Here is a 61,186-nt window from a genome sequence, read left to right as displayed (position 1 = left end):
ACAGGCAGAACTTGACACGGCGTCCCAGAAAGTCAACAACCAACCCACCCAGAGTACCTTGCACGTCGTACCTGTACGTAGAAAATCAGTGACGAGGTCAGAGTGAGAATGTGTTGTGAGGGCAGATACAGCAGATAACTGCGTTTGTATTTAAACATGTGCTCATCTTTGAACAAAGGCATATTTCTGAAATGGCAAGTTGAATCACTCGCAAGGGCCTGTTCCCTGCTCTAGCGAGAGCGGGCCCTTGAACCACTCCTCCCCACCCTATGGGCCCCAGTGCAACTGCACTACCTGCACTGTCTATATTTACGCCCCTGTTACAAAGACAAAACAAGGCAGGCTTTGTATTTTTATTTATAGGCTAGCACATTTCAGCACCAAGGAGATTCAAAGTGCTCTACATAAAACATCACAAGCTTCAACACAAGGTGCAAAAGAAACACGTTAGAAAAGGACATTTAGAAACAAAGTATTAAAGAACTAAAGAAAAGAAAAAATGTTAAAGTATGCTAGAACAGGTATAAAATACAAGAATAAAAGTTTTGGTGCAGTCAAAATCAATAAAAATATCTGAATAATAGAAGTAACAGTGCAGTGGCAAACAGAGAAGTCTTCAGCTTTAATTTAAAATAACTGCTTTTCCATGTTTAACTGACTCTCAGCAATCATTTTCTGTGTCTCAAGTACACTCTTGTGATACTTAAAGTACATTTTGTGTAAGATACTTAAATACTTAGTACATAAGTGCTTTTTGAATGATTATTTGTTACTCATAACAGAGCCTTGTTTTTCATTCAGGCAAAAAACTGCAATGACACTGAATCGTGACCAAATGTGCAACATGCTTAAGAAGTTAAATCCATAGTGCAGCAGCAGATTTCTGACCCTACAGTACATGATTCATTGCTGATACTGACCACTCCTCTGAGTCATTGTTCAAAAGTCAATAAGCCGGTCATGAGTCTTGTGTGACATGAACAGATATGACAGAATGCACAATGGTGTAAGTGCAGCCCAAACCGCTCCATGTGTTGACAGCAGATCTGATACAATAGCCTCTATCTATAGCTGAATGTATAGCTGGGGAGCAAAGTTCCTGGTTCATGCTGTCTTTGATTTCTAACAATGAAGTGAAAACTCCAGCACTGTTTGTTTTTCTCAGAGACAATGATTTATGTCAAACTTCAGAATCAAATCACGTATCATGGAAAAATTACTGAAAACCTTTTATTTACAAAGAGTTTATCTCAAAAGGTTTAATAAGGAGAACTGCAAATGCCGACTGTTTATTTTATTTATTTATTTTTGCATATTGGTAATACTGTTTTTATGTACATGTCTTTGTGAAAGTATAATTTAAAAAAAGCAAAGGAATAATAAGAACTTTTTAAAATTATCTCTAAATAAGTGTCTAACTTTGGTGTTTATTTTTACTCATTCTGGTGTTTCTGTGAGTCTCCACCAGTGTTGGGCCTGGTCAGACTGTTGCATTATTTTGAAAAGCTGACACTGGAAGTAGTCATCCTGTGACTGAGTTTGATTTGACAGCAGTATGAATGAGTGCGCTGCGCTGTGGATAAAGTTTCGGCTGCTGCAGAGGCTCCCTGCTTTATGTTTCAGCTGAACTGTGAAATCACGGACACACAAGTTTTATTAGATTATTATTTATTAAAGGCCTGTGCTAAAAGTTTAAACTTTACATTAACACATTTCAGCTACATTTAATATCCATTTTCTTGTGCTTAGTGTAGATTTGGAAACTTTACTAACTGATCTTCAAAAATATTCAATTTCATACAATATAAATTATATAGAAATAGGCACAAACATATATAGTGATACAATAGGACACCAAATAAGTACAACAAAATCTCTGTGAAGTTAACAAGTAACAGTAAACAAAGACATGACGGGTGCCTGTAGGACTCATATAGCAGGAGTATCACAGCAGGTCATGAATCAACCTGCAAATGTTTCGGAGCACAGATGAAGTGTACAACAGGTATTTAGTCGCTCCTCCTCGGCTGCTATTTGAGTGTCAATCTTTTGTCTCCAGCCAGAAGAACCGGTTGGTCCAGGCTTTCATGGTCCCAGATATTGAGATCACCTGAGCTCTGCGTTGCCATGGCAACGAGGTGAGAGACCAAGAGAGGTGTGAATGGACTGAGGGGTTTTGGTTAGTGTCATACTGTATGTGTATGAAGCATAGTGAACTTTATTTTAGGGAGGTGTGCTTTCTGTAAACAAAGACGGCCCTTTGAAGTTTGTGTGTGTGTGTGTGTGTGTGTGTGTGATATCTGAGATGGGCTACATATAGTTTAACAACAAGTTATATAAGTGTAAATGGCACTATGAGAACACATGCATCCCTAATGTTTTGGTTGAGGAGAATAAGTGTATTTGGTTCTTAGGAAGTCAGTTTACATGGATAATATTAATACAAATTAAAGATGTTATTGTTGTTGCTGTGTTCTGAGTATTATGACAAAACGATAAAAAGTTTTTGCAGCTTTTTTCTTGACTAAAAATGTATTAATACAGTTGTTTCTGTGAACGTCTGCTTGTCTTTTTCATCAGTGGAATTTCACCCTCTCCATTCTCTGGCATGAGCGATGTGTTTCATGACACTGTGTCAAGATGAAATTGATGTTAATAAAACAAGAAATTCAGAGAAGGCGGGGGAGTGAGTGAGAGACAAAGACACAAAACAAGGAAGAAAGACAGAGAGGGCGGTGGGGAATCCTGCGAAGCAAGTGGGCGTGGACTGACGCTAACAGGAAAGTACCTGCCTTTATCCTTCACCTTACAGGAAGTTACAGATGTGTCTGAATCTGAATCTGAATGATACAACACACTATCATTTGGTCAGTTCTGTGGGTGTTGTATCATCTTGTGGATGAATCTTTACAGGCAGCAGAAAAACACCCAGCCGGAAGAAGAGTGTGGGGAGAGGAGACTTTGTCCTCTGCCTCTGGCGTCTGTGGGAAACAGACAATGATCAATGATTAATCTGACACTGAGACACACCGGAGACGATGGAGCAGCACAGTCTGGTTCCTCTCATGTTCACGTCACCTCTGACGATGAATTCACTGATGCAAAATGATGCTCAGTAGGAGGAATCATTGAAACACAACAGTTCAAATGAGATTTTAAAGCACTAATGCCAGAAAATAGAGCATTTTCAAAAGATTTAATTTGTTTATGAGATTATCTGTAAAGGTGTGTGTAGGATTCAAGGGAATGTATTGGCAGGAATGGAATACATTATTAATGATTATTATTCATTAGTGTATAATCATCTAGAACTAATAATTGTTGTGTTTTCATTAGCTTAGAATCAGTCATTCATATATACATACTGTCATCTTCCACAGAGTCTGCCATGCAGGCCCCTTCAAAAAGCTGCTCAGCCTTGCCTCTGTTGTTTCCCAGTGGCCACTCGTGGTATTGCAGTGACAAAATCCCCAAATGCATTTTCCCAAAACCAAAGAGAGAGACATATGTAACCTAAAACTGTTGACAGGACACCTTGAACTGCAAACAACGTCAGTTGTGACCTCCATCCATTCATGTGCTTATTCGATGCCGTGTCGCAGGGGCAGTAGGCCAAGCAAGGCACCCCAGACATTCCTCTCCCCAGCAACACTTTCCAGCTCCTCCTGGGGGACCCCAAGGTGTTCTCAGGCCAGATGAGATATGTAATCCCTCCAGCGTGTTCTGGGTCTGCCTCTTAACAGGAGGTGCCCAGGAGGCATCCTGATCAGATGCCTGAACCACCTCAACTGACCCCTTTCAATGTGAAGGAGCAGCGTCTCTACTCTGAGCTCCCTTCAGATGTATGAGCTCCTTGTCCTATCGCTAAGGCTGTGCTCATTTTGGCCACTTGTATCTGTAATCTCATTCTTTTCATCATTACCCAGAGCTCATGACCATAGGTGAGGGTTGGGACGTAGATGGAGCAGTAAATCGAAAGCTTCACCTTCCGGCTCAGCTCTCTCTTCACTACATCAGTACAGCGCAGCACCCGCATCACTGCAGATGCCGCACCAAATAGTCTATCCATCTCACGCTCCATTTTAATCTCACTCATGAACAAGACCCCAAGATACTTGAACGCCCTTGCTTGGGGCAGTGACTTACTCCCAACCCAGAGGGGGCAATCCGTTGTGTTCCGGCACAGAACCATTGCCTCAGATTTGGAGGTGCTGACTTTCATCCCAACCCCTTCACACTCAGCTGCAAACTGGAAACCTGCTGGAGGTCACATTGTGAAGCTAACGTCATCAGTTATGACATTTCTCTTTATAAATGTTTGATCCATGGAGGATTTATATTTATAAGACTTTCCTCAAGCCGAGAAAAGCCATTTTAAAGTCTGCAACATCATCACAATGTGAAGTCTTTGGGTCATGCAGAAACTCCTGGGTAGAGCCAGCAGGAGAAAAACTACTGCATATATTTAGTGGGCCTGAAAGTAACCTGGAAGTTAGAAAACTCTTTGCTGTATGTGCCAGGCAAACAGTTCTCATTGGACTGACAAAGCGCCTTTTTGAGATCCAGATCTAATACATCCATGCTGCCATGTTGCACTGCCATGTTTCTACAGTAGTCCAGAATGGACCAAACCAAACACTGGCTCCAGAGAAGGTCTATTTTATTTCTATGTTTCAGTAAAGGCCACTGTAGGCTCTCCTATATGGCTGTAAAGGGAGAGTTGAGGGTAGAGGTATTCAGTTGGGTGCAATCTGCAACCTCACCACTAGATGCCACTAAATCCCACACACTGTTCCTTAAAATGTCAACGTGACACTTTTAGTTCCACCTGGAGCAAGTGCTCTTTTATTGTTCACTGAACCACATGGTTTACAACCTTTTTGGCATGTGACCTCTTAAAACACAGCAGCATTTTAGAACCCCTCAGGGTACATACTTACATACATGTCGACGTTGTAATTGTCAGGAGTTGCACGAAAGAGCGACTGTGTTCTCGAGAGGAAATGTCTGGAAAAAAAGAATGCAAATTTGTAGAACAATACTTTTTTTTTCCTGTCCCATTTAATGAAGTTCTATAACTAAGTTCAGGAACAAAGACCTCGCCTCGATCTCATCCATTTCCACACCTTAAGGTTTTAAGAACACCTGATCCGTTTCCTTCCCCTTCAAATTTGTTCTCACATCCCTCTCCCCTAAAACCATTTTTCTTTGTTTTTACTTTTTGCTGTTATCTCTCCCTTTTCTCTGTCTCTCTACAGAATACAAAAATCACCAGGGGCCGCTATCTGTAGTATAGTAGTCGAAGACATGACTCCTCCACTCTGTCTCAGCTTCCCTTGTTCCGTCGCGCCCTCCTCCCTTCAGCTGACACCAGACTGCAATCACATTCCACCCTCCACCTGCCTGCAGCCCTGATTTCTCCCATCATTCCCCCACCTCCCTTCCTTCCCTGTCCCTCCATCCCACAACCCTCATCCCCATCATCCATTATATGTAATAAATTACTTGTAATCTATAACTCTATTGGTGTGGTCTGTGTTAGTGAATCACCTTATAGACTTATTTTAGGACCTCTTTATAGGCTTCACCCCTCATGTTGGAAACTACTTCTGTACTTTTTCTTTTATTCATTTGTAGACATGCAAATGTAGTGTGCATTTTATTTAACATCACACTAAACATACTAATGCGGGGACATTCTTCATTTAAGAAAACTAAACCTAGAAAAGTGCACAGACACATTAAAAGGAATTAAATGAATTAAAAGGAAAAAGGCCAAAACTCATGATGAACAAGAAAAAGATATGAACACTGTATGTGAAGTCTATAAAAAGTAAGTGTTTGTTTGTTGAATGATATCGCAGCTGATTCAAAGGGAATGCATGAAGTCATTTCTGTAAGACGGTGTCATGAGATGTGAGCAGGTCAGGCTGTAATCTCATGAGTCACGACTCATGAAAAAAGATTTTTTTGATCGCTCCAACATACCAAGGACGAATTTGTTGATATCTGATGTGCTTCATTAGGTTACATTATGAGTCCTTGATATGTGAGCTTCAAGGAGTTTACACTTGAAAAATGCCAGGAATTTTAAACTTTATTTGTTATCTATTTAATATTATTGAAATGTTTAAGGGTAGTTAATTTGATTTTATTGCTTTATACCTGCTTTATAGACTAGTGCACTCCATCTATTTATTTTATGTCTGTGAATGAACATTTGAGTGCATTTTAAGCCTCTGTGCTTTCATTTGCTTTTCATTGTTGTTCTACTAAAGTAAGACTCCAGATATTTAGATCAGACATTTCTTGTCTGGAAGAGTTAAAGGATGAGGCTCTGATGCAGGTCAAACACAGAGAGTATTTATTTTTATGAAAGAATATTTCAACATTTCAGTCATATTCTTAAATTCAATGCAACCCTCACTGTTGCGATGACATCACATGTCCACAAGATGTCACTTGGCTCAACAGTATCATCTGCAGCTCATTCAGACTGATGTAGTTAGAGTGACAGAGTTGTAATTTTATTGTTACTGCTGAGAAGAAATGTTTTGTCATAGTCACCATTTGTGAAGACTGAAGTATTGGCAGGATGAATGATAAGTTATTAAATGAGAGGAGGAATTTCTCATCCAGGCTTTAGTGAATTTATCAATTAAACATACAGCTGCCTACAAGCATTCTCATGTCTGCATTCACATTTATTAAGTTACAACTCTCCACTGAAGAATCTACTCAAGTGCTTTGCTACTTGATTCTTTACTTCACCACATGAGTATTGTACTTTATACTCCACTATATTTATTTGAGAGCTCACTAGTTATTGTAAAGACTCATATTTTATCCACAAAACATAATACAGTGTTACAGATTAAACTCCCCAACAGTATTATAATTGTCTTCACTTTGACTAACTATAACATTAAAACACTGCACTGTGTTAATGCATCAATAGTGATATCCAATAACCAGCGGCAGTTTTAAAGGGTGGCCAAGGTGAAGCTGTATTGAGTCCCTGAAAGGTCATGGTGGTTTTTGTTTCTGGAATTAATTTGGGTTACTTAGCAACAAAGTTTAATTTACATTACATTTTGGTTGGGAGTGAAGGGACTGCAAAAGTAGTTCAGAAAAAAAAACAAATAGTATTGTGACCCTGTCCCTGTTGTGTTCACGTGGCTCACAATTTTTCACTGCATCTTGATTTTGTCCATTTTTTGAGACGTCCAAACAAACACAATAGTCAGAACAACTTAATAAGAAAATCAAAGTTTCTCTCCTTCAGGGAGGCCAGGAGTTTTGGATTGGCATCTGAAGGGGCCAATCAAATTCCAAGGATGGCATTGACCTCCTTGTTGGATCAGCCTATGCCGACGATATGATGTGTTTTGTGTTTTAATATAACATATGGTCAGACAAAAGATTACAACCACTGTCAGGTGAAGTGAATAACTTTTATCATCTTGTTACAGTGCAGTTGTTATGCTGGGAAACCTTTGGTTCTGGCATTCATGTGGATGCCACTTGACATGCACGACCCACCCAAACACTGTTGCAGACAAAGTACCCCTGTCATGGCAATGACACTCCCCAATGGCAGTGACCCTACCAGCAGGACAATGCGCCATGCCACACTGCAAAAAACACTCAGTAATGGCCCAAAGAATGTGACAAAGAGCTCAAGGCATCGACCTGGCTTCTAAATTCCAAAGATCCTAGTCTAATTGAGTATTCATGGGGTGTCAGTAGCTTAGTCCTTAGGGACTTGAGTTGGGAAGCAGTGGGTGGCCGGCTCAAATCTCCATCCGGACCAAATATGGAGTGTGGACTGGTAGCTGGTGAGGCGCCAGTTCAACTCACTGTGGAGGCGCCTGTGAGCAAGGGACCAAACCCCCAATGGCACGGGGCGCCTGTCCGTCGCCTCTCCTTGACATCTCTCCATTTAATGCATGTTTAAGTCCTGTTTGTGCATGTGTGTATATTTTGGGCCTGTGTGTGTGTGTGTATGACAACAGAGTGAAAAAAACCCACTTAATTTCCCCTCGGTGTTTAATATAGTGTATCATCTTCTTTTACCTGTACCCCTGATGTCCTGTGTCCATGCCTTGAGAGGTAAGAGGCCCCCATGTAGATCGGACTTGGCTCTGACCTGTCCAGGCATGGACACAGGACCTCTTGGGCTGCACTTTGGTGTCTGGCATCCATGAGTCCTGTGGGTTGTGAGGTTGGGTACCAGCATGCTCAATCAGATTATGATCTGGGGAATATGGAGGCCAGGTCGACGCCTTGAGCTCTTTGTCATGTTCCTGAATAGTTTTTGTAATGTGGCATAGTGTACTGTCCTGCTGGGGGGCACTGCCATCAAGGAGTGTCATTACCATGACGGGTTGTAGGCCTACTTGGTCTGCAACGGTGTTTGGGTGGGTGGTGCATGTCAAGTGACATCCATGTGAATGCCTAGACCCAAGGTTTCCCACCAGAACATCACATTGTAAGTAGATGATCAGTGTTATTCATTTCACCTCTAGCTTTAATGTTTTGGCTATCAGTGTATATATTGATGTAATACTGTGATAGGTATCGTTCTGCATAATGAATTGTTTCATATTTGAGACTTAAAGTACACTTCAGTCTTAATACTCTGTTACGTGTAACAGTATTTTTGCATTAACATTTTAAGGAAGTATAGAGTGTGACTACTTTTCCCACCACTGCTCTTCTATATGTGGACAAAATTATGACTCACTAACTAGTTTGAACCGCCACAACAGGATATACTGCAGCCAGGTATGTAAATGAGTTGTGGAAAGTAACTAAGGACATTTACTCAAGTCACCTAATGTAAACACTGAGGGACTTCACTGTTTACATTTCTACTGTACTATACGTCTACTCCACTTGACTCTGGACAGAAATGTTGTACTTTTTACTACATTTCTAGCCATTTATTTGACAGGTGTAGTACTTCGCAGGTTAAGATTATACAATCAAAATAAATGTTGATCTTTTAAATTATGGATCATAATAGATAGAATTTATTTTCATGTTAAAAACGGATAAGAATCCTCTGATACGATTTACAAATAACCCTCAAATTAAGTTGTCATGTGTGATTAGTATTTGTATTTTTGAGACACGTATATTTTGTTTATAACATTTGGTTTTACCACGTTTATAAAAGGGTCTGAACACTTCCTCCACCACTGTGATTGATAAAAGTTTAAAACTTTATCATATTAAGAATTATTTAATAGACAAATATATAGATGTACAATCAAAACCAAATAGACATTCAGATGTTGAATGACACAGGGTCATAACCATCTGTAAGAACAACAGTGAAATTGTTCTGTTGGTTTTGAACACCTTTTCTTTGACTTGATCCTGGATTGTATGTGTTGCATTACAAAGTAAATATGGGACTCTCTGTTTTGGTTCAGGAAAAGCCACTTTGACAGTATTGACAGTATTTGCGATGCTACCTGTTTAGTTTGTTGACAAAGTGCTCTATTTGGGAGAGAGCCAGAGATGATATCGACGTAGATGTCGAAACTTAAACATGTTTTAAGTGTTTTTTTCTGCCAATTTTGTCGCCATAGGGGCATGAACTGTTGCATCAAGCTTTGTGTTACAGACAGTGGTGGAGGAAGGTAAAGAGACTAATACAACAATGTAAAAATATTGAAATAGTCACTGCATTCAAATCCTACTTAAGTAAAAGTACAGGAGCCTGTACTCACAGGCTTGTGTGTCCCCTGTGAGTGTCATATAGTTCTACACAGTAATTTTGCTGCTGGTTGAAGAGTCTTGTCAAACTAATGTATCCAGAGTTTGGTATTTAAGTCCAGTTTTCTGAGATAAATCTGAAGAGTTGTGAGATTATTATTTGGGTAGAAACAAACAAAAGAATCTGCAGCACAAATCTGTAATTTTATATAGTCTTTACTTTTCTTTTGTTGCTAAAACTGGTTAATTTTATCTCTTTGGGCTTTTGAACAGTTAGTCAATGAACTGCTGACAACTCAGAGACCTCTGAAATGTGCAAAGGGACCCCAATGTGATACTTCCTTTTTGTAACTAGTAACTCAGGTTCTCAAGTGCTATATCGTAGACAACTGGACTTGCGTGAGTTTCTTGAAGATGTTTCACCTCTATGCCACCATCCAAGAGGTTTCTTCAGTTCTGGGTAAAGTCAGGTAATTTGCAACACTTTATGGATTACCAAAAAACAAAACACCTAAGATTTTAAAGACTACCTTCACTACTTGTTTTTTAAAGGTTAAATCCATTAATCACTTCTGTCATTAAATTATTAAATCATTAATGTAACCTAACGATTCATTAAAAATTATTGTGCAACTTTTCTGCCATGCTTTCCCTGTTCTTTTATTGTCTGTTTCCTTGGTGCCATATCGTCTACAATGGACGTGTGTGTGTGTGTGTGTGTGTGTGTGTGTGTGTGTGTGTGTAACACTGATGGCTAACTCTGGATTACTGTGGCTGACATGGACTCACTGCATCATCTTTACTGTTTGTTAAGTGACAAAAATATGATGTGACAGGATGGCACACAATAGTATGACAGCTCATGATGTTATGGCATCTGATAACTCAGAAACTTGTTGGTTTCACTTCAGAAAAATGTTCAGTTTTAGCATAATTTTTTTTTATTGTTTTGGTTGCAGTAAACTTACTACCAAAAAGAGAAAATCAACATGCCACGTGGTTTATCTTGCAAGTAGCAAGTTGTTTTATCTAAGGGCCATTTGTAGCAATGTTGTAATAACATGTTTGGTGACTAGCTGTTCATATTTACAGAGCCCAATATGTAAAACCTTATTTGTCCCATTTAACCTGATGTCTCAGTTTACCTGATATCACATTACAGTTTACAGACATACGCAATGGAGGAAAGAGTAAAAAATGTTCTCTCTGAAGTGTTGTGAAAAAGACAGACATATAAAGACGCATAAGATAAATACAACCAAGAAAAGTAGAAGTACCTTTAAATAGTAGGCTATTTAACTACAGTACTTGAGTAAATGTAGTCTTCTCTGCTTACAGAATCTGATTCAGAATTAAGCCGATTGCCAAGTAAGTTTTTATTCACAAGGAATTTGCCTTGGTGTTTGGTGCATATAAACATACACTGTAAAAATACATAAGGTGGCACAACTTAAACATGTTTGGTAACAAGTTGCACAGTTTTTTGAGTTTATTCAGCTTTTAGAACAGTTGCTGCCAAGTCTAATATTTTATATGGCCAATTAGTTGACACAATGTTGAGTTACAATTAAATTTCATGTCATAACATAAGGCTTTTTACATTCATATAGTACATAATGTAACTTGCAACTGCAACAGAATCAAGATAGAAAGAAAAAGGAGACAAAAAAACACAATCTGACAAAAATGCTCCTCCTGTGTCAGTAAATGGTAGTCCATACAAAATGAAGTATAGTAAACAAATTAAATACAAAATACAAAATGTACTCGTATTTGTAAGAAAAGAAGAAAATAGATAATATTCATTCACCTGATCATCTGATAGGCAGAACTTTTTTCTAATTCAAAAATGTACTTTACTTCTCTCAGGGCAAGTTGGCCCAACTCTACAAGTTGATATATTACATTATTAAAACCCATCACTGTTGTTGGGTGAAGGAATTATTTCTCTGTCAGGTCAGGTTGACCCAACTTTTCTTCTAGTCGAAACATGATGTTAGATCAACCCTTTGCAGCTGTTAGCTTTTGTCATTGCTTTTCTCTAAGAGCAAGTTGGCCTAACAAAATACACAGCTGTCACCTCAATAACTAAATACACAAGCATCTCGTTTCCAAAACTGTTAAAGCACAAGGCTTCAGCATCTTCACATCAAATTCAAGGACTCCTCACAGACTTCCCATATCCAATTCCTGCAAATTCAAGGTCCTAGTACAGCATGGTTTGAGACATTGATCTAAAATTAGGAGCACTAACACCCAATGATGAATTTAAAGCCATCATAAAGAATGTGGTGACAGAGACATGTGCGTGTTTTCATTGAGAGGCCACTATGTTTGAATAGTTGTTGCTTTATTGTGGATTTTCGTAGACAGATATTTGAATATTTTTGGAGCTGAACTAGTGAAACTGTTGCAGTGAGCAGTAAAGATCAACAGAAACACTCGGGGTGAGCACACACACACACACACACACACACACACACACACACACACACACACTGTGGATGTGCAGCTCTCTGACAGGAGATGGGCGTTGCCCGTCCAGCCAAATGTCAGTTGCCTTCGCCGACACGCCTCCGATAGGAAGACTCCCTCTCAAGCAAACTTGGGAAGTTAACCATCCATGAAAGTCCCGCCTTAAACGCCCACCAGCTCCGTTTTCATTGGCTCTGTCGCTGTCAATCAATCATATCCCAAGCTACGTCAGCAGCGCCGCCACACCGGGGCTGAGGAGTGGGTGACGAAGAGCAATCACCACCAGGAAAAAACACCAGGAGCGATAAAATGCACGGACTACAGGGGTGCATTTGACTGTCAGTTAGGCGTTTTGGCGTTTTGTGGATTTGGTGCTGGCGAGGTCTTTTGGAGAACACTAGCTGAACACAATGAAGGTCCTCTGTCAGGCCGAGGTTTCTGGTTTTTAGCCAGTTGGCTGCAATTCCAGGGATGGCTAGCTGAGCTAACCTAGCTAGCTAACAATTAGCCTGCCCATTTAGCTACACTGGTCACTGGGTGCCTCAGTCTGCAACAGGATAACGGCTCCGAGCGCTATTGTGAGGCGATATTTCCAGACCAACGGCTACAACGGTTACCGTCCGTCGAGTTGTCGAGACAGCGGGTTGGCCTGTGTGTGTGTTCAGTAGATGGACAGTTTGACGGGCGCTCATTGTCACTGCGCGGGCGTACAGTGTTCGTTTCGGGGCGGCTAGCCTTGTACTCGGCCGGGCGACCAGCAGAGGGATTGTACAAATGTGGCAGCCAGCGGTGTCCCACTGTCTCTGGGACCCAACTCGGTAGCTTGAAGTAAAAATATTGATTTTTTTTTTAACGAGTGTTAACCAACTAACCAGTGTTGGCACATTGAAAATCACCAACTTGTCAACGTTAGCTTGGTTATAACGTTAGCAGCGTTTAGCTTACAAGCTAGTTAACGTCACCCAAACTAGTTTCAGCTCTTTCTGGACGGTGCATCAAATAAAATGGTTATTCACATGTACGCTAGTGGTGGAAGGTGTTTGGGGACATGTTGCATTGTAAATTTTCTGTGATCCGCGGTCAGTCTTTGTAGCCTGAGGATTTACACGAGACTTTGACTAAGCTGTCAGATATTTGACACTTGACAGCAGTTTTACCACCGACAAGGAAGGCCAGACTCTGCAGCCAGCAGCAGCCTCTCAGGCTCCATTATCAGGATTTAACTTGTTGCAGACGGACTGTTGCTCATTTATTTGATACTTTGTGTGAGGTGTAGCCCGGCGCCCCTTGTCAGACGGGCTTTTCAGCTCATGCGGTGATGACTTTAGACTCCATGATGGCTTGTTGCCTGAGTGAAGAGGCGAAGGAGTCCAAGCGGATCAACGCTGAGATCGAGAAACAACTCCGGCGAGACAAGAGGGATGCAAGACGGGAGCTGAAGCTGCTTCTGCTGGGTGAGCCTGCATGATCTCTGTCTCACATTGGCACGGCTGGACACTTGCACTCAATCTCTACCTCTGACACACACACACACACAGCTGCACTAAGCTGTTGATTTGATTGTGCTGTAAAAGGTTTTGCATGCAAAACGCTGCACACACAGTTGCACAAACCACATTACCCCCTCTCACCACAGGATTTGTATGTGAGGTGTTATGCAAATCAAAAATGCAGATGTGGTTTTAAAGGTGTTTCCAGTCTAGCGGGAGCTGTAGTGTAGAGTTGAGAGCAGCCAGTGACCCAGGGAGCTTATTAATATACATATATACATATACATATACATATATACAAATACATATACATATATACATATACATATATATTTGTACAACAGGGTGTCTTACTTAAAGGGGAACACCACCCAAATAATGAACACAAGTTTGTTATTATCATGGCTTAAAAATTTAAATCAATATTTGTAAGCATAGTTCCACTCTCTCAAGGCCAGAAACCAGAGAAGTAAATGTCAAACTTATGATGTCATAGGACAAAAGTGTGGAGCTGCTTCATTGATGATGCATAGGAGACTGATTTTATGGACCCACACAAGATTATTTTTTGATTTTTGCCTTTATTGGACAGGACAGGTTAAGTGTGCAGGGTGATGACATGCAGCAAAGAGCTGCCAGCTGGAATTGAACCCACAGCTGCTGCAGCAAGAACCTGCTCTACCCACTGAGCTACTGGGCAGCCTTTTTTCTTTTTTTTTTTTTTTTTTTTTTAAATAAGACCTGAATGAGCTTTATTCTACTGTAGCGTTCTCCATTATGAAACAGAAAATGTACCCAACATTCCCCTGGGTACTTGCAGTGTCATCAATAACATCTCTCCCAATTCATTGTCTGTGGAGCCGCTACACACCTGACACCCTATGACATCACAAATTTGAGTTTTAACACTTTAGTGTTTGGATTTGGGAGATAATTATTCATTTTTACTGATAGACTTGGACCGTCTTAGACCATAAGAATTACATGTATCAGTTTTGACAATGGGCGTAGTTCCCATTGAAATTCAATGTCACAAATTTTAGGCCTTAAAAGTCATTAGTCTTAAATTCACATTTGTGAGGTCTTAAATGCCACAAACATTTATCTAATTTTAATCATCAATCTTTTAAATACTTTTTCCATAATGAGTCAATCTCTTCAGCATGAAAGTCCACATTTTTTAGATGTTTAAAGTCTTTAAACATTCCACTGAACCCAATACTGTCTTTTTACTTTAAACTTGCACTTACCTGTTGGCAGGGTTTAAATTGACCTTTTTGTCCACCTGCCAACTGTGGTTGGTGGATTCCCAAATCTACCAGCCACTCAATAGATTACCATTGGTTTTTTTGGATTGTAAATGAAGCAAATCTAGCTGCTACTTGCATACTTTTCTAGCATTTGGCTAGTGGCTGGTGCCGAACTCACTCTAATAGCCATATTCCTATAGCATATATGCCACCTACTCCTATGCTTACCTGCAGTGCCTGAATAAGAAAAAGATTTGTCCAAAATCAGTCTTATATTTGGTTAAACGTATCTTGAAAAGGTCTTTCAAAAGCATTAAATTTAAGTGTCACCCATAGACACCCTGTATACATACATTCTGTGTGTGTTTGTTGCTCTGTTGCTAATAATTATATCACAGTTTGTGTCTCAGTCCTCTTGTTTCTCTTTTACCTCCAAAGCGAAAGTAAAAACCCCCTTGATGGACTGCCAGGGTGATGACAAGCTTATAAACAGGACATGTTAAAGACCACTCACGAGATAACAGAGGCAGGAGATTGTCTCTACTTCCTGATGACTCTTAACTAACATGTAGCTGTGCTGGACGTCAAGTCAGCCTTTCAGTCTAGTTGTGTGATGGTTATTCAGGCTTCATTTTGGGTATTGTGTGCCTTTCCTACAACTCACAGAACACACTACTGCATTAGAAAATTGTTTTTTTAGTTTTATGTGTTTGGTAGTGGTCCTAACTTATTCTGAATTACATAGATTATCAAGCATGAGTTCAGTTGAGTGAAGCCTCTCGAAACCAGCTGTCAGCAGTTCTCTTTATTCCTGTAGTGGTCTTCCACATTCCCCTAGTTTTATCTGCCTGTAAAACGTGGCTTAAATAAAGAAAAAGAGTTGGTTTTAATTAAGTCTGCTTCAAGGGAGACAGCGTTCTCTGGGTGTCTGGTCTAGAAAAGGCCTTCACTGAGGTGGCCCGCACTGGGAAATAACTGCTCTCCTGAGAATAGGCAGTGCCATCCTCAGACTATTTTTCATGTTTAATGAAGATTAGCAGAGCCATTGTGAGTTTTTAAGTAATGTTATACTGACTGAGAAAGCTGGTATTTTGTTTGTCACACACTACAGTTAAGTCCAAGTTTAGGTTCAGCAACAAACAGCATCACTACAACTAGCAGGGATTCAGAATCATATTATAAGTACACTTCAGTAACTCTGTGGTTTGTTGTCTTTCTGGTTTTAAAAATGCTCACTGATAGCTGCAACAACTACCAACACTGAAAGGAATAGCAGCGTATAAGAAATAACTATTCTTCACTCTGTTCTCAAACAGTTCTTGTTTATGAGTTCTAGTATCATTGTCAGAATCTCAGGGGAGCTGTGCTTGTTGAATGCTAAAAAAAAAAATCACTTGTTACAGCTGTTTTAGCTTATTGCTTTGTAAACATAAGGGGATGTTCAACTTTTATAAGCAATCAGAGCAGTGGATTCCTGTTAAGGTTAGAATATGACCGTAATAGCTTCATACTAACCATACTAACCTTCGATTCACAGAGACACTGTATGATAGATGTCAGTGGAACAACTTGTCTTGAGGTGGGACAACTCAAGATCTCCTTAACTGGCCTTTAACCCCATTTACACTTAGCCACTTCGTGTCTTGGGCAGATTATATCATTCAGATGGTAGATTGAGCAATCTAACCAGATCTTGAAAAAGGTCTAAATCCCTCCATCTCTCCAAGATGCTATGTAATCTGTACTCTTTTCAACTTTAACTACATCAGTGCGTGGTATGTGGAAGCTGAAATGAAACAGAAATACACTAAAAATAGCTGTCATTCTCTTATTGAAGTTGCTCCAGCGATTTCCAAACTTCTAGTCATACAGAAGGTACAGCTAGCTGATGTAATATTTATCTGATTCCTGATCGGCGCTGTCTGATCTGCATGTTGAGAGCATTGATCTGTATAGATGAGAAAGATATGAGTGATCAAGACTTCTGTCTTACTTGTAATTTATTCATGTATTTCATCCATGGACTGTATAAAATAGTAGATGCAGTAACCTTGATGCGCCCATTGTTTTGTGGACTGCCACTTTAAAGCCTTGAGTTTGGTGCTTTGGCTGTCGCCATCTTGATTTTTGGAGCCAGAAGTGGTAGAGCTGGGGATAAGCAAGAGGTGGATCTGACTCTTGCAGTCACTCAAAGCAGTCCTGCACTTAAATATTCGTAATCTTAAGCTTTAATAAAATGTAAACAGGTGAGTTGTATAAAACTTCAGTGCCCAAACAGTTGTCACAAATTTTGAAATCAGCTATAGAGGCCTTAACAGTTTTTGTACTCGGCTGTAAACATGTTTTTTTCTGCTGTAAAGTTGGGCATTTTTAACATGGGTGTCTACAGGGATTGACTCACTTCTGGAGCCAGCCTCAAGTGGCCTTTCAAGGGATTGCAGTTTTTTGTCACTTCAGCATTGGTTTCATTTTTCAGTCCCGTAGGTTGCTGCTTGATTTCATCTGTGTGTTTGTTTTAGAATATGAATAGACCTAGGTGCTAGCTGTTTAGCAAAACTATTATTGTATTTAAAAATGAGAATGTGAGCCGTTATTTTTTCTTTAGTATAAAATGTATTTGTTGTGATGTATTCACTAGATTTTTATGTTGAAGTCTGTGTGTACCAAATTACCCCTTGGGTTCGATGAAATTAAAGTTAAATGCATTTATCACCACCGTCTGTAATGGAGTAGGACCAAAATGTGATTTGCATGTAACATGGGAGAAACCAAGACAGATGCAATCTGATTTGTGATCTGGCTAACTCAAACAAATATGTGTGCCTAAGGGTAAACAAAAGTGTATTAAATCACATTTAAAGTGTAAATGGGGCTTTTGATCAGAGGATTGTTAGATGCTGCTACAGCCCGACTGATACTGGATTTTTGACGCCAATATCATGACTGATATTTGAGAAATTAAAATATCTGATAGAGATAGATAGATCGATTGGCCTCTAGACACCACTAATTATATCTGGCTGGTGAATAAGTCAGAGTGGCTTATGAATGTGCTCCTATGTCACCAAGACCTCAGGTAGTCATTGTCAGTATGTGTATTAGGGCTGTCAAAATTGCTCAAAAATGACGTTCGAATATTCGTTCTAAAAATAACTCATAGGTTCGAACTATTCGACTGATTCGAATTTTTTTTTTCACATTATGTCCACAAGAGGGCAAACTAATACAAAGAAACATACTTGTATATGTATTAATACAAGGAAACATAACTACTTGTAGGTATTTTTATTTCAACATAAATGTCTTTGAAAACATTTACATACCTACACATTAAAACACATAAAACAATTATCTATAACATTACGTTATAAACGACCGCGGACCTCTCGCTCGCCCCCCCTCTCTGACCCGTCAGGCCACACCGCCCACGGAAGCGCTGCGAATAGCCTCGAAGCGAAGCCAGTTTCCTTTCGGCGCCCATGTTAACCGATTGTGTCATCCACACCGGCCGCGCAGCTCCGTGGCCGCTCCCATCTCCCACTCGCAAAGAGGACAGCTGCGGTGGTGTTTTTTTTTTTTTTTCTCCACAATCGAATATCAATTTTCACATTCGAAGGTCCATTTTTTTTTTTCAAATTCGAATTTAGAATATTCGTTGACAGCCCTAATGTGTATAATAAACCAGGTAATTAATTTAAAATCAGAGATATCCAGCGACTTTAATACGTTGATATTTTGATGTAATACGACATCTCTGTGTAACTGAATGCAGGGTGACATTGAAGCACTTAACGCTGCACAATTAATTGAATTTTAATCACAATCAAGATTTTGGCTCCACACAATTAATTAAATATAATCGGCTGCGATATTGACATTCATTATGCGTGCTCCGCTCGTAGAAAACACCGCTGTACCTCAAATCAAGAGCTTCCTAAAATAACAAGGCCTCCACTTTGGGGATGCTGTCCGCTGTATGTGCACCCTGCAGAGGCAGCCAGTGGAAAAACTATTTTCATCAACCGTTATCATCTGTTGTTTGAAATATTTTGAATTTAGGAGAGAACAAATCATATTTAAAGCATAAATTGGGCTTGTGTCTGCATTGCAGAGCAAAACAAGTAACTTGTTTAACCACCAAAAACAACAAAACACATATGATGAATGCATGAAGGCCAAGAGGAATTACACCATTAAAGTTTCTCATTGATTCCCAGTCTTAAGCCAGTGTCAAATCAGACATCCATGACAACGAAGCTACAAAAAAGCATAATACAGTGGTGTATACGTATCCATGGGAGATGCAGTAAATTCAGGTAAGGAAGAACCTTATTGTCAGTCTAATTATGGCAATGATTATGTGTGAAAGTGTTAAAGTGAAAGTGCTTCTAGGAGATGCAGTGAATTAAGATGAAGACGAACATTAATTTAAGTCATACTTTAAATACAAATATTTGTACATTAGCAGGAATGTAGCACAACGTGGAAGTGAAAGCAGTGCTCTGTTATTTAAATGTGAAAGTGCAATAAAAATATGTTGTCCCTCAAAACAATGAACAGGCGTGAAAAATAATCATGATCTCAATATTGATCAAAATATTCGTGATGGTCATTTTGGCCGTAATTGTGCACTCCTAGAAGCACTGCCCTTCTCATTGTGAAATGGCTAAAACAATTCATGGTTGGCACCACACAAAAGGCATCTGTTGACTCAGTTGGCCAACATATTGCCAAACATTGATTAGAAATATAAAAGTGTTGTTGGCGGAGCAACATATTGTTATTGTCCTTCTTTCCCTGCTCACACATGAGATGCCGGGATGGTGACTCATTGAAAGAGATTGATTTGGAAGACATCCCTTTTCCATCCTCGCAACCCAAATTTTTATTTGATGAAAATGCTGAAGTACAAATTGCAGGAGTCGTTTGTGTCTCAGCTCATGGTGGGAGTGTGCTGTCACATTATTTAAGCGTGTGTGAAAAGGATCTAAGCGCTGTGTAGCTCCAGTGTGAGTTATAGTGCATTCTGGTTGTCTTGCTTCATTTGGAACCTATTATGGACCTTTTTGATCCTTTTTATAGACCTTCATGCACAGTGTAGCTTTTTATTGTGTTTTTGGCTGCGTGTCACGTCTTGAGTCTTTTCTTGACAGTGGCTTGTGACTTCTTAAAGTCACTGATGGGTTTCATTTTTTTGTTACTGATTGGGGACAGAAATAGACTTTAACAAAGAAAGTTTTGGCGAGTCGCTTACTTAAGCAGAAACATCACAGCTGTATTCATATATTTCAGTTTTAGCTGGAAATATTAAACCTTTATATTCCTCTCTAACTCACATTTGTTGATTACACTGTGAGAAGCTCAAAACCTTTATTTAAATAGGTACAGTTTGGGTTGATGCAGTGTAGGGCTGCACGGTAGAGATTTGTGCTCTACCGTCCTATCGTCGATGATGTCATCGCACCTGCCTCAGTGTGAAAATGGCTGCGAGCACAGAGACAGCGGAGCAAGAGGAGCTGGTTCACGTCCGTGATTTAGCGTAGCACGTGCAACATGTGTTGCTGGAGAACTTTTGAGTGAGTGAGTTAATGTCTTATGAACAGCCCCGGACTTCTCAGACTCTTTTAGCGACTTACCGCTCAGAGTAATTAATTGTGTACAGCCGGAGCCCATGGAGTTGCAGTAACAACACCAGTTTGTGAGCCGTCTTTAGTAAATAGGACCTTTTATTCAAAATGTGGGAATGATGGTGTTTGTTAGTGCAACCGTGTCGAACTGCTGATGTTGATTTTCAAATTGGTGTCTTCCCTTACTGAAATTGGCAGATGCAGATTTAAGTATACAGGAGATGTGACGGTAAGTGAGGTTCCTGTGCAAAGGCAAGGATATGACAGTTATCAGTAAGAGGTCCTTTCGTTTCTCCTTGATCTTAACTTTGATCAGTGTCTCTAAAAATCTCTGGTTTCTTTTTCTTGTGACATATTTTTCTTACGGTTATGTCATACCAAGTAATTCTTTTACATAGGGCCGTAACGGTACATGTATTAGTGTCGAACCGTTCGGTACGCGACTTTCAGTTCGGCACGACCCTGTACCGAATTATTGGGCGCAGGATATTATTTTATTTTGTTTTGTTTTATTTTAATTCTGTTTTTGCGAGCCGAACCATTTAAAATATCTAGTTCCCCGACGGACATAATTGAGTGATGGACCGAGTCCCCTAAATCTCCGCTTTCACTTTGTGCAGCGCATTCTCGCATTTTGACAACATGGCAAGTGAGCCTGACGAACCTGAAGACCCACCCGCAAACCTTAAGTCCTCCATTTGGGAACACTTTGGTTTCAGGGTAAAATACAAAGATGGAAATAAACAAGTTGACAAGACAAAAGCAGTGTGCCGACACTGCAGAACAGCGGTCGGGTATGTACTTGGAAACACGTCTAACATGCTAACGCATCTAAAGCGACACCACCCAAGTTTGAATGTTAACCGGCACGACTAGAAAAAGCAATCTGGTGCAAACTACGATATTGTCGTCGTTTAAAGAGAGAGCGTTTCCCTGACCATTGCGCTAAAGAAATAATCAACGCTATTGGAGTTGAGTAAAATTGTTTAAGCTGCACTTTAGATATAAGCATGTTTTGTTTACTGCACTTTAACAAAGTGGGAAAGCTAAGTAAGTTCCTAGTAAAACTGAATCTGAGCAGGCTTTAAAGCTGACCAGCTGCACTATACTTTTTATTTTAATTGAGTAAAACTGTTAAAGCAGAAATGTATATTTATATTTTTCATTCAAAAAATGTGTTAAAAAACAGCAGGATTTTATTTTTCACTTTTATATTTCTATTTTCATTCAAACAATGTGAAAAAGCAGGATTTTATATATATTTGTTTCATTCAAAAATTGTGTAAACAGAGTTAACTGCTGTGGTGGTATGTTTTAATAAGGTTACCAATAAGTAAAAGATATTTAATAGTTGTCTATTTTTTTCATTACTGTACCGAAAAAAAAACGAACCGTGACTTGTGTACCCAGGTATGTACTGAACCGAGATTTTTGTGTACCGTTACACCCCTACTTTTACAACAAGAAACCTAACTATGTCCCAAGGAGACTCACTGTTTAACAGACTTTAGGTTGTTGTAATAACATAGAAAAATATGTCATAACATTAAAAGTATCTTGTTAAAATAAGAAAGAACATTATGTTAGAAAAAGAAAAGTTAATGCTGTGCATTGTGACAGCGTTCAGACAATAACTCGAGACACTGACTTCAACTTTTCCAGTATGGATCCACTGTTGACTAAAGGTTAAGTCATTCATATGGATGAAAAACCTGTAAAACATGTACTGATGTAGCACTGCACAAATGCTGCTTACTTTTCCTTCTTCTGTGGTGGTGTGTGCGTATTGTACAGCCCTGCTACTGAGCAGGAAACTGGGAAACATTTGCCTTGCATAAGCTGTGGTTCCTACATTAAATGAAAGAAAATACCACTATATTATTTTAAAAAGATGTTGAGTAATGCATTTTACAAGCTTAATAATATGTACTGGCATTTCTCTCTTCTCCTTATAAAGTCTAAAATTGTCAAGTCAGCACTGGATGTTGAGGACCAGTCTCTAACAAATTACCATGTGTCATCATTTTTTAACCTTTTATAATGGCCAAATATTGTCTGTTGTCACTGGAAAAATGTAGAGTCTTCAGCAGGTTACCATTGCAATGCCTCAAATTAAGACCCATGCTAATGTTAGAAAAATAACATAAAGCACAAATATGCCATATCATCCAGCAAAAAGCCATATATTTAAAGATTATACACCCTCCTCCTGCAACTCTCCCCTCTCTGTCCTAAGCCCCTCCCACCAGATGAAGATGGACATTATGTAAACGTATCACACAGTAACCCAGTGTTTCCCATACATTGATATATTTATTCTTATTTCATTGTAGCATTGTGCGATGTGCATTTGATCAGCCACCTTCTTTCCACACTCCCTCAGCCATGCTCCCTGCCACTTTGGACTGCTTGTCTTGGAGGAGAGCGTCCAGCAGCAGCTTTAGTAGCTCAAATTTGTCCAGCGCAACTCTACAGCACCAGGTGTTAGTGGCCAGCAGCAGCGCTGGGTCTAACCTGTGTAGCGGCAGCAACAGAAAGTTTACTGATGTGGCAGTGAGGCGCACCTGTCTGGTACCTTGGAGCAAGGGTTTGTGCTGCCTGGATTTGGGTTGCTGCAGCCACTGAGTGGGGGTCTGTCTATGAAGCTGCTACCTGCTCTCCTCCTGGCGAAGTGGTCTATAGCGGCATGAAGTAAGGTTGAGGACACAGTATGATTTGAGGCTCTAGCTAACGTTAGCTGTGAGGCTTTTGCTTCAGTTAGCAGAAAGGTAAACCACTAGCAAAATGTCCTCTTCACATCTTTGCCAAATCGACGTTTTGTTTCGTTTATTGTCAGACTGTCTTTTAGAATGTCTCTTTTTTTGTAAGTGTGTCTTCCTTTTTTGGGGATATTTTACAGTGTATGCAGTTGTTGTCAATGCTGGAATAGCATCTTTCTCTGCTGAATTTTCAGCCATTGTATCAGGCTTTCACAGAGGGGACGTGCATGCTCATCTGCATTTTTAGAACAGCCTAAAATGTTCTATGATTGTCCAAAGTCTCCCATCTACATTTTCTAAAGCCTGAAAACAACATAGTTTAATAATGAATGCCAGCATGTACGAAACCAAACATTATATATTATCACCTTGAAAAGTCCATATGCTAACTTGGTAGCAAACAGTTGTTTATTTACACATCCAGCAGATACAGAGTAATGTTATTATTTATTTGGCATCATGTTTCTAGAAATACTTGACTCCTAAGCTGCTGAATCTTCCATGATGTTACTCACTAGTCGGGAATTGTGTGTGTCTGCTTTTTGATGCTGTATAGTAGGTGCTATAGAGCTTCCTAGAGCTGGTCAGGTTATAATTATCTGTGAGTTCATTCATATGTGAGGCTAGTTATTGTCTTAGATTTTGGATATCATAATAAGTGTTTTCTTTTCCTGGTTACAGGAAACTGCATTACAGTTAAGTCAGGGTTTACCACACATGCATTTATTTGTTGCGGCCAGCCATGATTAAATCCTGCTGCCGTGTTTTGATTAACCATTTGGTTATTGATTGTTCCATATTCTCACAGCACGGAGTGTTCTTTGGGCACAGACGTAGCAGCAGAGTCACAGGTGTAGTGAAAGTGAAACTTAACCATTCATTGCACTGTGTATAAACGTTTGCTTTCACACACAAGCAGCTGCTCCATTCATCCATGGATCTGATCTGATCAGTTATCCATCTCACAGCTCAAAACTCCACAAACTGCTGCTGAGGGGAAGAAAGACTTCCCCATGCACCCCATGATATTTCAGGGTATTTTTGCAATATTCGTGATTATGTAACAAAATACTGAAAATATTTTATATTAATTTCAAGAACATACTGTTGCAACAACACAAGTTTTATAGTTTTATATGTTTGCATAAACACAGCAGTTTGCCTTCAAATATTCAGTAATACTAAACAAAAATGATCTCTCAGTTCTTTATTTTGTAAAGAGTGAGGTTCAGATTCTGTAACTATATGATATGGCACACCCCTAAAATAGAGTATAGATATATATATATATTATATGTGGAACATGTTAAATATACATTCAGGAGTGGGAAGAATTTTGCACAGTTGAGTAATTGCACACAGTATGGCTGTAGTTGAATAATTGCACCAATTATTGTGCAGTTAAGACAGTGTTATAAAAAGTTATTGCACCTTTGGGAAATTCTGTGGGAAACACTGAAAGTGATGGGATTTTTTGAGCTTACCAGACTGTTTTTAGCTGTTCTGTTATTTGTCTTCCCCCACTTAGTCATTATATCCGCATAACTGATGCTAATGATCAAAAATCTCATTGTTTATATATTTCGTGAGACCACCAATAGTCAAGGCTACGCTATTGAAACAATAATGGTATTGAAATATTTGGTCAAAAATACCGTGATATTTTACTTTTTCCACATTTTTCCACATATGGCGGCTTTAACAGGGTCACTACAGAGTCCCTTCTGTAGCCCTCCTTAGCATTTTTACACAAAACCAAACAATGGCAACCTCATGCTGCTCCAGTGTGTGATTATACACCGCATCACAGCTTTACATAATCAAGAGTCGTGACGAGCATGACATGTAACACAACAGCGTCAGCCTCTAGTGTGACGTAAGAACATACACGTTGGCAGCGCTTTCTTAACAACAACAATGGCATCAACGTGTCAATAACAAACATTTACTTTCCCGGGTGTTGCTGGCTGATTGGATCGGAAGGAAAAAAAAAGCTACTGGATCTCATTGTTTTCCTACTTTGCGGACGTTTACAGCTGCTGTTCTTCTTCTTTGAGTTACCTGCTAACTGCTAACAGCTACTTTTTATATCTCCGACGGTGGATCGCAGCCACAAGATGTCAAAACGCCACACCCATGCTGCCCATGATCCCGTCTTGCGGACACGTTTCAGCACTGTTACTACCTCCTGTGGCAACTTAAAGGCAAGACCACTTTGTCTCCCATTGCCTCTGTTGTACCTTATATACAGAATGGCGAGGTGGCATAACAGCACGATATTCTCACCTTGAACAGGCAGTGTAAAAGGGGCTAATGAGTCATTTTTGGTTCATCTAGCACAAAGAAAAGCTGTTTCTATGGGATCAGTATTAAATAACTCAGTCACATAGAACCGTTACATCCCCATATGTTTTTAAGGAGGGAGTGTTGATGCTCAACTCAGCAGCAATGCTGTGTCCAGCACAAGGAGCCACTACAGAAAAACTTTAAGGTCAGAGCTAAAATAGTTTGAACTTTGTCATTCACCTTTGCAAACATGGTTACCTGAATTCCACTCATGCCTATCTGGGCATTAAACACAGCGAATATAAAATGCTCTCCATGAAGAAAAACAGAGACAGAGCATTTTATATTCGCTGTGTAAAATGCTCTCCATGAAGAAAAACAGAGACAGAGAGCACCTATCAGTGGCCATGAGCCGGATTCAAATCCACGACATCAGGAGCACATTCTGTACACCTGAACGAGCTAAGGCCCCAGGCAGCACAGGATATTTACCTGAACTCATAATTGAAATGGGAGTCAGGATGCTGTGTATATACACACACTCTCACACTCACACACACTGAGCACACACTTCATCTGTCAATGTGCAGACCGCTCAAACAGGTCGGTAGTATCTGGGTTAATGAGTGTTTGTTTTTTGGCAACACCCAAGGATGTCTCATGCATGGAGCCTACCTACGCCTATTATAGTTTCTCTTAGTAAGTCTCTCAGTAAGCCAAGCAGATAAGCCCTGTGTTAGCCATATTTATTTGTATCCCTGTTAGCTGCTGCCAAGGTAACGGCCGGCATGGCAGAGTTTTGTAGAAATAACAAAATTGCAGACAGTACAGATTAACAACCCACACACTGAGAGGATAAAATGACCCCAGAGAGACTTGCGAGTGTGTGTGTGTACAGTGGCATCGTGGGCCATTGTAGGGCAGCCCTGTGGTACCCCAGCTATCCTCATAGGCACAATAGCACTGCTGAAGGCAGAGTTGGCAGATGCCTTCCTGTATCCTCACTCCCACTGCTGTATGTCTAACAGCACCGACTGACTCTCAGCCAAGGTTGCTAATGCTAATCATCACCCACGTGAGCTTATTTCCCAGAAATATCAAATTGCCAGACTCATACTGCCTGACCTGGCACTCTGGTGTGACTGTGCCAACTAACTGCCTGTTAGTTTAGTCAAATGCACGTTGGTTTATATTGAAATAGTTTTCTGTCCACCATGAAAGTCACATGCACTTTCAGTTTTGTTCCACTTGGCAATGAATTGTGTCTAAACAGATCAAACTCTCTCAACCTGGCCGTACTTCACAGCTGTCAGTGGGATACGTAATACAGTTTCATTACGCTGCTGAATAAATTACAGCCAGGACACCCAACGTATTTATGTCTTGATCCAATATGACTTTTGTTTCCCCTTTTTCCTGTCAACAGGAAGCGTTGCCAACCAGTGGAGTTCAAACATTGTAATGATTGTGGTGGGTATTTGATGATTAAACTCATCATGCAGTGTATTGCTGATTATAAGAAAATTGGTCAGGGATAGTTGTGATGATTAATAAGACATTAACATTTGCTTTTAGGCTTTGCTGCTCCTCACTGTCATGTTTGATTTTAAGTAAATACTTTGGCGTTCTTCAACTGTTGTTCAAACAAATTAACGTAAAAGTCAAAAGGTAAAACTTTTCCCCCAGACTAACTGGCTTTTTAAGTTGGTCGTTTTGTTCAACCAACAGTCCAAATCCCAAACACATAAAGTTCACTGTCATCTGTGATAAATAAAAATAAGCAAATCGTCACTCTGAAGAAGCTGAAATCACAATATTTAGCTTTTTCCCTTGAAAGATGACTGAAACAATTAATAGAATGTCTTTGAAAAGTTGCTGGTTATTTTTTCACAACACATACAGTATACCACTGATTATACAAGAGCACAAGACGGTATCTTATGATAATGATGTAGCCCTCTTCCACCTACAGAATACAGCATACTGCTGGGTTTAGTCATCTGGGTATGGCAGTAGATTTTACGTCTCTTTAATGTGTTGAATTTGACTTTATGGCTCTTTATACAATAGACGAGTTAAGTATAAGATGAGTTAATGCAATGTGTGACTATACTAACCCCATAGTTAGTCCACTTCTGAGCCCTTTGCAGAATTTTGCTTCTAGGTCTCGTCTCTCGAGTCATCCGTTGATGACCCGTCAGTCGACTGAGATTGCTTCAATTCGAGCAGTCTTTCTATGTTTTTGCTAGTCAGTGTGCTGTGCGGTGTACTTCTGGGGATGTTTTCTTACCCAGATTTTTCTGTGGAGTGAGCGCGCTTGATTTTCATGATACTTTTTGGAATAAGGAGCTGCGGACAAAATGTAGTGGCTAGGGTTTTAATGGTATGAGATTTTAACGGTACGATAACTGTCTCATAAAAATTGTGGTTTCACAGTAGTGCAGAATTATTATCAGTCAGAATGACCCTTAAAGGAATGAAAACAGAAGGGATATTTTTGTTGAACAAATGTTTTATGACTATAATTGAAACTTAAAACCAGTTTTTTAATGGAAGTATGTGTAAAAACTCTCCCTTATTAAAAAAAAAAAAAAAAGAAAAGGAAAATAGAGGTGCGATTCTCTATTCAGTATAGTAAAAATATCTTAGATATGCAAATGTACACGGTACAATGACTGTCAATTTTCATATCATGTATACCATTGCAAACCTAGTAGCGGCACTAGAGAGTGTCTGCACTGTAAGGCTCAGAGAAAACATTCTGCTCTCTTCTGCTGCGAAGTGGTGAATTTTCAGCTTACAGGTACTTAATACATCACAGTCTTTGGCTTTTGTTTGATGTCTTGTGTCAGCAAAAAATGTTGCTGCACATTTCCAACCTGTCGTTTGCTTGGTTACTGTATTACGTAAATGCTGCTGTCACAATGAACATCCTGCTTAGTGTGTTTAAACTTTGTATGGGAAAAAAACAACTAATTGTCGAATATTTGTACTGAATGGCCAAATCTGATTCGACTGGCATAATTCGAAGTCGGCTACAACCCAAATTGCTTCAATGACAATCAAAGCAGCTGCTGTAATATTAGCTGTGTTAAAGTCATAAAACACAATGATTAACCTTCTCTGCTTCACCTGCTTAGTGTTTTCATTCATAAAAATGTTTTAGTGCTTTGCATAGTTTATCTGGAATGTTTGTGTTCCCAAAAGAGCATATATAAAATTCACTCTGTGGTCAATTTATTAGGTACACCGAGATAACACAAATGCAGTCTTAAGGTTTAAGCTGTTTTCAGAACTTCATGATCATTTTTGGGCCTGCAGTGTGTGTTAATGTTGAATTGCAATGTGTAGTACTTTTTTTTTTTTTTTATGTCCACCCCATTTATATCAATGGATGCTCCATGCTGTGTAAAATGGTGCAGATGTACATAGGTAAAATTTACCTTTGTCCTTAAGGAATAGACTTGGCAGGGTTTATACTTTACAGAATTTGAAATCCTCTTAAACTAATTTGTATTCCCTGTTGGTATACGTTGCTCTGATGTGTAGGAAGGTCTCATAGTGTCAGTACACCTCTACTGTAGCAGCCATTTTTTTTTCAGATGTATGTGTGTGTGCAGTCCAGAGATTCTCAGCCTGTTAGATAAAACATTGAGTTTCACAGTGTGGTACGAAGGCAAGACAGGTAGGTGTTCGTAGTTCTGCTCTGTTTGTCTGGCGGCTCTGTTGGTTGAGCAAACTGATGTTGACACGCCCAGAGTTTCGGCAGTTATGTGGCAGTCAGGCCTGTGAAAGACTGCCCAGTGCTTCTCATGTCACCGCCTGTCTGGCTTGTTGTTGCAGACACGTATGGTCCCGTTAAAACCTTCTCATAACGCCTAATGTCTTGTTTAATGTCTGAGGTCTAAGGCAGAGGGTTGGGACACGAAGACAAATTATTTAGGAGGTGAAAAAGGGGGACTTGTACAGTTAGGAAAAGACTGACTTGTTGAATTAGCCAGCAGATGTGGCTTGTTTAAGTGTACCAACAGACTGAGACATAGTAATGACCTGATCATAATAGTATATGAATATCATATCTACAAGTTGTAGCACTTGTTTTATTGGTTGAAGGCCTGTCTGTGTGTGCATATGAAAATCATACAGGTCTGAATACCTAAAAGACAAAAAGCTTCAAAGCTCTTTTGACTGTTTACACAGTAACACATCAGCGGTGGGCAAGTTCCCAACTAAGTCTTGGACTAGGAAGAAGGAAGTAAAGTTGAAGACAGATCACAATTAGTTGAGGGATTGCAAACTGCTCAACCTCTGCCCAGTGGGAAATACTGCCGCTCCAGTACAAGTAGTATTTTGATTAAATGGGAACCAAAATAGGCAAAATGATTAAATTGACATTGAAGTCCTTTAGAAGGAAAAGTATGCCAGGAATTTCTCAAAACTGGAATAGAGATCCTGTGCTTGCTGCCCCCCTCTCTCTGTCTCCATCTTACTCTTTTTTTCATCGTACATCTACATGTGCTCTTACAGTCCACTTACTCCACACAGACACATTTCAAACATTCAAATTGAGCACAGAAAAGGCTCTGGTCCTCATCCCTCCCACCACTGTCATTCAGACCATCTTTGAAGTGAGTAGATGAAGATGTAGCTGTAAATGCCAAAGTGACATGCACGGTTAGTTGGCAGGTGTCTCGTCAGTGCCCACTAGTCCATCTGCTTCGTTTTGAGCTAGGAGAAGGATGTGTTTTTAATTTGAAGGCCAATTCAAGTTTTCTAAAGACGATGACATGAGCCAAAGATATGTTTCAGAGGCAGGTTCTTTCTTTTTTACAGTTGTATAACAAATTGATATTTTTTAACCCACTCAATCCAGCGTTGATTCAGGTGTGTCATTTTGGTCCTGCAAAGTACTGTAAACAAGTGAGTGTAAATTTGCAATATCTGCAACCATGTACGCACATGCATCCACATGTTGCCCCTTTTTGCCCACTGGCGTGAACAGTTAAACAGCAGTCCTTTGACTCATGAACATTTTCTTTCCACAAAATCTTGGGCAAGTCTTTGAATCATTTGGAAGTTCTGCACTTTTTTGCAGAAGGCGTCTCCCATTGCCACACCACCTTTAGCAAATTGGATTCAAGTAACAGCGCCAGGCTTTGAAGCCAATTTTATATCGTAGCCAAAAGTGTAATTACACCCTCCAGGTCTGCGTGTGATGCCACAGGGCCCAAAAAGACATTTTCCTATTGACTGACAATGTGAAAGAGACGTCTGTAAATCAGTGGATACATTTTTTCTCAGTGTCAAAACTCCCGTGAAATGACTCATTTCACTATCAGGATTTGATCCATTTGGTCCGATAATGTTTCGAAAGTCTAACTTTAAAGTCCGAGTTCAAGTTAGTGGAGCACTAAACTGTTGGGTGTTTGGCCGGTGGAAGTGAGCCACTTGGCCTCGCCCTGCCGCCGTCTGGTTCTATGGGTCCCATAATGCGTAAGATTTTGATAAAATCATACTGCGGGCAGAAAATGGCCACCAAATAGTGAAGAAATGTTTGTCAACCCATTTCTCAGCTGAAGAAATGGACAGAAAATGAGATGCCTGCAAGACAGTATGGGAGCTGTGCAATAAATGTGGCATGTGAGGCATGCACAGCTGGGACAGAATACTGGAAGATCTTATAGTGTAATGCAATCCAGGAACTCCTGATAATAAAATGCAGTCTAATGCAACTGAACCACAAACTACTAATTCATATTGTTGCAAAATATCATCTTGGAATGTGAAATGTGAAATTGAACAAAGGTTTTATTCCAAGTAGCGCTGAAGTAAGTGGTCAGTTAATCGACTGGTCAATCAACAGGAAATTACTCGTATGTCAATTTTCTGTAAGCAAGATATCTCCCAAATTTAGTGATTTCAACTTCTTAAATGTGAATATTTGGTTTCTTTTGTTTTTAATGATGGTAAACTAAATATCTTTTGGTTCTGGACTGTCCATCAGCCAGAACAAGGCGACTAAAGACCTATCCCTGACCTATCCTCACACTATTGTCTGACTTTTTAAAGACCAAAGATTCTTCGGTTAATCAAGAAAATATTAAATCTATAATGAAAATATTCGCCACAGGCTGCTGTATTTGAAAGTATTGTAATATGTTGTTTTTATTATGGCCACTCATTGTATATAAGGATGACACATTTTAAAAATAGGCCATCATGCACAGCAATAGGCATTTATTACTATTAGAACTGCTGTAGCAAAAAGGATGCTGTAAAACACTGTGCGTCCTTAATCTCCACCGTCTTGTTCCTGCTATCCACCTATTACTAATTTCCTTTTATGTTTCCCTTGTGGTCTTGTCTCTGTAGCTATACATATAACCAGTGGGAGGAGGACTGGTGGGGGTGGAGGGGCTCCATCTCGTGACAGGAACAGTGACATGGGAAATGAATATGAAACAATTTTTTATCTTTCTCTCGCACACACCCACCCTCTTCTCAAGCAAGCAGGAGTTACTGTATCCATGCGTAGCAGCTGTACACTGTAGCATCTGCCAATATGGCCATCCAAGTATTATTGTGAAACTGCTGCTCAGTTTATGGACACACAGTAAAGTTGGGCAAATACTGTTTTTAGTCTGCAGATGTTTAATCAGTTAGTGTCCGAAATAACTGGCAAAGCAGATTCTTTAGTGGCCAAAATAATAAATTGCCTTTTTTTGGGTCATGTATACATTTGTTTCAGTACATTTCGTTGAGATAATAAGGAATTATTTTATTTTTTAATCATAAATTTTCCGGAACTAAGTAGCACTAAAAGTTCCTTAAGTACATTTGTGTTTCCACCACATCTCAATAAGCTTGATGATTTAGGAAATTATACAGAAAGTGAATTAGGAATACTTTTGTTTCACAGTGTTCTGTGACTCACTTTTATGCAACTGTGATGCCAGACTAGGGAGACCAGCTGAAGTGGAAATGATTCTTCAAAACACCACTGTATTTTGTCATTACATTTCTGTTGTAATGACATACCTAATTGCAATGAATCATGCTCGCTAGATAGTATGATAGTTTCAGAGACTCTGGAGAATCTACATAAAAGAACGTTGAAACTGTTCATGGTTCAGCTCGTTAGTGGTCTAAAACCTTACTCAGACGCTTTGTTTGATTTGGCGCTCATTTGTATGTTTCAGTTTCCCTTTGCTCATTGACTCTCTCTGTCTTTCTCCCTTTAAATTTAATGAAATTTAATGAAAATTTTCTGGTACAGGACATAAATCCTCTCCATGCACAAAAGAAATTCATTCAATACAGTACCAAAATACACTTAGTTAAATCACATTAGTTCATAATCACAAATCAGCTCTATAATCAAACAGAACAGCCTGTGTGGAAGTGTGCTACAGAAATATTGTTCAGACACACTAAGGAAACGTCCATCCTTAATCCTCCTTATATCATAATAATGTTAGGATTAGGGATGGACATGGAGAAGTGTTCAAATAGTGTACTTAAATCAAAGAAACAAGACCACAATGTAATAATACCCCTTTACATGTAAAAACCTACATTTAAAATGTTAGGAAAGTGTGAGTACAGATGTATTATCAAGCGGAATATGCCCTGTCAGTGTCACATTTTATATTGGATTATTATTACAGTTTCATTATAACATGATCAGAAGTTTAATGTTGCAGCTGGTCAAGATGGAGCTGATTTAAACTACTTTAGACAGTTAGACAGTTTAATCTTTGACAGTAGGCTACATCATAAAAGCTCATTGTAGGTTTAGTGTACAAAATCTGATTCTGCAAAGAAACAAGTAACTTTAGCTGTCATGAACATGTACATTGTACAAAGTACATTATGTTTCTTGAGATGTGAGTCTCAGAAGTATGAACACAGAACTGGATTAAATGTATTTTGTAACTAATATTGATACAGTTAGTGGTTGTTGTCTGAATATATGCAGCTTTTTCCCTTGCTCAAAATGAGGCAGAGGTTGTACCATCCTGATCACTGAGCACTAGTGGATTTGTACAGTGGCTTTTGTGGACACTACACTGCATAAGAGTGAAGTTATTGAATGTTTTTTAGTATCTCCTTTTGGTGTTGGCACTTTGTAGATGGTCCATACGCATTGGCTCACAGCAGGCTGCACACAGAGAGCAACGTTAGCTGTCCAGCTTAGAGGAAAGCTCGTTTTTATGAAAATCCGTTTTTAGCATGTCGTCTACTTTACTTCATTTGGGAAGAGGAGTGGTTTTTGTTTAAACAACATTTTGCTTATGAGGTATTGATCCAGGAAGTTCTGTACCTGTTTCTTTCCAAATTTACCAACTAGCAGTAGAGCTGCGTTCACGGAAGTCGGAAACAGAAATTCGCCTCCTCCGCCCAAATCAAACCGGAATGCCAGAAAATCAGGGGTCTGCCCCCAGAGGCTGTATCGCCATCTGCCGGAAGTCAGAAGCCGAATACAGCCGATGGGTTCCGAGAATGACTAACACTAGCTGCCATTTGCAACAGCGTTAGTAAATAGCAACTGGTGATATGAAACTATATTAAATCATCGAGTGGCGGGGGGAAGAAAAGACTAATAATGACCTTACTGGCTTTCTTCACATTTATAGGGCTTGCACCCGCTTTGCTGTGGTCCAGCCAAAAATAGACAGCACTTTACTTCCTCTTTGGCAGTTTGGGCTGCGCCTCTCCTGGTGCACTGTGCTGATTACCATACAGTACCACCACATTGGTGTAATGCCGCCATTGCAGTTACAAATGACAGAAATTCACCAGGAGCAGCGCTTGTTAAAAATTGTTTACCATTAAGACACCCATCAGACTTTTATCGAGAGCTGGAGGTGGCATGATATTTGATGGAGGCGGCCGCCACATCTTTCTCTATGCAGGAGAAACCCTGTGAATAGATGTTATGAACAAGTGGTTGAAGTTGTGAAACGTGTGTTTGTTGAATCTGTGATTGTCAGTATGGCAACGTTACCCCCAATAACCCCTGCTCCAGCAGATCTTGGTAGGGAGCAGGAACCTAATGGGATGCAGAAAACTATGATCCAGGAACAAATCCCAGTTCTCTGCTCCTACGGGTATAATGCAGGTTATGTTCCAAAAAATGTTCCTGGAGAAGTTCCTGCATGTGAGAGGAGCCACTAGACAGTCATTCATTCAGTCATGCAGTTCCTGTACATTCAGACAGGCCTTCAGCAAACCTTTCCCAACACTGAGCTTGAAGTGGACATGGCTTCCTGTTTGATGTGCTTGGGGAACTTTTAAGGAATCATTTACTTAGAGCTCCCTTCTCCTCCACTCTGTCACTCTTTGCACCTCCTTCCTTCCCCCCCTTGTCTCCTTGACTCTTTTGTTCTGTCCCTCTCAGCGTGGATGCCAAACTCTGCTTCAAGTTATTACTCTTCATGTAAACCACAGCTGAAATGTCTGCCGTGGCCTCCAGCTGGCCCGACTCAATGAAATGGATCTGTTTCAACTCTTTTTTCCTGTTCTTTGTTAGTTAATGGTTATTTAGCAGAATGACTAATACCCAGGTCAGTGCACGATGCGGGCAGAGTGACACGGGTCTCCTTCAGTTAATGGTCACGGCTGTGTGATTGTTGAGCGGCTCCTATCCTGTTCCCTCCACCTTTACTGTTAGAGATTTCAAAATTGCTCAAGGTCTCTGGAAAGCCTGGATGGGACTCTCTGTTACGTATCAGCTTTGTATACTGACAATATGGATTTCGTCTCACATGACTATTGGCTATTACATGGTGTTGTCCAATGGTTGACTTATTTCAAAATGAGAACCAATTTTTGCTGTGGGGGACATAAAACTGGGGTCATCAAGGTTGAAAGATGTGGGATTTACCAGGCAGAGAGGATCTACTGACAATGATGTGCACTTAGGGAATGTAGCATCCAGCATTTTTTGAAACTTGATCTATACTAATGAATACCTTTACCTGATAGAGATGTGCAGTAATATCGGCACATCATTGGGATAGGCTGATATCAGCTTAAATCAGCCAACATACTTTTTCTTAATTGGCAAAATGAATGAATATTACATACATTGAAAAATGTTGTATATCACATCTCCATCTACTGGTCAGCCGGCACGCTAAGAGTATGGATTCATAATATGATGTTAATTCCACTACAGAAGAGACTTGATGATCATTAAAATTAGGTAGAGAAAAAAGTTGATATACCGATATCTGTATTGGTTATTAGTCAATTGAGTTGCTCCATATTGTCATAACGGATATCGGCAAAAAATCCAATATCATCCATCCCTAGAACCTAATGAACTGGCAAATGAGTTTATAAATCTTTATGAAAGAGTATATAATCATGTTCAGCCAAATACACATTCTTCATATCTTCATATTGGTTGGTGGAAAAAGGCTTTTATTTTAGTTTTTAATGCTTTTTATTGAAGGAAATAATGGCCATAAACATTTGAATTTCATAAACAACTAAATATCTAATTGAATTACTTCTTAATAAATAATCACGTGGTTGGAATTCCCCTCTTTTAAAATTTCAGTAGTTGATTTGAAGGGTTCACAAATTCAGAAAGAAAACTGACATTTCCCTTAGGATGGAGTTTTAGCAGCAACAGTGAAGCGTGCACGAAAGTTCAGGTCAATTTTTTGTGGATTTGCAATTATTTATTCTTAATTCTTATTTTCCTTAATTTGTTGATGACATTTTCAATAATAGAAAAACTTACATTTATGATGTATCTTTAAGGAAATCCTATCCAAATAATATGTAACGTCAAGATCTGTGTGAGGGAAGCTATCAGTCATCTGTGAGACTGACGGCTTTTGCTCGTCAAGGCCCTCACACTTACCAAGTTGCTTGCATATTTCTGTCAGGTGATTGCGTTTACTGTAACGTTACTGTGCGTTAATTGCAGGACTTTTCTCTTCAGCAAACGATAATCCTGAATCCGTGATCCGCATTGCTTGCATTATCATCATCTACCTGGTGCTTGTTGTACCTTATATGTTGTGCTGACATTAACACTGGAGTACTAAGTGTCTCATTTATATGCTTTACTCACAGGTGTGTGAATTGACCTGGATATGAAACGTCCATAGCACAAAATATAATGTTAGTTTCTAAAGAGATATGATGGAGCCCTCTCCTCTCCTCTCTTCTCCTTTCCTCTCGTCTCGTAAAAAAAAGAACATTGGGCAGCAGCTGTCCTATTTCAGCAGCAGCGTTAGGTGCATATAGGGAAAACACTGAAAATTCATATTCCCAGTACTCAGAGGAGAATTAGATGCCTAGGCTCAGAGATTCAAGTCTTTATGTCTATTATTTGCTTTCATAACATTTTAATTCCCATAGGCTGAGAGTAGAGTCCTGGCTGAGGATTGTGGGATTAAGAAATGCATGCTAAAGTTGCATGTTTGACTGAGCTCTGAGGAGACGTACTGGAGCCTCATCAGCTGGGCCTATCAGCTGGTGTTTTCTGCCATGTATTTATGAGTCCAGTACTGGAGTTGCCATGGGAACTAGCATTACCCCTCAGGAGTAGCTCCAGTGAATGTACAGTAGCTTGTTCGTGAGAAATGCTTTTGCTGGGTTTTCCAGTTAGGCAGGAGAACAATGGGATCTGTTGAATTAAGCTGATCATGCCTGCAAGACATGGCCCTCTCCTCTGGTTGTGTGTGTTTGGAAAATTAAAATACGCATGAATACACATACACACATGATTTAACAACAGAGCTGATGTATCTATCCCATATTAACTCCGTTTTTCTGCTTGTGAATTATGAAAGCAAAGACGCGGTATTTTTCTTGACTTACTCCCTCACATCCCACTAACACCCCTCCCTTCTGTTCAGTCCTTTAGTCAATGAGAAAGTGAACTCTCCACTGCTGTGTCTTGACAATTGCTATTTATGTCCCTCTCTCAAAGACATACTCTGTCTGAAGGGGAAACTCCAATGTTGCCTGACCTGCTTTCCGCAGTGAAAGATCCTGTCTGGTTGGAGGGCAGGCGCTGCTCAGGGCACTCCTTCACTGTACACTCGACCGTGGTCTTCTGTCAGCGACAGTCAAACTTGACTCTCGTCATGCTTGGAAGACATTTCGACTACTTTGCCTTGGGAATACCAGCTGGACTTTATCACACAGAGCACATTCCATTATCTAATCGGCCACTACAGTTCTGCCTACACAGTGTGTCTGTAAACATTATCAGTGTCACTCGTGTTTGTGTTTTTGTTTGTTTGTTTTTTAATGTTTCCTTTTTCCCCAATTTGGTATGGCCGGTTGTGCAACTTTCCTTTCAGCGTTAATTTGCACTGTTGGACAGCGGAGGCTGTAGTCTACCATGTGTTCCCTTCAGTCCACAAAATGTTACATCAGTGTTTGGCTCTGTGGATGGTTATGTCGGTTGTTCCACCATTTCAGTCCACTACTTTGGTCCAGATTGAAAAATCTGGACCAAAGTAAAAAAAAAAAAAACAACAAAAAAAAAAAACCCAGATGGATTGTCTAAAAAGTTTGTCCAGATAGTCATGGTTCCCAGTGGGGCGTTCTTCCTTTTAACTCCACAAATGCTGGTGCTTGCGTCTGTATGAGACGCACTGGGCCGCATTGGTATTGTACGCTTTGAGCAACTGACAAAGTATAATGAGCGAGAAAGTTTGCGCAGGGCGGGGTGATGGATGGGTCAAACAGTCACAGGACTTTCACCGCAGGAAACCACTGTGTCCCATGTGAAACCAAAAGTCAACGTCAAGTTATTTTAACTGCACAATTTATAGGGGGGTGTGCGATTAGTTGACACAACGATTGAACTTTGTGACCCTTGTTCGTCGATACCAGAATTACTAGTTGGTTAAACGTATTATTAAGATACCCAGGGGAAAACAGGAGTTAAGATCAGCATGCGAGAATAAACAGCAGGTCTGATCATCAACAGCTCCGCTTCGTCCTTTCTCTGTCGCACACACAAACACATACGTACAGTATGCTCTCAGACTCAATGCGACCAGTACAACTCCGCTGCTGTTTGCGGACATTCAACGCAGGAAATATGTCGGAGTCTTTCGCACACGAGCGCTGAATGGATCTGTTCTTGCTTGGCTGAATGAGAGAGGCACTTTTGGGTGCACATGAGATCTTAACAACCAAGGATGTATGTGTGTCCTCCAGCACCACCATGAAGTTGATGTTTGTGACTTTGAGTGAATCTCCAAAATTTAAATGTGTCTAATACTTTGGTTTATGACTAAATATTAAAATGAATGACCCTCCCATATGCTTCAGCTTTACTGTCTATCATTAATTATCAAATGTTAGCATGCTACATGTAACACACCAAACATGGAGAACATGGTAGTTATTATACCTCCTAAACACCAGCAAGTTAGCATTGTCATGGTCATGTGCAATACTACTTCTAGTTGTTATATCAGATTCAATATCTTATTGATTACCAAGAGCAGTCTGTTTTTTCCCACCATTTTAGTTTATTTTAGTAACTCTTGTACTTATCGTACTTATTTATTAGGCAGTGGTTTTTGCTTTTGCTCATAGAAAACACTTCTGTCTTGTATATTTGTATATTTTGTCAGATATTTAACACTCTGTTGTTCTAAAACTGGGCCCAGTGAGTGACCCTGACCCAGGGAACCCACTGGTTGTTACTTGTTGTGAATTGTTACAATCGTGGTTACTGTACTTACTGTTATCATAATTTGAAGCATTCATTACCTTCTGGATAAATAAAGTTCTATTTGATTGAATGGAATTGTCACTGTGAGCATGTTAGCATGCTGATGTTAGCATTTAGCACAAAAAAACTGCCCATGTTCAGCGTCACAGAGCCACTAGCATGGCTGAAGGCTCTTACGTTGGTTCGCGTGCCAGCAACGAGCTTCAGTTCACTTCAAGGATAAAGGGCACAAAGATTCATGTTGTAGATCCTGTGCTCAAACAGGGACTGCTGTTTGGATCATTGCTCTTAAGGACTTAATATATAGGTAAATAGAGGTGCACGCAGTTGTGTTTATGCTACACTGGGTGTCCACATGCATGAGTGCATTCACACACACGCATGCGGTTATTTAGATTACATGCAACATTAAAATGTCCATAAAATACCTAACATTACTAAACCAAATGTGTTTTGGTTTTGTGACTGTTCAAACAACATACTGTCAGCAATTTATGAAGCATTCACCATGGTTTGTTTTAACCTGTGATGGGCACTTTATACGTTTTAACAAATATTCTAAACGATCAGTAGAAAAAGTGAGATTAATTCATAGTGAAAATAATTATCAGCAGCAGCTCTGGTTGAGATCATTGGAACAAAGATGAGAGTGAAAGGTAGAAATCAGAGAGAATAGGTGTTGCTGAAGCTGCGGTGACTCAGACGTGAATGTTGGGAGAAGTGAGATGGAGAGATGAGTGGTGGAGAGCTCAAGCAGGGTTGTAGAGGAAGAAAATAGGTGGTGGAATGGGGGTGGAAGAGAGAAGCATTGCTCTAGAGAGGGAGCTGCATAGTGAAACAAGAGGGTGAGTTTGGGTTTGACTGCTGCCTGCCTTGTCTTTTGAATGTTCCTCTTTGGTTGATAACCACAGTATACAAATGTCTGATGCTTTCATCCTGACTGTGGCGTCCCCTTTGTCACTAAATATATGTCCTTATAAAGATACAGAACCTGCTGTGAGAGCTCTCAAGGAGAGGTTAAGTGTGTCTGAGAGGGATCTGTGGATTTCTTTATCTGCATGTGCAAGCAAGTTTCCTTCTCTATGACTTGGCCTTTCTGTGTGTTTATGGCACATGTGCATATGCATGGTCACTGTGATACAAAATTGGAGGCGTGAACTCGGTTTACCCAGCTCTTTGTTGAGCTGAGGTGAGCCATGCAGCCCTCATGTGGTTACTCTGGGCCGCTCCACTTTCCCAGACTGTCAGTTGGGCCTCTGTGGTAACCACGGCCAAAACGGTGATTACATTTCATTGTTACAGTGCACATCTCGGGACACTAAAACCAAGAGGACAAGAAACAATGGCTAAACCACAATAAGGGACAGAAACATTTGTCCATGTATATTTTAGGCTTCTGGTTTAAACTTTTATCTAGTAAGTAACACATGAGGATAGTGTGAGTTAATTTTTTAAACATATACAGAGGATTTTACAGTTTTATTGAACAAAAAGTGATTTAACCAGGAGTCTGCACCATATGGAAGAGTGACAAGTTCAGCTGAGCAGCCTGCACTGGTAAAACACAGACTGAGTTGGCATTGAGGTCTGGCCCTCTGCCCGAGGGCATGATGGTGTGGATTCCTTCACTGCGTTGTGTATCAGAAGCAGGATGGAGGTGGACAGACAGGGTGAGCCTGTTGCACCGATCAACCAGCATATTGCATGGAAATATGAGTTATAAAAAGACTACAAATTACTTACTGCTTGCTTGCTTTCAGAAATACATTTGCTGACTACATTAATGTCAAAGAGCTACTACACCAAGCAGCCTATTATATTTTTAATTGATTGGGCAGACGAGGATGGAAGGATTAGAGCTCGTCTTTGGGTATTGTGGTATTGACCCATTTTTTAAACAAATGTTTGAATCCATTACCGCCACATTTGTACTGCTGTTCATTTCTAGCATTGTTTGCCTCTTTGAGGAGGTTTCACACATCACATTCTCATTATTTTTCCCAAATTATCTGCACACAATAATTACCCCTGTCGGTTTTTTTTTCTCTTCCCTCCAGTTGTAGGTCAGCACTGTATGATACATAACTTTCTGTTTGTTCCTGGGTCATGTCAAGGGTGGGAATGCAACTGTCCTTTTTCACACGGCCTGCAAGATCCTGCATTCATTTATGAGCCTTTAATAGGCTGACCTACTGTGTCGTCTTTGTGTCCCTGTCAGGTACTGGAGAGAGCGGCAAGAGCACCTTCATCAAGCAGATGAGAATAATCCATGGGTCAGGCTACACAGATGAGGACAAGAAGGGCTTCACCAAACTGGTCTACCAGAACATCTTCACCTCAATGCAGGCCATGATTCGAGCAACTGAGACCCTCAAGATCCCGTACAAGTACGAACAGAACAAGGTGTGTACTGCTGGGGTAAAAAATTGGTGTGTGATGTGTTATTATATACTCACTGGTTTCTTATATAGTTATACATGTTGTATAATTCTTAAAACGGAATCAGAATTTACAAAATGTTTGGTTTAGAACCTGATGTGAGAGTCAGTTGTGTTTGGTTACTGTCAATCAAATCTTAAAAAACACAGCCTCACAGTGTGCAGTTAGAAAGAAGGGAGGTCACCAGACCTTTGTAGTCCATTCCTAATCCCTGCCTGAGGCTACATTAACTGCTGCTAGCATGACACACTGGACTTTTTGACCTAACTGTCAATTGTCTGTTTGCATTGTGTGTAATGTAGGCTCTAGTTTTGCTGCATCAATTGTATTGCAAAAAAATACTGTTATAACATTACTTCTTTTAATTGATTGACTCAAGATTAAATGATCTTGCCTTAACTGAGCTAGAGTCGTCGAAGTAGTTTAAGGGTATGGTCAAAAATGGGCAAAATTAACATTGGTGAATATTCCTCTCCCCTTCACTTCTATTTACTGCGAGCAAAGAGGCGAATAAAACTTCGCTTCATGTGGCAAAGTATATTCGCATATTCTCATCGCATGAAGTTCGACTCCAGTGAACTTTGATCCGCAAAGTCACTAGGGTTGGGTATTGCTACTCGATACCTTTTAGGGCATCAACTGAAAGAACTCTGTGCCAAGTAGTATCGAAACATCTCCAGACAAACTATATCTGCAGTCAATCCTTTTTGCGCCGGCGGTCTAGTCCTGATTGATCAGCGGACTTCCTGCAGCCATCTTCAGAGCCACTGTCCTCCTGGGTAACAGTCGGTTTACTGCTGCCTGGTACGCACAAGCTATACAGCTACAGCACCAGCTAATGTCCAACATTGAGCCATTAAACAGTCCCAACAAACTCTGTTGCCAAACCCAACAATGAAAAGCCTTGTGATGCTAACAGTTAGCCATGTTGCTGTGCATGAACGGCCGGGTGGACCCTCACAAATTTCCTTAGTGCAAAACTCACACTCAGCAGCAGCTGCAGCTTCAATTTCTTTGGTCACCAGATTCAGCAAAACATCAGTGTCTAACATCTCCAGTGGTCAGCAAGGTTGTTTCAAGAGGATAAAGAGAGGTGTTGTGTCGATGCCATAATCCTCGGAAGCCGTTACGCAAGTGTCGTAACGCTCTTTCTCTCCATCTCTCCATCTCTATCCTCTAGTGACTGAAGCAAATAAAAGCCCAGGCTATTAATTTTTTGTATACACACCACTCCATTCACATTATGGGTATGGTATGAAGTACTCAGTTGCTATCAGCATCATTTTAAAGGTACTGTTATCATAATTTTTTTAAACGATACCTAGAAGTGACAGCATTAACCAATAGCAAATAAGTGTGTGTGGAGGAGATACTGGCAGTGAGCCAGGGACAGACATGGAACATCCAAAAATGAAAAAGTTAAAAAAACAAATAAATGTTAATAGTTAAACTATCGTAGTTGGGTAGACGTTCAGCAACATGTACAGGAATGCATATGACTTCATCCAAGCAACAGAGGCCACTCTGTCAGTGTGAATTCTCATTCATGAATGAACATTCACGTCCATTTAGTCTCATGCACATCACATTCAAATAAATCATAGATAGATAAACTGCTCTTGTAGAGTGAATCATGGCCTCTGATAACTCATCATTATCAGCAGATCTAGTTTACATACTATGTACTCTAGAGAAGGGTGGTTTGAAAGTGGGGATATGTTTGTAAACTGAAGTGTAACACTTTTGTTTTCGCTCCCATTTCTCACAGGTTTAAGTCCTCAGTTACTAAATTGACATGTTTTATTAAAAGTGTGTGTTTTTGCTTTGCTTCCTGTTTCTCCAGAATAATGCCCAGGTGGTGCGCGAGGTGGACGTGGAGAAGGTTTCATCATTCGAGCAGCCGTACATCAGTGCAATAAAGATGCTGTGGGCTGACCCTGGCATCCAGGAGGCCTATGATCGCAGGAGAGAGTACCAGCTCTCTGACTCAACCAAATAGTACGTCTGTGATCTATTAATCTAATGAATTGACTGATTATTTACTTGATGTGTAGAAGTGGAGAAACAGTATCGCTGTGTAACTCTGACCTCCAAGATATCTAAATCAATGTGATGAAATAAGTAAATAATGGTTTCCATAGTATCAACATGAGGAATAAAATCAAAGACATGACAGTTATCTACTTGTGTTGACACGCACTCAAATGTAGGAAGGGAACAGGGATCAGACAGATGGAGAGAGTCGAGGGAATGTTGGCAGGTTTATAAACAGGTGCTAATGATATCCAACCTGCATTAATCTATGTCAGACTAATGTGGCTCCTTTGACAGGTTAGGATGGGGAAGAAAACTAAAGATTATGCTTGTATGTGCGAATGTATTTGTTTATGAGCTACTGCTGGCTCAGTCTCAGAACTCATGGTCTAACAATGACCTAGCCTCTGGGGGCAACTACCACTATATCCGACCAGTGCAGCCATCGGCTATCCAGATAATAGATATCTGGGCAAAGACCTCCACTAGCGGCCATTTTGACTCATCTAATAAATGTAAAGAGCTAAAGCGTCATCAGACAATTGGCACAGGTTCCTAGATTGCATTTCGGCTAATGCGGTCTGCCTCTTTTGCTCTCCACATGGACTGTTAACCTGCAGGCAACCAAAGCCCACTCAAACGTCATTGGTCAATACTATTTGGATTATAAACTGAAACCAAAGTGCTTCCAGTACCAAAATCTTCAGACTCTGCATTCATATGCATTTATCTGTTTATAGAGATAACTGCTAGCTATATGTAAGTTTGTTTAAATGTTTTGTAATTGTGTTTTTGACAGAAAGCAGTTGTCTGTCTGTTGTTTGCATATACATGTGCATGTAGTCTCCTATTGTTGTGACTGGTGTTTGCCTCCATGTACCTCTTTGTCATATGTTCCTTCCCCTTCCACAGTTACCTTAATGATTTAGAACGAATAGCAACAGCGGGGTACGTGCCCACTCAGCAGGACGTGCTGCGGGTTCGAGTGCCCACCACCGGCATCATTGAGTACCCATTTGACCTGGAGAATATTATCTTCAGGTACTGGTGTCAAGTGCTGCCGCTGATGTCACTGGTTGGCCGGCTGCTTGACAGTTGGTCAGCCAGTTGGAAACCGTCGATGCCGCTATCTCCATCTAGCCTGTGCTGCACAGCAGGGCTCAGCACTTTAACACATCCCTGATGGTACACTCTCAAAGACCAGCCTCAAGAACAGGCCCCAACCCTCCTCGTCTCTCTAGAAGGGCAGTCATTTTTATTTTCACCCAGGCAGTGAAAGTTGGCCTTTTGAGTGTTAAATCATCGTTTTGGAGTCAAGTTAAAAGGTCCTGCTTCCCTAAACTTTCACAGTGAGCAGTGTGAGGGGGAGCCAGAGATAAAATTGAGGAATGTTTTGTCTTTGGGAGCTGCCATCAAGGATGAAGCTACATTTCTAAGAGAAAATTTGGGGGTTGAGGCACGAAACATCACCTAATCCCCTCATAACTCTTTGGAAATGGTTTTCTGTGGTTACATCTGGACTGATCCACTTGCTTTTGGTGGGGGTCTGCTGTATCTGCTGTTATGCTTCACTTTCTCTTTCCTCCCTCTCTCTCTCTGTCTTTGTTCTTCCTGTCTCTAGCTATCTAAGCGATCTGGATCGTATTGCTGAACCGTCCTATCTACCAACCCAACAGGACGTGCTTAGGGTTCGAATCCCAACCACTGGGATCATAGAATACCCTTTCGACTTGCAAAGCATCATTTTCAGGTAGAATGAGAACTACACTACTTCGACTAACCCCAGTTATGTACCCTACTAGTGTTTTGTATTAATTTTAAAAGGCCATCCTAAGTGTTAGTCAACATGTTCATGTATCACCTCCAACAATGTTTATGTCCCCATTTTTGTGTGAATATGTCCCCAATCCATTCTGTTATTTGCAGTACATTCAGTGTTCAAGTAGATTCTACAACTAGTTCTTTAGATAAATGATTAATGGTTTAACGTTGTATTCCTTGAGATTTTAGTCCTGGATTATTTGTGGACGCTTGTGGTTGCTATGGTAGCGCATGTAGTTTACTACAGCAAGCCCCCCTTGAGCAACTTCATTTTTTTGTTAATGAATGTTCCCAGTTAGCACTAACCTTGGCAAGAAATACATGCATTTCCTGTTGCTGCTTCACAATAAAAACCACATTTTTTGCCAGTGGAATGCTTTTAATGTACAAAAGTGGAGGTTAGATGTTTCATTTGCATTAGAAATAGCTTAATACAGCCGGTAAAGATTCTCAGTCATCCAGGCCATCATAATCATAAGTGCTATATCGTAGGCAACAGAACTTTTTTGAAGACGTTTCACCTCTCATTTAAGAGGCTTCTTCAGTTCTTTTTTTTTTTTTTTTTTTTTTTTAAAGATTTTTTTTGGCATTTTGCCTTTAATGGATAGGACAGACAAGTGTGAAAGGGGGAGAGAGAGAGAGGGAGTGACATGCAGCAAAGGGCCACAGGCTGGAGTCGAACCCGGGCCGCTGCGGCAACAGCCTTGTACATGGGGCGCCTGCTCTATCACTAAGCCACCGATGCCCCAAGAGGCTTCTTCAGTTCTGACGGACTAATGTGGAGTCACAGGTATTAAACTCAGTGTGGGTGTGAACCCTTACACAGTTGTTAAGGTCACATGTGAGTTGTTGGTCCACCCGGCCATCTTGTGTTTGATGGGTCCAGGTGAGAATGGGTGTTAAGTCGTCTGGGAAGGGATCCCAAGACTGCATTTTGTAAATACATCCCTACCACCCATTCTCACTTGGACCAATCAAACGTCAGTCTGTTAGAACTGAAGAAGCCTCTTTGATGAGAGGTGAAACGTCTTCAAGAAACTCAAGCAAGTCCAGTTGCCTACAATATAGCACTTAGTACAGGGTGTCTATAGGCCCTTAAAAAGTCTTAAAATGACTTCAATTCAATGTTGCAATAACAAGGCCTTAAAAGTCATTAAAGAGTCTTAATTTGACTACTACAAACATTTTATGTAATTTGATTAATCAATTTTTTTTATTTCTTTTTTTGAAAATTAGTGAAGCCTTTCTATGTAAAAGCCCACATTTCTAATGTTACAACTCTTAATATTACATAATACATATACATAATATACTCTATAATACCGTCATTTTACTTCATACCTGAACTCACCTGTTGGCAAAATGTAGATTGACTGAACTCACCCTAATAACCATATTCATACATAACACCTGTGCTGGATAACATGCGTGCATTTGTTCCTGAGAATCCGTCGTGTGTACGCAAGCAAACTGAATCCAGCGCAGGAACTAACTATAAAAACTACCAGACAGAGAGGTAACTACTAAATGTAAATACATGGAATGGCTATTGCAGAAAGTGCAGACCATAAATGGTGTCAAAGATGGGGTTCGATTTCAGGGAAACCTTAAGGATTGTAACTTCAAGCAGTTTATCAAGAAAAACTAAAAACATTCCCACATTACTCCACCATTATCAGAATTTGCTGCTTTTTTAATAATGATAATAGTCTGAGTATTTTGGCATTTTGTGTTGTTTTTTCGATCATTTCTAAACGGGTAAATTGGCAGAATAAATCATACTGAAACTAACTTCTTAGATGTAGCCCTAGCCCCTACATGCATCTGTATTATCACTTAACTGCAGTCTAATTTGGCACAATGAAAACAAGCCTAGATTGACGAGGCTCTCTATGAGTCTTTCAGTTTCTAAACATGCAAACTTCTTAAAGGCAGTGTTTTTACATAATAGTCCCTCCTAGTTTTTCTGCATAGTCCAGACACACAGCCTCCAGGACTTGGCACAGAGACAGTCTTAGGACCCGCCACCAATACGTAGAGCAGCTTCCCTTCCTCCTCCTCTTGCAAAGAGAGAGAGAGAAGATGAGGAGATAGAGTTGGACCCAGGGAACAAGAGCGATTACAGAAGAGTGCGAATCGATAGGAAGCCATCATGTCAGCCCCCTCCTACGCTTGGCAAGGCTAGAAATAACTCTGCTCGCAATGAGGTTGTGCTGAAGAGGTTCCCAGCAGCTCTGCTGCAGCTTGCCGATAGGCTCTACTCAGCTTGGCTGCGCTGCTGATGGTGAATCACTACATGCTCTCAATGACATCAATTTTGTGTTAAGAGACTGAAAATGCGAATATGAAGTGGGAATAAATGTGAGGTGTCAGGTTTTATTGGAAGAAGAGCATGATTATTGAGGTTTCTTAGTTTAGTGATTTATGAGAATGAGTCGTTATATTCCTGTAATTAAACATGGAGGATACTTGATGCAGGATGAGAAGTTCCTCAGCCTCAAACTCATGTATAGTAACAAGCACATGTGGCATTGCGCTGCCCCTGCTTGCTGCTGACAGGGCCTGAGCTGCAACAAGGAAGCCTTTCATAGACACACATCTCCATTAGGCTTGCTTCCTTCTCTTTTAATTGGCTTTTGAAGTCACAGAAAATGTCATTTCACTTGGCTTACCCAGCATAGGAGAGCTTATCGTACTAAGTAGGTCACTCATCCTTGCTAGGGGAAAAAAAGGAGGTCGTCTGATGTGAAGGAGTTTTATTTTAGGCTGGCTCTTCTGGAGGACTCCATTTATCAATGCCCTCCTTACTTCGAGCAGATTCACTGACTGAGTTCACCTTTGTGATGTGTGATCAAAGTTTCGCTGTCTAGCTTTTTAATGATACTGGCTGAAATTGTCTGGAATAGAGACTTAAACTGACTTGTCTGAAGAGTGCAGTTAGAGTTTAATTCATCGGGAGGGTTCCCACGCGCATGAAAACCTGGAGAAGTCATTGGATTTCACAGTCACATTTTCCAGGCCTGGAATAGTCATGGAACTTTGTTCATAAGGGAATAGTTACAATAATCTTACGTTGATAACCTTCCATGTGATGTAACATAACAGCAAATTAATTGTCTTTAGCTGTCGACTTAATGAAGCTTTAATTTGCATTGATTTGTGACACCACATACGTTTCGTCATTTTCTCCCTGGGTTCGTCTCTCCCTTCATGTATGCCAGATAGCGGAAATTATGTTTGAATCTGATATGTTTGAAAAACGCCGGGTAAGTGGGGCAAGTAAAAAAAATCTTTATTATGGGTCCTTGAAAAGACATTGAAAAGTTTGGAAATTTGTCCATCAAAATGTGTAGGGACACTGATTCATTGTCTGAGTTTGTATTTTCTGTAGCTGTTTAGTTAGTTTAAATGGACAGATAAAACATTTGCCCTTTCTGCCCCACTTGGATTCTTATCCAGCAGCTTTAGCTCTTCAGTCTAATTTAATTGAATCGATTTACCCTTGCTTGTTTTTTGTACTACTGTACTGTCATCCAGACAAAATGTGGACTTTATAACCAGTTTAACAATAAGTCGATCCATGTCTCCTACCCCAGAATCAAAGCTTTCTTGCATTCAAGTCCCCATGTTGTTAAAAGTTACATTTTCCCAGTTTTAATCTGTGTCCCTGCATTAATTAATCGTTTATCTCCTGTTATATGCCAAAAATCAGTCTCGAGAAAGAGAATTCTGTAAAACAGGGCAAAACAGTTTGAAATGTTTGACTCATCCTGCAGTCAGGAGCGTTTACAACAGTTCAAGATGGCTAGCCGCAACGGTCAGTTAAAACTGCACTGCACCGCTTGTTAGCTAGTGACATAAGCCACAGAGCAAAATGGAGAGAGCTAGGAAGAGACGTGTTTTTGGTTATCACTGGGCATACCTTTCATTTTCACTTCCTAAACAACGTGGCTGAGATCCTCCTCCTCCTCCCTCGTCGTCCTCCTGATCTAACGATGAGGGAGATGTGTGTGGAGCCAACAGTCCGCTCAGCAGCAGACTCAGCTATAGCTCCGTATAAGGCTGAACTCTAAAGCCCAGTTCAGACCAAAGATTTGCGACAAGACGAGTTGAAACATGCACTTACTTGCAATGCGCCATTCTGCAACGTTCTTAAAACCTGCTGGTTCACACAAATGCAACTACATGAGATGGTGTATCATCTCTATGCAACAACTCTTTGCGCTGTCGTTCTGATTTCCAGATTTTCAGGCTTATTTTGTGGCTGAATACAATTTGTAACTTCTTAAAATATGAATGAGGATAGTCATAGTGAGATACTGGCTACAGCTGCATTTGTAGTAGTGATGAAATGGCGAAAAACATAAATGAGCATCAGATGGACTGTATTCATAATCAATACGCCACAATAATATAGGGAAGCAGTGCTGAAAATGTGTGTGTGTTAGGGGGCATAAGCACATACAGCGAGCAGTAGCAGTGACCCACCGTCTAACACCGTTGCAACTGTTTCGTCTCGTCGCAAATCATTGGTTTGAACTGGGCTTATGTCTGCCCACTTTTTAGTCCTAGTGGCCAAGTCCCTCTTGTAATTGAACATCGCTCACATATTCCGTTTCACTGGGAAATGCATCACAGTACTGGCGTTAAAGACACTAGAACCTGTTTCATGGGGACTTTCAGTGTTTCTTCCTTGATTTCTAAATTCTTTAACACATCCTCATCTCTTTCCCGTCGACCACTCCCCTTGTCTTCCTTTGACCTCTATCTGTCGCTTCTCTCATACCTCTCGCATTTAGCACCTTTTTGGTGGCGCTTCAAAACCAGAAAATATTTTGTACTACTCTCCATCCCCTAAACGGACTCTCCTGCATCTACTTCTCAGAGAAAGGAGAGCAGGGTGGGATTGTTTGTACACACACATACACTTCCTTGTAGTTATTTTTGGTCCACCGTAGAGAAGCTCTGTCCTCTCTGTGATTCACGCTGCAGATGCTCTGTTCACGTTTCTTCAGTTTGTATTCTCAGTGCAGAAGAGGTGTTTGGCTTGAACTGTGCTAGACTCAGAAGATATTGTTCGAGTAGTCAAGTAGTAACAGTAGTGACTCCAAACTGGCCTTGAAATATATTGATTGGCCACAACTGGATACAAAGCTTTAGGAGACATTTTACAAGATGAACGCCTCTTTGCACTGACATTTTCCTCTTAAAAAAAATCATATTCCCATTTTAAGTGACACAGATCTTTTGGGTGATGGCTTCAGGCTTTAACAAAAGATACTCTGAGATGGTATTTGACATGCATGCTTACTTATGTGCCGCTGATTCTAAGGTTAAACAGCTAAACACTTAAGATCTAAAGACTCTGGGTGATAGATGTAGCACTAATTGTCATTTCTCCTCTTTTATGTGAATTTTTCTGCCCCCTGTGTGGCGGCCATCCATCTCATCCCATCGTGCTCCAATCAGGATGGTGGATGTGGGCGGTCAGAGGTCAGAGAGGAGGAAGTGGATCCACTGCTTTGAGAACGTCACCTCCATCATGTTCCTGGTGGCGCTCAGCGAGTACGACCAGGTCCTTGTGGAGTCCGACAACGAGGTGAGACGACACAGAAAGAGTTTTGATTTCTGTGCAGTTTAGTTGACACTCAGCATTTTATCCCTTAATAATTATAATAAATGCTGAATTTGAACATGCCATCACAAGACATTTGCAAGGTTTCACTCTTTTAATTCAGCTCCTTGAACAGCCTGTTGAATCTCCTTCAGCTGAACTGGAATATTCAAACTTAAAGTGCAGACATTCAACCTAATTTCCAGCAGCAGGCGACAGCTGTTTCCAGTGGGAAAAGCTCAGATGTACTGTACACTAAAGCTACCTGCTCAGCAAACAGCTGACAAAGTTGGCGACCAGCTGGTGAACACAGTGGAGAGACGTAGCAGCTAAGGAGCCAGGGGCCATATTCACAAGGCTTCATAGTACAAAGAGTTGCTGGTAGTGACGAAATTCTAAGAACATTCCTAGAATTGTGCTTTCTAAGAATTTCCCCTCCCAGTTAAGACTAGGTCCTGGTAAAGATCAAAGTTATTCATAAAACATCTGCCCTGAAGACAGCTCCTGAGGTGAACGTTACGTAAGCAGAGGAGAAAATGGTGAAAAGAGAAAGAGATAAAGCTGAATGACAGTGAGTTAATGAAACGCTACAGATTAGATCGTGCAGGGATGATGTTTGCGGTTGATCTCATTAGAGATTTGCTCACATCTCCCGCCCAGCACAGTATCGCCAGAAATGAAAATGATCACAACACTGAGATATTTGACAACTGGATGACTTGAGTCTGCCTCAACCTTCGTCATCAGTGATCACACTAACAATTAGAGCCCTTTCACAGCCTCATGTTGTGATGCAGTTCATTTTATTCACGCTGGATGTCCACACCTTGCAGGCTCACAAATGGGCAACCAATCACATCTTTTAAAAGAATGCATCATACCGAGCAGTAGTGTCAACCACACGTCCTCACTAGGGTAAAAATTGCTCTGACAGTTTTCCTAGATCACTCCTAAGCTCAGACTCCTTGCTAAAAAAGATGTAGGCTAAGTTAGAGTGTTACCACAATAGTTATTTTTAAATGAAACGAACTCAGTCCTCTTAAAATGGACCAACATTTTTGTGTTCACATTGTCAGTTCATTTGTAAGAGGACTCAGTTCTGGTCAACTTAAGCTCTGATGGGACCTCAGTCCTCTTTCTGTTCACACCTCAAAGTTCAGATGAACTTAAAACTGGAGGAAAACGTTAGTGTTTCTGTGCTGTAGACTGAATTAATCATGAAAATTAGGGCGGGAACCGGAACAGAACTCGATCCATGATGGTGGAAATGAGATATGAGAGTATTCTCTAAATGTTTGTGAATCCACCCTCAGATATTTCTCTCAGGAGTTGGTGGCGACCAAAACAAAGTTAAAAGCAGAGTGAATATTGGACTTACACGAAACACGACTCCAGTGAATGCTCATGTTGGTCTCTGTCAGCTGGATGTAGAAATAAGCAACTGTTTGCTAACACAGTCACCATATCAACTTTCTAAGGTCATAACTCGTCACTGTTGTGTTCACAACTTGTTGCGTTTCCCGCAAAACATTATGCTACATTATAGCATAACATTTAATTTAAATTTAATTGAATTGTGTTGTTAAAATGCAGTTTTCTGATTTTTGTATTCAGCTCAACGACCATATGTCACATCCATACAGAAAATGTTTCTGGATTGAAGAAACTAGATGTGTCAGAGGGGTTTGTTGAGTTTATTGAGGGCACACCAGCATGTATACACACATAGATTGCACACACACACACGGTCATGATTATTGATGCGTCTCTCTACAAAGACGACTTCTGTCTCTTTACATATATTGACTTTATCTACATGGTCGGCCCCGTCCCCTCTGACTGTTCAGATAGAATTAGCACTAATAAAGTTAATGTGATCAGCTCCTGCACGCCCTCTGCTCCTCTCCTGACAACAGACCCTTTCTCTGACCTGGTCACATGATGACCGGGTTTCATAATCCAGACCCAGCTGCCAGCTTGACTCTATATCTGCTGTACATCCCTACAGCTTCATGATCAACAGAGTCGATGTTTGTCTGCACTGACAACAGTTTGTTAATGCGCGCGCACGCACGCACACACACACACACACACACACACACACACACACACACACACAGTACTTTATCTTCACTGGGTCTGCTCAGACGTGGGACCTTAGTGAACACACGAGGATGGGAATATCTTTTTATTTTCTGCAGGTTCCTGTGTATTTGCTGGTAATGTGTCACATGGTCACAGGTGGTAGGCCCCACTGGAACATTTTGCTGCTCTCACCGAGCTCTGTTTCTGAATGGTTGACAGCTGAGCCAAGGCCGGGCAGCAGTTAGGCATCACAGACTTCAGAGATTATCCCGGCGTGTTGACAGACTGGAGACCAAGACTTTGACCCTTCAGACCAGTCGGAGCCTGACAGGATTGTTTTCAAACGTCTTTAATTTCATCGGGTCATATCTGTCTGGGATCATATTATGACTTGCTTAGACTAAACTGTGGGAGTGATGCTGGCGAGGAGTAAAGATCAGAAAGAGGAAGAGGAGTCATGTTTGACAGCAGCTCTCAGCTTTTAGCAGTTTACACGAGGTTTCCAACTTCACTCTTTATGTTTGCTGGACAGTTTTCTTTGGAGGGAGAAATTTTATGTTTGAAACGTGCCTGGATCACTTAACAGGGAGTCTTATTCAACTTTTTTGGGTTGTTTAGACAGTCCTCTGACTGTTTTTCATTCGTTACTATAATACCCTGTATCCACTTTAAGTGTTGCCTTCCAACTGATGCCATCCTGCTACGGGCCATCCCTGTTAGTGAGCTGAAGTTTTGTGTCAGAAAAAGCAGTTTGTCTGAAAAATATACAAACATAAAATATCCAAATACAACCTATCAACATCTTCTGTTTGTGCATTTACGGAGGGTTTCACAAAACAATGAGCAACAATCTTAGCAATCATATAAAATGTGAAAGTAACGTGATTGCAGGTTTAAGTAAAACAGTTTTGTTTCTTCATGTATTTGTTTTTGAGGAGAAATTAAATATTAGTTTAAGTTTGCTGCAATTTTATTATTGCTAATTTCTTGTTTCTTTCCTAAATAGACTCTCTTACTTTCATTTTCTTAAGTCCTTTATTATGCCACAAGTCCAGAGTCCCCCTGTCCTTCCACCAAAAACAGAAGTGTTTATTAAACTGGAAATCTCTGGTTTTTGCCGGTCATTGTTGTTTAGCCCTGTTCAGCTCAGTCTTCTAAGTGTCTTTAAATATAATACTTATATTAACAACAATACATTTTATTTATAGGACACTTTTCAAGGTACTCAGACGCTTTACATTGGTTAAAAACGTATCACAAAATAGACAATAAAATACACACAACATCATTCACACCGGGAGAGTCATCGGGAGAGTCTTGAATGTGTTTGGGAAGAATGTTCCAGACAGAGGAAGCAGCTATGGAGAAGGCTCTGTTCCCCCAGGTTGGGCTTGGTTCTGAGTGGTGGAGTCAGGAGGTTGGCATCAGAGGGGTGTGGTGGTGGAGCAAGTCAGTGAGGTAGGAAGGGGCCAGGTTATGGAGGGCTTTGTAAGTGAGGAGAGGGACTTTGAGTTGGATGCGTTGTGGGACAGGGAGCCAGCGGAGGCTCTAGAGTACAGGGCTGTTGTGATAGCTGGATTGGGAATGGGCGAGCAGACGAGCAGCAGAGTTCTGGATTTATTGGAGTTTATTTTGGAGTTTGGATGGTGCACCATAAAAAAAAAGCTGTTACAGTAGTCAAGTCTGGATGTGATGAAGGCATGAGTTTCAGCAGCAGTGGGGGAAAGTGATGGGCGGAGATGAGCTACATTCTTTAGGTGGAAGAAGGAAGTACTGGTGATGTGATTTACATGTTTATATCAATATATGTTTAAATGGCAAAAAAAATACACAGGTCACGCCCCCTCTGACTGAAGCAGCTGCTAAAACTAGGAAAAAGGGGCTGAACTTTCTCACATTCACAGACTCACCACCAGTAATGTTGTACAGCAGATCTCAATCTCAATGAGACTTCCTGGTTAAATAAAGGTTAAAAAAAAAAAAAAAGTAACTGGTGGGCACTTTAGTTTAAAGCACTGCTTTGGCAGCGTTTCAGACACACAAAGGTCTGTTCAGTGTCCAGGTGCTAGCTGAATGTTAACCCAAAGACTGTTTTTGGGATAATCCTCAAAATAAAAAGTATATGCATCGGTGCACAGGCCAGAAATGATAAAACGAGGACTCTTAACTTTTTCACCACTGTCCTGAAAATACAATTTAAACCATCCTGAAGTAAATGCTCACAATTATAACTGTGAACTGTTTATCTACATTAAAATTATTTCTGTGACAACAAAACATGATGGAAATGATTAGATTATAAATAAGCTCACATTTTATATGAATATTTCTTACATTTACATAAACATTGTCACCATTTTCTTTTCTTTTTTTGAATTTGTAAACACTGTGGGTGTGTTTGCACGTGTGCGCACGTGAGAGGCCACCAGTCTGCATGCTCCAATGAGAGAGAGACAGAGATACAGAGAATGTGTGGTTGCAGTTTGTCCCCATTTTTGTCTCTTCTACGGTACGTCGTGCCAGTTAGGCTGCCGGTGACACCAGAAAGCGTAAAATCCCACCACCGCTTTGGGACGCCATTGTAACTGCCTGACAGCTGCGACAGGTTCGCTGCTTTCAGATGTCACTGCTGCGGTTCATCTTATCGCTGTGTGCACGTCAGTGTATGGCAGAGTGCATGTGCTCTCTTGAATCATGTATGCTCTCACAATTCTACACTGACAGCGCTGTCAGAGATTAATGTTACGGTTTAATCGCAGTTGTATTTTTTTTTATAGGCAAAGTCTACCTTCCATCCCACACTGTCCCAAAATATATATTTTTCCATCCCTGAGACAGCAGGACACCCTGGAGTTAGAGCCTTGAATAAAAGCTGTTTATTTATTGAGTGAGAATCAAGCGCAAAAGACTTTAAAAGACTAACTCTGTGTTTATTTCCCTCCTCTGTCTCTTTCTCTCCCTGTCTTCGCTGGCCCGTGTTAGAATCGTATGGAGGAGAGTAAAGCTCTGTTCAGGACCATCATCACATATCCATGGTTCCAAAACTCCTCCGTCATCCTCTTCCTCAACAAGAAGGACCTGCTGGAGGAGAAGATCATGTATTCTCACCTGGTCGACTACTTCCCAGAGTTTGATGGTGATTTGATTTTTTTAGTTTTTCTTTTTAAATACACATCTTAACCACAACATACATTTTACATAGTCTGTCTACCCCTGAATGGTTGTATATCGTATGACTGTGCTGCTAGCTGAGCCTTAGCAGTGAATTCAATTCCAGAATTCATTTAATGAATTATCCGTACGGGTGAGAGGCTGAGCCATAGGTCAGGCTCTGTCAGTGATGCTGTGTCTGTTTCTTTCTGTCTTCTTTTAGCCAGTAACGGACTGTTTTTAAAGGCCATTTACCTGTTTGAACACCAAACTGGCAGCTTACTAGTGTAACACATTTTTTTTGTCACTTGTGCTCTATAACTTCACCCAGGCTGGAAAGTTGTCCCCTATATTTTTGATTGTATAGTGACACCTTATGGTGATAATGCTCCGCTACACTGCAAACTGATACTTGACTGAACATAACAGTTAAAAGTCACAGAGTAGGAACATGTAATTTTTTTCTCCTCATCTTTTTTTTCTATTAATTGATAAAGGATGCTCATATTTTAAAACGGCACAAAAGAACAACAAAGGTCAAAAGGAAACATGTTTTTTTTCTGTCTAAGTTACCAATGGAGGCAACAATTTTTGAAACTGGTCCAGTATTGAGAGTGTCGCTGCAGTGAAACAGGCTGGGACAATTGCGCACTGTCAATTTACGCCCACTAAAAGTGCTTGCTTTGCCACTGGCAGGCTCAGATTGTTCTTAGAATTGTTTGACAACATTATGAAATGGACCATACAGAGAAATGAAACACTTTTCCTCACCTTTCACTGGTCTCTTTGTTATTGTGACCAAGTCTCGTTCTGAACTCTCGCGACAGGTGACCTGTTGTAGTCTAAAAACAACAGTGACAACATTAGTGAACGTTAAAGAGAGGAGTGCTGAGAAGTGTTTGTTGAGTTGAAGAACAGAAAGCATAGCCTAATGTTACCTAAGAGATTCATTAGAGTTCATTATCTACCAACCACTCACTAGATAGCCACTGTTTTTTTGGCTGGAGAGTGAAGCAAATCTAGCAGCCACTTGCATGTTGGCTGGTGGCTGCTGCTAATTTCAAAGCCTGCATCTCTAAATATTTAGCTGATTTTGACAATGTGGAAAAGTCCACAAGATTTTAGAAAGAGACTTATTTTTGTGAGACTTGGGGTGCTTTCACACCTGGCCTGTTTGGTTTGGTTCAGGGAGACTCAAGTTACTTTGCCCCCTAAGTGTGGTCCTTTTGGGCAGGTGCGAACACAGCAATCACACTTGGGTGTGCACCAAAACAGAAGGTCTTGGTCCGGTTACAAACGAACTCTGGTGCAGTTCGTTTGTGGTGAACGTGTTCTGACCTCGATCCGAACTAAGTGCGGTCTAATTACACATTGTTTGGGTTAAACATGAGCATGTTACAGTCCTGGAGGATTATTAATGTGCACTTCCTCCTGTACTGCCTTAATATGCACATTCAGCACATCCAATGCATCAAAACATTGTTTTCTAGTTGGAGCCGCGCCTCGTTTTCAAACTGTATGATTTGACTAAAATGAACAATGACAGCAATATAGTCCACGATGAGCAGCGCTAAAATCAACCTGCGTAGTTGTCCCTCCATTGTGACATTAGAAAGTGTCACATTTATCTTGCAAGTGTACTCTTCTTCAGTGGTTTGGTTTACTTCCTGGATTTTTCCCACATGGAAATTCTGACCAATCAAGAGCAGCTTTCTTGATCAAGGCATTTTATCTGGTCCACTTGTAAATGCTGCCGTGAGAACACGAACCAACTCTAGGCAATTATACAATTTTGTGACAAAATTAGTCCCTGATTCAGACCGAAGCAAGACAACTCTAGGTCTGAAAGCACCCTTAGTTACATACATTGACAATCTGGATTAAGCAACAGGTAGGACATTGCCATAATGTGGTCAAAGACACTGATAATAACAATCTGAGCCTGCAAGCACTGTTAGTGGACGTAAACTGACAATGCACAGTTGCCTGAAGAGATTACATTGCAGCCTGTTTTGCAGTCTCTCTCTATACTGGACCTATTTCAAAAATCCTTGTCTCCATCAGTCACTTACACACAAAAATGTGGTGAGTCCATGTTGAAAAATACCGAAGTTCCTTTTTAAATCATGCTAGTATGATGCCTAATAGATGGTCTGTTCATCTTCCAGGGCCCCAGCGGGACGCCCAAGCGGGCCGCGAGTTCATCTTGAAGATGTTTGTGGACTTGAACCCAGACAGTGACAAGATCATCTACTCCCATTTCACATGCGCCACCGACACGGAGAACATCCGTTTCGTCTTTGCCGCCGTCAAAGACACCATCCTGCAGCTCAACCTCAAAGAATACAACCTGGTGTGAGAAGAGAAATGGAAACAGAGAGAAAGAGGGAGCGAGAGAGAGACCTGCAGCCCCCCCTACACACTCACACACACATACAAACACACCCACACATACATACACACAATGCAGAGTCCACTTCTAGAAACACACACGTGCATGAAACACGCTGCTGCTCGATGAGTTTAGCATTGCTTCATACTTTACCAGACCAACACTATCCACGTCCTGTCCCCCCTCTCCACTCAGCTCTTTGGTTGTTTTAAAACAATGGTTATCTGTTTCGTGGCTCTAATAATCGCTCCTCGTGTACACACACAAATATAACACTCCCTCCATTCGTCCCCCTCTCTTGGGTTTTACGGTCTGCTCTGAGGCTCCTCTCGGCCCCTCGGCGCGGCTCACATTTTTTAACTTTCTTTACACTACATTATCACCAGTGCTTGTGTGTTGGAGGTGGGTAGAGGGCCTTCTCTGGGTAGACTAAGCTTTGATGGACAAAGGGCTCTCTCCCCTTCTTCTTATTTAACCCATGCATGCTACACACTACAGCACGAGGGCACACGGCCAGGCTGCAGACCCTGGACTCTGCTCCTCTGCAAAGGGTAACTAATTATGATGATAGGAATATATTATCAGGCAGTGCTGGGGTGCAGTGAGGTACTTGGTTCCCCCTGGGTCTTGAATTGTGTATTTGATTTTTTTTTTTTTGTCAACCCGGCCCCAAATCAGAGCACAGAGGCTCTGTTGAATGTAAATAAAGTTTTCATGCTGCTCACACAGAGTGAGGGCTACACAGAGACGACTCTCTGCAGACTTTAAATATTCTCAGCTATGTTAACTTCTTGGTTTTATTCTTATTACTGCTATTGTCCTACAATTAAAATTGAAGATGACTACTTAAAGGAACACTCCTTTTACACTGCCCCTCATTTTAAAGTGTTAACATACGTTACGAAACAGAATTAAGAGACAACACTAGCGGTATTTACATACTGTATATCAGCTCCCCGTTGCCAAATTAAAACCACCTACGTTTGTTTCTGTAAATATAATTATGTTGCCAGTATCCTGCTCATCCCTTAAGTGGTTCAGATACTAACAAAACATGTTTGGAAATTGCCAAAATTAAGTGCTTAATTAATTAAGTGGATCATTCAGATGTTGATGGCATAATGACTCACTTTGTGTGGCATTTTTTTATGTCGACTATCGTCTAAATCACACATGTATTATTCGTACTGTGATTTATTTGTTCCCTTCGATGGTGAGAATAATCTTCCTGTGCAGACATGATGATACCAGGTTAGTACGGTGCAATAGTCAGTTGTAGATGAAACAGATGAACAGTTTTTGCGCTGCCAGTTAGCTTAACAAGTCACAAGTTGGTCTCGATCACCCATATGGCTTCTCTCCGTAATCAACTCTTGTTTTGCCATATTACTCGGCTGACATTTGATAAACTCTAACGGATAGCGAGAGTTAAGAGTTCTTTTTTTTGTATGTCTAATTTATCAATCAGATCTATGTGTTGTCGATACAGTAAATGAGACTTCCTCCCTAGTTTCAGCTCACAGTTTTTCCAACCGAGGAGACGGGAGGAGATTTTATACTGCTGTAAAATATCAAAACTATTTTATGGACAAGTGTTCTATCTTTCTAATGATACTTCATATATTTAGTTGTTGCAGTTCTGTTTTGAAACGCTTGACAATGGGAAAAAAAAACACTGTTTCCATGTCGGGTTTGTGCTTTATGCAAATAGGAAAATGAAAACAGACAAAAAACTTAGTGGTTGAATATTTACTGTTCAAGGATGCTTGCTTTTTTTTTTTTTTTTTTTTTGTAATTTTTGAGGATATGTGTTGGCTATTGGTACCAATCCCATATCATGTCTCTTGCCTGATAGTTGTTTAAATATTCCATTAAGCTGAACGTTGATAGATGGCTATTTTTGTCTTCACAATGTAATTCAGGTAAGTTTTCATAACTTTTTCATCACAAGGGCTACTACTAGCAGCTTTGGTAGAAATGAAAGGACTCTATGGACAGCATAGAGCAAAAGGTGCAATTAATTAACGAGTGTGGAGGGGGAGGGGAGGGGGGTATGAATCAGGAGTGTGTTGACATCGTGTTGAGGGTGATGGCCGCAGGTTCAGTGAGGGAGGAATGCAGCAGTCCACAGATGCCTACACGACATTCCCGAGGGAAGTCTGGTGGCTGTTTGGCTCTTTGTTCATTATCTTTTTGCCTTTTGGAGGAGGAGAATGGCTAACGTCAAAAGAAGTTCCCGAGGTGCAATAGCACATATTTAGTGTCCTGGCTGTCGCTAATCTAACCATCCTCTTACTCTTATGGATTATTTGCTGATC

General features: G+C 40.5%; 1 protein-coding gene across 2 annotated transcripts; it reads left to right on the top strand.

Moving 5' to 3' along the window:
* Positions 1-12,447: 12,447 nt before the first annotated feature.
* Positions 12,448-59,826, top strand: LOC117253564 (guanine nucleotide-binding protein G(q) subunit alpha). 2 transcript variants are annotated; one of them, XM_033621091.2, is made up of 7 exons: positions 12,448-13,655; positions 41,552-41,736; positions 43,616-43,770; positions 45,428-45,556; positions 51,097-51,226; positions 56,309-56,462; positions 58,645-59,826. In XM_033621091.2, exons 1-7 carry the CDS (start codon positions 13,520-13,522, stop codon positions 58,833-58,835), a joined length of 1,080 nt encoding a protein of 359 aa, XP_033476982.1. In that variant the 5' UTR covers positions 12,448-13,519; the 3' UTR covers positions 58,836-59,826. The 2 variants fall into 2 exon arrangements, with proteins under 2 accessions (XP_033476982.1, XP_033476984.1); XM_033621093.2 differs by lacking the exon at positions 45,428-45,556 and adding an exon at positions 44,719-44,847 and having other exon boundaries at positions 58,645-59,542.
* The last annotated feature ends 1,360 nt before the right edge of the window (positions 59,827-61,186 follow it).

This window comes from Epinephelus lanceolatus, chromosome 6, assembly GCF_041903045.1.
Source record: "Epinephelus lanceolatus isolate andai-2023 chromosome 6, ASM4190304v1, whole genome shotgun sequence".
Lineage (NCBI taxonomy): Eukaryota > Metazoa > Chordata > Actinopteri > Perciformes > Serranidae > Epinephelus > Epinephelus lanceolatus.
Note: the sequence above shows the minus strand (reverse complement) of the source record. Positions and strands in the feature narration are given on the sequence as shown.

Bases quoted from the DNA above. Each gene is read 5' to 3' on its own strand.
- LOC117253564 (XM_033621091.2), top strand. From the start codon at position 13,520: ATGACTTTAGACTCCATGATGGCTTGTTGCCTGAGTGAAGAGGCGAAG. The intron at 13,656-41,551 runs GTGAGCCTGCAT...TGTCCCTGTCAG, and splicing joins GCTGAAGCTGCTTCTGCTGG to GTACTGGAGAGAGCGGCAAG. The intron at 56,463-58,644 runs GTGATTTGATTT...TTCATCTTCCAG, and splicing joins CTACTTCCCAGAGTTTGATG to GGCCCCAGCGGGACGCCCAA.